General features: G+C 51.6%; 7 non-coding genes across 7 annotated transcripts; 5 read left to right on the top strand and 2 right to left on the bottom strand.

Annotated features, from left to right (window-relative positions):
- Positions 1 to 13,167: 13,167 nt before the first annotated feature.
- TRNAE-CUC (transfer RNA glutamic acid (anticodon CUC)) lies at positions 13,168 to 13,239 on the bottom strand. Its single transcript has one exon. It is a non-coding gene; the product is annotated as a tRNA-Glu (tRNA).
- Positions 13,240 to 14,059: 820 nt separating this feature from the next.
- TRNAY-GUA (transfer RNA tyrosine (anticodon GUA)) lies at positions 14,060 to 14,145 on the top strand. Its single transcript is given in 2 exon segments — positions 14,060 to 14,096; positions 14,110 to 14,145. It is a non-coding gene; the product is annotated as a tRNA-Tyr (tRNA).
- Positions 14,146 to 47,677: 33,532 nt separating this feature from the next.
- On the top strand, positions 47,678 to 47,749 carry TRNAC-GCA (transfer RNA cysteine (anticodon GCA)). Its single transcript has one exon. It is a non-coding gene; the product is annotated as a tRNA-Cys (tRNA).
- Positions 47,750 to 51,571: 3,822 nt separating this feature from the next.
- On the bottom strand, positions 51,572 to 51,643 carry TRNAE-CUC (transfer RNA glutamic acid (anticodon CUC)). Its single transcript has one exon. It is a non-coding gene; the product is annotated as a tRNA-Glu (tRNA).
- An 820-nt stretch (positions 51,644 to 52,463) lies between these two features.
- TRNAY-GUA (transfer RNA tyrosine (anticodon GUA)) lies at positions 52,464 to 52,549 on the top strand. The gene is given in 2 exon segments: positions 52,464 to 52,500; positions 52,514 to 52,549. It is a non-coding gene; the product is annotated as a tRNA-Tyr (tRNA).
- A 544-nt stretch (positions 52,550 to 53,093) lies between these two features.
- On the top strand, positions 53,094 to 53,165 carry TRNAD-GUC (transfer RNA aspartic acid (anticodon GUC)). The gene has a single exon. It is a non-coding gene; the product is annotated as a tRNA-Asp (tRNA).
- Positions 53,166 to 59,559: 6,394 nt separating this feature from the next.
- Positions 59,560 to 59,631, top strand: TRNAE-UUC (transfer RNA glutamic acid (anticodon UUC)). Its single transcript has one exon. It is a non-coding gene; the product is annotated as a tRNA-Glu (tRNA).
- The last annotated feature ends 10,807 nt before the right edge of the window (positions 59,632 to 70,438 follow it).

Here is a 70,438-nt window from a genome sequence, read left to right as displayed (position 1 = left end):
TCATTTATTTTTTGGTAGGTGCAGACGATTACGTGATTTGCCCAGAAACACAGGATGTTGAGCCGACGCTGAGACTCAAACCTGCTCAGCTCCAAAGTTGTCAGGTCTAGACATTACACCACATCCTTTTGTGCAAGAACTAAAGCATTTTAAATATTATATACAACTACGCACAGTTGTACGTATGCATGTAGTATATTTATCTTATGCAACTAATAACCTTTGACAAAGCCAATCGTCCGGGCTTGTTGTAGGTGTAATGTTACTTATGTGGAGGCAATAACAGAAGCAGCGAATTACCCGTCGGGCGGCACTTTATGTGAAGCACAGATTTTTAGCATAAATCTTTTAAGCCACGCCCTTAATCATATCGGCCACACCCCTTTGAGAGACCCCACAGGTTTTTCATAACGCTTAAAACCCTGCATAATAGCAATAGTTTTACTTATATCTGAAACCCTATGCCGCCGTCAATAGCATGCTGAGTTACTTCAAGTGTCTGGGAATGCACCCTGCATTCAGCCAACTCACTCCTCATTCTCGCCCTTCACTTTCACACTCACCCTGCACTCACAGTGCTCACAATGCACTCACACTGATCACTATGCACTCACACCATTCACCCGCTCACCCTGCACTCACAGCGATCTCTCTGCACTCACAATGCACTTGCGCTGTTCACCCTGTACCTCACCCTGCAGTCCCACGAGTACACTACTCACCCGCACTCATGTGACATTTCACTCACCTGTCCCCCTCACTGCTCATTGTGCAATCTCACTCAAACAAGCCCATCTCTAACTATGCACTCATTCGTCCCACTCGGCACTTACATCCGCACCCAAATTCATATGGTCACCTCACTCCCCCTGTAGTCACTCCTCTTACCCTACTCTCACACTGTTGCATCACTCACTGTGCCTCTCACATGGGCACTCCAACCACCCACACAGTGCAGAGGATTAATGTGTCTGCTACAAAGAATGTGTAATGCAGATCACAGAACTGAGTGAGTAACCTATGAGTAGTGCTATAAAAAAATGAAATGTTTGTCAGAAAGGTGCTATAGAGAGACGAGGTGCATTGTTGGTGAGTGGTACTAAGGGAATTCATGGAAAAGGGAAGGGCGCCAAAAAAGACTGTTGCATTGTGCGCGATCAGTGTTAGGGCCAGCCCTGGCTGGGATTGTTAGCCCAAGTTCGGGTCTAGTTGTGCCCCTGGTCCTTGTCATGGCGAGCAGCGAGAGCGCAGGCAGTGCCCTTTGTTGCACACGTGCACGCTCTCTGGAAGTCTCTCTGCTCTCTCCATATGATGACAACAATCACGACTAACCCCTATTCATTTAGTCCACCATAAAGAAACTGGAGTGACCTCATGGAAAGGTTTGGGTGAGCACACAAGGCCAATCCAAGTTACAATGATAACCGCTAACCTTGGATTCCGGAGCAGGGCGCTGCCTGGTGTAAAGCGCTTCAAAGCCTCGTCAGGAGTAGCAAGCGCTATATAAATGCAATTACAAGTACAATATGCTCATACTTCTTCAGAAGTGGCAACAATACACCCATCACTACAAATGTTGGTATCTCTCAGGGCACAAGTCCTAAAATAAGAAGTGGGGGGACATTGACGTCACGACAGGAAGTGACATCACGAAAGGTGGCTTGCACCATCAGACTCATTTTATTGCCTCCCCTCGCTCACCCCTCAGATGCGATTGCATCAGAGAAGCCAGCGTGTGAGCAGCGTTCTGAATGAACTCCAATCTCGCCCCAGAGAGGCCAAAGAGTCAATGTGTGGCTCCATTTGCTCCAGTAATCGAGCTCCGGGTAAAATTAGTGGGGGGATGCCCTTCTAGAACTCAGGGCATTCGCATTTGGCCTCCCTGGTGATTGAGGAAGTGGTCTTCTGTTGAAGGACTGGCCCCATGGCCTCATCCGAAGGAGTCCTCCTTTCCCCTCTAAGATAAGGGGGCATATTATCAAGAACTGCGATAAAATTATCGCCGCTTTAGCGGCAGGAAACTGCAGCTAAAACGGTGATAATGAGCTTGATAATATCCCCTTGTGAATTCCCATAGCAGCCCAGGTTAACACCAGAACCTGGGCTGCTATGGGAACCGGCTGGTTCGCGTTCCACTACACGCCTGTGCGAGTGGGGGTAGGTTGCTAATGGCGCCGTTTCTCCGTGGCTAAGGTTATTTCCTCTAGCGCACGCCCCACCTGAATCAGCCGCGCAGATCGAGACAGCTTTGACATTGGTCTGACAGTGTGACAGTACTTTTGGCTAAACTCCGGTCATTGACCAACAAGGTTGTATAAACCATACTCCTGAGCTCTCCTAAAGGGCACTTATCAAGTATATGAGCACTTTTTTGGTCCTGAAGAATTGCCCCGTGTGGGCATGAAACATGTTGACCATGTTGGAGGGTTGAAATGAGGCCATACTAATGGTTACCCTGGGCCTCCATACCCCTCTTTTCACTTTTTAACAAAGTGGCTAGCCACACCAATAAAGTTTTCTTAGTGGACTACCCAACTTTTTTTAAACTCACATTCTGCTCACTACTCCACCTGTTTTTTGTACCTCACACACCAGAAAATCACGGCAAGGAACAAAAGAACTCCGACAGAGAGTAACACATGTTGTTACCCGTCAAGCATTGCAGCGCCGGCTTGACGCAGGAGCAGGAAGCCGATGATGCAAACAACATCATAAAGGGCTGAATGAGACATGTCATCCAGTCCTGTAGTTGTATGAGGTTTCTTAGTTCCGACAAGGGACCTGTTGGCTTCCCATACTTCCTTCTCCTTCACTACCCTCACTGAGAGAGAGACTCCTTTACAGGCTTTTATCTAGGGGAACTTTGTACAATCTCATTTGTTACACTGCTATGGGAATTCACAAGGACACATTCTATATTTGATTTGTGATGGTTCTGAAAGTGGTCAAGTTGGTCCTATAATATGTAAACAATTCCCTTGTAAATTCTATCTAGTGCCAGGTGGCACCTTGTATTTCCAGTTGAAGGGCCCAACAAATACCCACCTCACTTCCCGGATGGCACATTAGTTCTGATATCTTCACCTTAACGTCTGGATTATGTGCCCCCTTTTTGCCCTTTTCCGCTTTCCCAGTAACACCCTTCTCTTATCCCCCCCACCCTCCTCCTCCTCATTTTCCCACCATGGCCACCACTCGAGTTAAGGCTGGAACTAATTGCTACAAAATCATTTATCCTCCCAGCCTGACTAAAGCTGCAATTAAACGATTGAAGCATAACACCATTGAACGTTTCCCGGATTCCCTTTTTGTTCTTCAATTTTACAATGGTCGTTTTGGGAGGCTCAAAAACGATTTCATTTTCTTCACTCACGACACCCCCTCTTGGTCCACCAGCTTATACAATTCCCTTAACGTCACTTCCTCCTCCTCTATCCCTCATGGGAAACAACTAAAAATGTCCCCCTCTGCGCGTTTCAACGGTTACCTCACTATCTCACTCTATAACAACGGTACTGTCATGATCCAAGGCAAAGGCACCTGTCTCTCGCTCTTTGACCACCTCTTCCCCTCCCTACTCCCCTCCTCTGCGACCGGATTTTCCCCTGACTCTCCTTCTAGCTCCACTCATAACTCCCTTTCTCCTCCCCTGACCCCCCCTACACTCCAATTGGCTGCACTCTTGAGAAGCACAGGTCGGCGCTCTTCCCTCCACCTCCCCTGTGACCTCCTCTCCTATTCTTCCCCCTCACAGTATGCCCCCTCCCACATCATTTCAGCCTCACCGCTAGCTAATACGCTCCTCGTCCAATCTGCACCATCCCCGTACTCCAATCTCTTCTCCTCTCCCATTTTCCTTCCAGTCACCCCCCTTTTTAGTCCACCTCTCCTCCAACCTTCTCCCCCAGTGAACTTTCCCTTCGCTCCCCTTATCCCTTCTTCCATCCCTCCTCTCTACCCCCTCCTCCCCTCGTTATTCACCCCGATTTCTCCACAATCCCACTGCATCTCTCTCCTCCCTCCCACTCCTCCAGCAAGGCTGTGCAACTCACTTTCCTCCCCTTGGTTACCCCTTCCATTTCCCTCCCTCGGGTCCAGCAGTACCACTTCCTTTCCCCAACTTCCCTTTCTCTCAACCCCCCCACTCTGCCAGATGCCCGTTCCCTCACAGCAACCTCTCCTAGCTGACATGCCCTCCACAACCACCTCACCCCTTTTCCTCCCAAACCTCCTACATTCCCATGACTCCACACAGTCCTCCCCTCTCCTTCTACCCCACCGCCATGTTCCGCACCCTTTTCCCCCTAAATTTGACCTTAATTCCTCTCCTTCTTGCAACACCAACAAAGACAACTCTCCCTTAACCTCCGATTCACTAACTCCCGCTTTCAACCTCCACCTTTCCCCACTAGTGAACCCTAAACTCCAACTCACCTCCTGTCCCCCCACCTCTCCCTGCCTTCCACCACCAATTCCGCCCCCCTGTTTCTATCGAGCCACCTAACCTTCCGTGCTCTGCCTTACTCTCCCTGGAAAATAAGCTCTTATCACCTCCATCTCCCAGCTATCAGCTGCCATTTCACTTTTAAGCTCTAAGATTTCCACCTTTCCTTGCACCACTACTCCTTCCCAACTTCCCACGAGATGCACCTCACCCCAATATAGACAAGCTCAACCTGTCATCTGCAAATTTCGTTAACCCACACAAGCCCTTGAACGCCGCCCTTCTTACACCTGCATACCATAGCAACCCTACTATCTACACTATTCCGACCATCTCCTCTGTCAGAACCAAGCATCCACCTAAACCCTCCCGAGCACCCCCGCATAAGTACAACATCCCGATCACCCTTCAGAGCCCAAGTGCCCCCGTCACCAAAACAGTCTTGACAGAGCTGCGCTGTCTGCTCCACAACTGCAGATCTGCAGTAAAACACAAACTTGAAATCTCCGATACCATCACCCACCACAATATTGACATGCTCTTCCTCACAGAGACCTGGTTCAAAGATACCTCTCACTCTATGTTTGATCTCCTTTACCCACAGCCTATTCTATATTTAGGAATGACAGAACTGACAGCACGGGGGGAGGTGTTGCAGTCATCTTTAGAAACTCCCTTCAACTTAAGGCTTCTCCTATCAGCTCCTCCTACACCTTTGAATGCCTTTCTCTTGAGCTACAATTGCACCACTGTTCACCCCTCAGATTCCATGTCATTTACCGCCCGCCTCGTAGTGGCCCTTCGTTTTTGGAAGAACTCACTGACTTTATCAGTGACCAATACTCGCAAAGTGACAATCAGACTTTCGTGGGTGAGTTTAATCTCCACTTGGGCTTACCGCAAGACTCTTCTGCAAACTCCCTGGCCACCTTCCTCTCTGCAAACGATCTTATCCAACACTGCACAGAATCAACACACTCTAAGGGCTCAATCCTGGACCTTGTTATCTCTAAAGCAGGCATGCTTTCTATCACTACCCCTATTCATGTAGACTGGTCTGACCACCTCCTCATCCCATTCTCTCTTCAACTATCACACTCTATAACTCTCGGCCAACCCAAGAGGGCTATCTCCTGGTTCCGTGATGCTAAAGATATTGATGTCGGTCTCCTCTGTGAATCAGCCTTGCTACCACTCCCAAGGCTAGACCCGAACCTAGATGTTGACGATCTCACCTCCCAATGCTTCACAGTTCTTGCAGCCGAAATCAATAATGTCGCTCCATTCAAAAGCAAAAGGATTAGGCCCACTCCCTCAGCACCTTGGCTCAACAAATCCCTCTATGAAGAAAGGAAGCAGCTAAGATTCCTGGAGAAACAATGAAGGCAAGTGCCCTCCACCGATAATTGGCCACGCTTCGCTCAGCAAGATCCAAGTACCACAAACACATCTTCCTTGGGAAAGCGACGCACTTCAAAACCCTCCTTGACTCAGCCAAAAATAGACCCAAAAAACTATTTGATCTCATCAAGATTCCTAACTACTCTCCCCCAACCTCCAAGTTGGAGGATTCTGCAAAGAGAGCAGCGGATTTCGCTATATTCTTCAATGAAAAAGTGAAATCACTTGTAGATCAGGTCGCTCATCCTACCCCTCCAGAGGAGTGCAAATCCTTAGCCATTTGGCAGAACTTTGACCCCATATCTGAAGATGCCCTTCTCAAGTGCATCCGCGAAACAAAGCCCTCCAACCATTCTCTGGACCCCATCCCCAGTGCCATTGCCATTGACTTCTACACTCATTCCCTTCCCTATTGGACCACTCTGGTTAACCTCTTCCTCTGTCAAGGCTCCCTTCCTGTCTCCTTCAAAACCGGCAGGTCACCCCTCTGCTTAAAAAACCAACTGCTGATGCGACTGACCTTAACAACTTCCGCCCCATCACTAACTTACCCTTTCTTGCGAAGATCACATAAAGATGTGTAGTGAAACAACTCTCTCATCATATCAAGGACAATGATCTGTCTGTCTGTGAATGACAATGTCGATAGGGCACCCGTCTAGGTCTGGTCTAGAGTAGGGACTCTTCGTGGCTCAGCGTAGCTAGGAAAAACAAAAGGACACTGATTACCCAGGACTGTAGGTGGCGCTAGACTGTTACATACAAGAGGAACTATGGAATTACTCACTAGATGTCCCACAACGCTATATACAGGAAACCCTCGACGAGAATAATATCCGAAGGGTTGGAAACCTTTAACGATCCTATGGCTGTCACTGCACAGTACCCAGAGGAAGGTAAGGTCTATTTGGCTTTTGCAAGGCGTTTTGTAGTTTGAAATGCAATTCCCACAGAGCAGGCAATGTTTCTTGTCAGGCGGGAATCGGTAACCGGGTAACGTACGCCTGCGAACACTAATAGAATCAAAGTAAGGAAAATGAACAAAAGAAGTAGTTCGGATAGCACGGCCGTGCTATCGACTAGTTCCTACCTCAGGTAGCGGGACAGAAAGCGTCCGCGGAATCAGCTGCGGCGTCCTCAGATAGCGGGAAAGAAAGCGTCCGCGGAATCAGCTGCGGCGTCCTCAGATAGCGGGAAAGAAATCGTCCGCGGAATCAGCTGCGGCGGTGAACAACGACGAACAAGTTCAGGCAAGGAATCTGGTAAGATTGACAAGCACCTCGCACTTCCTGGGAGGTGCTTAAATACCAATTCCCATTTGCCGGTTCCGGACTGCTAAAGCCCAGGGCGTTCTGGGAGATGTAGTACTGCTATTACTACGAAGCCCTGCCCTATACTTGTTACCCAGAATCGCTACATCAACTGATTCTGAATCCCTCCAAAACTGAATTCTTCCTCTTCTCCTCCTCACTCTCTCCTCCCCCGGTGCAATCATGGATGGATCAGATGAATCTACTTAACAATAAACCCATCCTTGTCGACAGCGCAAAATCCCTTGGTGTCATACTCGACAAAAAACTCAATCTAATCTCCCACATCAATTCCATTGCAAAGTCTGCTCGATACCAACTGCTCCTTCTTCTGGGAATCCGTCGCTTCTTCCCGGAGCAGGACCTTATAACCCTGGTGCAATCGCTGGTCCGCTCCAGACTAGACTACTGCAATTCTCTTCTTACTGGTCTCCCCAAATCCCACTTGTCCCCCCTTAAATCTGTTTTCCATTCAGCTGCTCGTTTCATTTATGGGGCCAAAAGAAGCGACCACATCACACCGATGTTATCCACCCTCCGCTGGCTTCCCATCGAGGCTAGAGCTATCTACAAGACTGCTTGTATCACCCACAAAGCCTTGCACTCCGCCTCTCCTCGCTACCTGGCGAATAAACTGAAACTCTCTGGAGGCTCTAGACCATCACGTAATGCGGAAAATCTACTGCTTGAACCTCCCACTTTCAAGAAGGAAAGAAAGATGGCCCAATCCTTCTCAGGCAACGCGGTGAGAATCTGAAACTCCCTTCCGCCTCAGCTCCGGACCACCACCTCCTCCCAGGCCTTCAAATCGGACCTCAAAGTTCTCCTCCTCCAAAGACATCTCCTAAAGTAATTCACGTCCTCTCTATTATCTGAAGGAAGACCTCCCATTACTGAAAATTCTATTCTCCATGACTATGGAAGTGCCTTCCCAGTGTGTTCTTGTGGTTGGAGTGTTTGCCATTTATTGCAGTATTATCCTTGTACTAGTGTTTGGTACTCTTTTGTAACATGCACACACCACTTTTCCCTTGTAACACACGGTTTGCTACCTCTCACTCTTTGTTTGCCTTTGATGCTTGCACAAGTGCCACCATTTCCTATGTAACGTTTGTTCTTGTGCCTGAGTGTCTAGCATATATTGCAGTATTATACCTCTAATTGTACTTTGTTATCTCTTGTAACCTGCACACTTGTCACTTTTTCCTCCTGTGCACTTTTTGCTACCTCATGTATTTTGTTTGCTCACAATTGTCACTTTTACCTCATGTAACTTAACGTCTGCTTTTGTAATCTGTTCACGTGTAATGTTCTCCTCATGTATCAGTTCTGTTCCTATTGTGAAGCGCTCTGACGCCTTTGGGTAAAGACTGCGCTATATAAAAACGCATAAATAAATAAATAAAAATTATCAAGCCCATTATCGCCATTTTGGCATCAGTTTCCTGCCGCTAAAGTGGCGATCATTTTATCGCAGTTCTTGATAATATGCCCCAAGATTTGTCCAACCCGAGACTATTAACTCTTTCCCTTCCCTTTGCCAGTGCCCCCTCCTCGGGGGAGGAGGGGGCTCGGATACATTGGGCCCCTGGTTCTTTTCTATCTGAAGGGGTGTGACCCTGCAGCGCCCCCTGCTGCCCAGAAAGGTGAAGTTACAGATGTGATGTCCTCCTAGGATACCCCTTCTTCTGCCCCTCACCCCGCCCCCAGGAGTCTCCCCCCCAGCCCCCTCCCCTGCTGTGGGGCTGACACCCCCTCATCATGTACACCCCCCTGTACCTGCGGCGGGCCTTGGTTCACTGGCGGGGGTGAGCGGGTCTCTGTGGAGGGGGCTCCGGCACCGACCTCCCGCGCCCTCATCACCAGCCTCAGACCCCAATGGCTAGAACTCATCGCTCTCCCCTGGAGGATTGGGGGGGAGGGGGTGACATACCACCCTCGCCACATTCCCTTCCGCCATTTTTGCGGCGACTAAGCGCTCCCACACGTTATAAATAAAACAAAGTACATTTCACAGAGGGCTGTTTGTAGCTCGCACACAAAACTGGAACAATAAGTCCGTGGCGCGCCTTGAAGCAAAACCTTGAAGGCTCATTAGGAACAGGAAACAGTGATTTAAGATGCTAGATCACCTCGTTAATCAGCTGGGGATATAGCTCAGTGGTAGAGAATTTGACTGCAGATCAAGAGGTCCCTGGTTCAAATCCGGGTGTCCCCTTCTTTTAGAAAATAGTATATTCTTTTTTCTGCAAAAGATTATTTTCAATACAAATTCCTTGCTTTCAAAAGGGACATTTTGTACTAACGTAGCCTATTTTTCAATGCACGTTTAACAGGAAAGAGAGGGAGATTCAAACTTTTAACATTTGTGACTCTTTGTCTAAGATAAAATTCAAATTTTTTCTGCATTCCTTCATTTCCATACTGGTTTGAATAATGCGAACTCGTAACATGTATGGATAGGTGAAAGGGTGCCTCACTCTGGAAAGGTTTTGGCGTGCGCCTTTTCACTACCGTATAAACTGGATCCGAGGGGCACGAGGGCAGCAGGTGCAGGAATCATTCTGGAGTGAGACCCCCTCATCAAGGTGATCAGAAGCGACACCCTAAAGGTGCCAAACAAGCACCAGTCGAAGTACATACAAAAAAAAATTGGTAGCTGGGATCCTTAGTGCAATGGGAGCGGGGTCAGTGATTTGAAGGGGGAGGGGCATGTTGGTGGGGGAGGCAAAGGTGTGTCTAAAAAGAAAAACACAAATCTGTAATTATTTTGAAGTAACTGCATATAAATTAATGTACACACATTAAATGAAGAAAATAAATGCAAGTTAAACTGATTAGTGAGAACAAGACAGTAGAACAGTGTTTCTCAGACTGTGGGTCACAGCCTCTGGTGGGTGGCCAAAGTCCACCCAATACATAACGATGGCTTTAAATTCCAGGGGGCAGATCTACAAGAAAGTGCCACAGCGCGGCACCGCAAGCCCTTTGGCTGCGCCACGCTGCGGCACTTTCAGAGCACAGGGATGCAACATATTTACAAGAATACGTCGCATTTCTGTGCTCTCCCCTGTGCTGGTGCACAAACAGCTGCCAAGCGCCGGCGCAGGCACCCTTGCACCATGGCGCAAAGATGCCTGCGTCATTGCGAGAATGCATTTGTGCAGGAAGGGGTACCTTCCTGCACAAAAACAATCACTAAAGGCTTTTTTTCCTCTTTCAATGTGTGCTGTAGAATGCAGCACGCATTGAAAGAGGAAAAAACAAGGAGAAATGAAAACATTTCTCCTTGTTGCGCCCCGCTACGCCACCTCTAGGGTTGCGTAGCATTCAGACACATCTCCAGATTTACGATTACTCGTAAATCTGGAGATGTGTCTTGTTCCATGGGTGTTGCGTGGGAGCACCCCAGCAGCACCCATGGAACGCCCCTTTCACGCAAAGTGCTGCGTGTGAAGGGGCCATATTTACAAGGAGAGGAAAAGTCACGCTGGGGGGGCTTTAACTGTCCTTGTAAATATGGAGGAGCCCCCTGCACCACCAGTACGTCACGAAAAGTGGCGTACTGGTGGCGCAGGGGGCTTGTAAATGTGCCCCCTGATATTTCTGTCACATTTGCTGGGCTTCAAAGACAGAGGTCAAAGGTCAATCTATATCTTCTGCCGCTTATTTTTTAACATAGAGACTGGTGTTTATGAATTCCTCTCACTTTGCAGTCAGGAAAAGAAAGTAAATTACCTTACAACCCTGGGGCCTCATTTATGAGGTTGTGCGTCATTTTTACGCAGCCGGTGCGTCACTTTTTGTGACGCACCAGCAGCGTAAAAAATTTGCCTTGTTGCACCAAATTTACAAAGTGACGCATCTAGGTAGATGCTTCACTTTGTAAACCCCTGCGCTACATTATACCTGCACCAGGTATAATGTATGCAGGGTGGGCGTTCTGACGCAAGAAAAGGTCATAGAAGTGACGCAGTGAAATCTATAAGATTTCACTGCGCCACTTATAGGACGCAAATGCGTCAATTTCTTATGGCTGCCTCACAGCAGGCCCTTTCACATGGGGCTTGCCCCATGTGAAAGGACGCAATGCTGGAGTTGCTTCACTTTTGTGACACGCTCCAGGAATGCGTCACTTTTGCGCCATACAGATACGTCAGAAATACTGACGTATCTGTAACTCCTTGCACAATGATGCGTCATACTGTAAATATGACGCATCATTGGTGTCGCAAGGAGGGCGCAATGAAAAGTGACGAATCGCTGTTTTGACTCAGCGATGCGTCACTTTTCATAAATGAGGCCCCTGGTGGCTACTCAAAGTGTAAAAGGAAAGCGGGGGGAGGTAATTTTCTCCTAACTCACAACAACATGGAAATGAACTGTGCACTTCAGCAGTCAGGAAAGAAGATGAAGCACATTTTTGTTATAATTCTGAAATGTGATGGTAATAAAGATTTTAGTAGGATCAGAAGAAATCAAGACACTTTACAAAGTGATGCGCAAATAATACATATTCACTGCAACTCGATTTCTACACAATATCATTTGTGTGCTATTAAGTTTTATCAGTAAAACTGTGTGGCTATGCAAACTAATTACACTACACATTTTTATGGGTCAAGGGTCTCCATCGATTACAGTCAACGCCGGACTCCAAGGAGCCTTCACATTCAAAGCCCTAAACATCTCCTGCCCTTGGTAGGGAATTACACACCGACAACTAACAAGATGCTCAACTCAGCAAACCTGCACAGACAGTTCATATTCAATCATCAGAATCATGACGTCAGAAGCATCTGTCTCCAGGGAGACCAGTTCGGTCCAGATGGACCTGGAAGTGAATATTTGTTCCATGTTGTTCATTCGTTGTAATGAAAGAACTACTTTGTTCTAAAGTCCCTCACCTGGAAGTTTAATGTTGGAGGCAGAATGCTTTTTTAGTTAGAATATTTAAGTGATTGAAAGCTTTGTATTCAAATTAAAAATGTATAGGCTCCAGCGAGATTTGAACTTGCGACCCCTGGTTTATAAGACCCCTGAACTATGGAGCACTACACGATTTATCACAGCGAGGCATATTCTCTCAATAATGAGACAGTGTTCGGGGGGGGGGGGGTTGACATTGGGTGGATGTCAGATCAGTTGCAAAAGAGAATGAATGGAAAAAGTATAAGCTTCCTCTCTTCAAAGACTAGTCATTCCCGTGCAGTGTAATTCAGAAACAGGCTCCACTGAGTATAATTAAGCAAACAGCACATGCAACACATTTAAAACATACTGTGTGACCAGCCTGGGCTTAATGGCCACAGTCCTCAGAATAAAAGTATTCCAGGTCATGTTTTTACATTATTTGTCGGTGTAAACATAGCCCAGACTTCATAACCTATCCTAAGGTGTAGGTTTAAAAATAAGATAACAATAGCCTTCACAGACGTGCATCAGAGAAACAAGAGCTTAAACTGTAAATTACCCCACATGTAGAGGTATAAACACACCTCCTCACCTCTTAGTCACTACTAGTTTTATGAACTCCTAACTCTTTTTTTTGGAGGGGGGGGGGGGGGGCAAATTTCACGTATAAAATTGCACGAGAAGTTTTTTATTTTAATAATAGCAAGTAAATGATGAACTCCTAACTCTTGTTCAGCTATTACACGGAAACAATGTGTCCAGGATCACACAGTTCATGGCATTGACGAGGGATCAACCAAAAGTCTACAAATGTATCCGTGGTCAGTGGCTGCACACAACAGACACCTCTGGTAACCGAGCCACATGTGCGAGCTCCCCAGAGCCGGTCTGGAAAGGCTGCCTTTCGGCTGAAAAGATTAAGTATAATCGAATGTTCTGTTAAATAAAGCGAAAACACTCTAAAGATTACACACCTGTAGAACCTGTCTATTTTTTATATGCCAAGCACTTGTCTGCGTTGTGACACTACACCTGCATTAATGTATAATTTAGCATATGTGTTAAAAATATAAAGAAGGAATTTAAGTAAAGTGTAGCTTCCCTGACCGGGAATCGAACCCGGGCCGCGGCGGTGAGAGCGCCGAATCCTAACCACTAGACCACCAGGGAGCGTGGCATTCAGTGAAAGTGACAGTAGTAAGTTACTGCAGAGTGATGGTAGTGTTTACACAATTGTGACAATGGTAGCTTTAATTCAAGTTTTAACCATGTCACACTCAGCACACGCGCAGCCCCTGCACAGTAAAGAAGGAATGAACCCAGCGGCGCAGGGATGCTGCGCTCAGCATGCCCGAGCAGAAGCCAATGCGGCCACCAGAGGAGCTGAGAAGTGAAATATCCGAGAGTGGCGGAAGTTTGCGACATATGTGAAAGAAGAATGCGCGGATAACCAAAGCACCCCCTGTAACCAGGGCTCGCGGCTTTTTATTACAATTTACATCTCATGGAACGAAAGTGCTTCTTTTATTACCGTCACTAAAAAGCTCATTTCTGTCTCTAATCTTTTCATTCTGAAGCTGATGCATTTGTTGCATGAAAAGCAGCGCCAAGAAGACAAGCCACAGCCAGGGCGGCAGGAGGCTGAAACACACAGTGAAAGTGGGGGTGCAAGAATGGACATGAAAGAAACACGGCAGGGCCCCGCCCGTGAGGACATGAGACTCTTCCGGGGGTGGGGGCGGGCGAGCACGGGGCTCCTGCGGGGGCGGGGGAGAGCGGCTCCTCCAGCAGAGACTGGATGGGAGAAGAGCTGGTTTCGAGGAGGGGGGCTGCTGTGGAAAGGAAAGTCTCCCTTGGAAAGGAAAGTCTCCCTTGTAGGGTTTGGTGTTTTCTCAAGCCCTTGAGTTGGTGTTTAGAAGCAGAATGCTGGCCTAGTATCCTTGTGCCCACTGCGCTCCTATATAGCGCCTTGTATCCATACTCAGCAGAGCCTTCGATAGCTCAGTTGGTAGAGCGGAGGACTGTAGTGGAGTGCCTGTCATCCTTAGGTCGCTGGTTCAAATCCGGCTCAAAGGATTTTTGCAAACGCTACACTTTTTTCCTCTGCTGTCTCAGACCCTCACACACCGGGGCTTTTCCTGCCTCCTCTCTTTTTAGCGGTAACTGCAAACACAACAATGATGGACAGAATGTGGATCAATGTCACACATTCACCCCAGTCCAAAGATCTGGGCCCAAATCCATCGTTTTTCCACTCCACACCACCCTGGGTTAGACAATGGCGATATGCAAATCAGCGCTGACCCTGTGCCCCATGGGAACAGTCCAGTCCGAACTACAAAAGCCATGTCCTTCCCAGAACGGAAACAAGCATCCGAGGACCGGCCCGGTTTCGAGGTAACACCTCTCTTCAGCCCGGCTAGCTTGATTCCAGTGGTGTGGAGTGCCTGGGACTCACGTCTGAGCATCCCCAGTACACTTAGAGCGGTAACTGCAAACACAACAATGATGGACAGAATGTGGATCAATGTCACACATTCACCCCAGTCCAAAGATCTGGGCCCAAATCCATCGTTTTTCCACTCCACACCACCCTGGGTTAGACAATGGCGATATGCAAATCAGCGCTGACCCTGTGCCCCATGGGAACAGTCCAGTCCGAACTACAAAAGCCATGTCCTTCCCAGAACGGAAACAAGCATCCGAGGACCGGCCCGGTTCCGAGGTAACACCTCTCTTCAGCCCGGCTAGCTTGATTCCAGTGGTGTGGAGTGCCTGGGACTCACGTCTGAGCATCCCCAGTACACTTAGAGCGGTAACTGCAAACACAACAATGATGGACAGAATGTGGATCAATGTCACACATCCTCTCAATTCTAGTCTCTAGTAAGGGAAGGGGGTAGCGGGACAGTCTTGGTACCCACGGGTACGGGTGTGTAACGGTGATAGCTCACAATCCTCGAGCTCGGTGTTCGGATGGGTCAGACCGCGGCAGCGCCGGCAGGTCCCGAAGAGGTCGTAGGTGGCAACGGGCCGCGGCAGCGCCAGCAGGTCCCAACGAGGATGAAGGTTACAACGGGCCGCGGCAGCGCCAGCAGGTCCCACGAGAATGCAGGTTGCAACGGGCCGCGGCAGCGCCAGCAGGTCCCAACGAGGATGAAGGTTACAACGGGCCGCGGCAGCGCCAGCAGGTCCCACGAGAATGCAGGTTGCAACGGGCCGCGGCAGCGCCAGCAGGTCCCACGAGGATGAAGGTTACAGAGGGCCGCGGCAGCGCCAGCAGGCAGGACAATAGTTCACAAGGCAGGGCTGTGGCAGCGCCAACAGTCCGTCAAGGATGAGTTCGTCGCGGTGTCTCTCGACTCCAGGATACAACTGCCTTCCTGTCCTGGGGCTGCCTCAGTTATAGGTCTGGCGCCCTTTGATGTCCGGACCCTCGCTCTTGGAGGTCGGGAGGTCTGGGATGAGGGAGTCCAGACACCCAGCAGGGGGGCGGAGCCAGCGCCCAAGGAGGCTGGGGGTGCTCGGCACCTGGCGGGGGAGAGCCATCGACACTTCGTACTCCCATTGACCTGCCAAGTGGGCCGTTCACCTCCTGGGTGGAGGGTGGTGCCGGGATGTCGGGGCCTGGCCAGGCCCAGGGTTGGGGTCGGGCTGAGGCCGCGCGGCCGCGTGGTGCCGTGTCCAAGATGGCGGCTGGGCCGGGCAATGGTGCTGACGGTGGCCCGGGCCCTGTCCTGCGGGGAGGGAGCGAGCCCTTCATGTGGCCTGTCCAACAACCCCAAACTATTGCGATGGTCCATCTCCCTGCAGGGGATGGACTTCACTGTGGAGCATCGCCCTGGCCAAGACCACGCCAACGCGGATGGCCTGTCCCGCTTTTTCCGCCTCGACGAGGAAAGTCCCCAAGAAGATGGGTGACTCTCCCCGCCTTCAGCTGGGGGGGACGCATGTTGGACAGGCCACATGAAGGGCTCGCTCCCTCCCCGCAGGACAGGGCCCGGGCCACCGTCAGCACCATTGCCCGGCCCAGCCGCCATCTTGGACACGGCACCACGCGGCCGCGCGGCCTCAGCCCTACCCCAACCCTGGGCCTGGCCAGGCACCGACATCCCGGCACCACCATCCACCCAGGAGGTGAACGGACCACTTGGCAGGTCAATGGGAGTAAGAAGTGTCGATGGCTCTCCCCCGCCAGGTGCCGAGCACCCCCAGCCTCCTCGGGCGCTGGCTCCACCCCCCTGCTGGGTGTCTGGACTCCCTCATCCCAGACCTCCCGACCTCCAAGAGCGAGGGTCCGGACATCAAAGGGCGCCAGACCTATAACTGAGGCCGCCCCAGGACAGGAAGGCAGTTGTATCCTGGAGTCGAGAGACACCGCGACGAACTCATCCTTGACGGACTGCTGGCGCTGCCACAGCCCTGCCTTGTGAACTATTGTCCTGCCTGCTGGCGCTGCCGCGGCCCTCTGCAACCTTCATCCTCGTGGGACCTGCTGGCGCTGCCGCGGCCCTCTGCAACCTTCATCCTCGTGGGACCTGCTGGCGCTGCCGCGGCCCTCTGCAACCTTCCTCCTCGTGGGACCTGCTGGCGCTGCCGCGGCCCGTTGCAACCTGCATTCTCGAGGGACCTGCTGGCGCTGCCGCGGCCCGTTGTAACCTTCATCCTCGTTGGGACCTGCTGGCGCTGCCGCGGCCCGTTGCCACCTACGACCTCTTCGGGACCTGCCGGCGCTGCCGCGGTCTGACCCGTCCGAACACCGAGCTCGAGGATTGTGAGCTATCACCGTTACACCTCCGTACCCGTGGGTACCAAGACTGTCCCGCTACCCCCTTCCCTTCCTAGAGACTAGAATTGAGAGGATCATCGTGTCCTGATCGCCTTGTATCGTACCACCCTACTACAAGAATTGCCTATAAAAGGTGTTATCCTGATCTTTGTGTGGTGTCCATCTGTGGGGGGGAAGTTACCTGTCTGTGCGATCGCTAGAGACGGTCCTCACCGGAGGCCTCTCCCTTGTGCTCGGCCGACCCTCCAGGTCCCCGTCTAACAGTTTGTTTTGGTCATTCCATGCGAGGAAGCCCAGGGGAGTGCTTGTTTTTTAGTGGTGGAGCACGTGAATTCAGTGTACGTTAGTTAAAAATACATGATGAAGACACAGGCCACGATCTGGCTGTTCATCAAGTGCATGGGCGCTAAAACTAATTTTTGCCCCTTTATTTGTAGTGAGGACTACGCAGTGGTTTGTCTGATGTGAAATTGCTCGGCTGATCCCCTTTGTTGCAGCATGCATAACTTTTCATTCTTTCAGTTCGACTTTACAGTCCGTTTTAATAATGTCCTTAAAACTGCGGGTGTTCAGTACCCAAACGGCCTAAATAGACTCGTATGGGCTAAGCATCTCGTGCCCCTCGTGAGACACTTGTAAAACTGCTCATAATATTTGCAACAGGGAGTTTTTTCATGGTTTGGCATTTTTCGTAATGCATTACAGTTGAATTTATATAGCGCTTCATATCCTAACCGCACTGCAAAGCGCTGAAGAGCATCATAGAGAGTGCAGAGTGGAGAGTGCATAGGGAGTGGAGAGTGCATAGAGAGTGGAGAGTGCATAGGGAGTGGAGAGTGCATAGGGAGTGGAGAGTGCATAGGGAGTGGAGAGTGCATAGGGAGTGGAGAGTGCATAGGGAGTGGAGAGTGCATAGAGAGTGCAGAGTGGAGAGTGCACAGGGAGTGGAGAGTGCACATGGAGTGGAGAGTGCACAGGGAGTGGAGAGTGCACAGGGAGTGGAGAGTGCACAGGGAGTGGAGAGTGCATAGGGAGTGGAGAGTGCATAGGGAGTGGAGAGTGCATAGAGAGTGCAGAGTGGAGAGTGCACAGGGAGTGGAGAGTGCACAGGGAGTGGAGAGTGCACAGGGAGTGGAGAGTGCACAGGGAGTGGAGAGTGCATAGGGAGTGGAGAGTGCATACGGAGTGCAGAGTGCATAGAGAGTGCATAGTGGAGAGTGCACAGGGAGTGGAGAGTGCACAGGGAGTGGAGAGTGCACAGGGAGTGGAGAGTGCACAGGGAGTGGAGAGTGCATAGGGAGTGCAGAGTGGAGAGTGCATAGGGAGTGCAGAGTGCATAGGGATTGCAGAGTGGATAGAGAGTGGAGAGTGCATAGGGAGTGGAGAGTGCATAGGGAGTGGAGAGTGCATAGGGAGTGGAGAGTGCATAGGGAGTGGAGAGTGCATAGCGAGTGGAGAGTGCATAGGGAGTGCAGAGTGCATAGGGAGTGCAGAGTGGAGAGTGCATAGGGAGTGCAGAGTGGAGAGTGCATAGGGAGTGCAGAGTGGAGAGTGCATAGGGAGTGCAGAGTGGAGAGTGCATAGGGAGTGAAGAGTGGAGAGTGCATAGGGAGTGAAGAGTGCACAGGGAGTGCATAGGGAGTGCAGAGTGCATAGGGAGTGCAGAGTGCATAGGGAGTGCAGAGTGCATAGGGAGTGCAGAGTGGAGAGTGCATAGGGAGTGGAGAGTGCATAGGGAGTGGAGAGTGCATAGGGAGGGGAGAGTGCATAGGGAGTGGAGAGTGCATAGGGAGTGGAGAGTGCATAGGGAGTGGAGAGTGCATAGGGAGTGGAGAGTGCATAGGGAGTGGAGAGTGCATAGGGAGTGGAGAGTGCATAGGGAGTGGAGAGTGCATAGGGAGTGCAGAGTGCATAGGGAGTGGAGAGTGGAGAGTGCATAGGGAGTGGAGAGTGCATAGGGAGTGGAGAGTGGAGAGTGCATAGAGAGTGGAGAGTGCATAGGGAGTGGAGAGTGCATAGGGAGTGGAGAGTGCATAGGGAGTGGAGAGTGGAGAGTGCATAGGGAGTGGAGAGTGGAGAGTGCATAGGGAGTGGAGAGTGGAGAGTGCATAGGGAGTGGAGAGTGCATAGGGAGTGGAAAGTGCATAGGGAGTGGAGAGTGCATAGGGAGTGGAGAGTGCATAGGGAGTGGAGAGTGCATAGGGAGTGGAGAGTGCATTGGGAGTGGAGAGTGCATTGGGAGTGGAGAGTGCATAGGGAGTGCAGAGTGCATAGGGAGTGGAGAGTGGATAGGGAGTGCAGAGTGGAGAGTGCATAGGGAGTGCAGAGTGGAGAGTGCATAGGGAGTGCAGAGTGGATAGAGAGTGGAGAGTGCATAGGGAGTGGAGAGTGCATAGGGAGTGGAGAGTGCATAGGGAGTGGAGAGTGCATAGGGAGTGGAGAGTGGAGAGTGCATAGGGAGTGGAGAGTGCATAGGGAGTGGAGAGTGGAGAGTGCATAGGGAGTGGAGAGTGGAGAGTGCATAGGGAGTGGAGAGTGCATAGGGAATGGAGAGTGCATAGGGAGTGGAGAGTGCATAGGGAGTGGAGAGTGCATAGGGAGTGGAGAGTGCATAGGGAGTGGAGAGTGCATAGGGAGTGGAGAGTGCATAGGAAGTGGAGAGTGCATAGGGAGTGGAGAGTGCATAGGGAGTGGAGAGTGCATAGGGAGTGGAGAGTGCATAGGGAGTGGAGAGTGCATAGTGCATAGGGAGTGGAGAGTGCATAGGGAGTGGAGAGTGCATAGGGAGTGGAGAGTGCATAGGGAGTGGAGAGTGCATGGGGAGTGGAGAGTGCATGGGGAGTGGAGAGTGCATAGGGAGTGGAGAGTGCATAGGGAGTGCAGAGTTGAGAGTGCATAGGGAGTGAAGAGTGCATAGGGAGTGCATAGGGAGTGCAGAGTGCATAGGGAGTGCAGAGTGCATAGGGAGTGCAGAGTGGAGAGTGCATAGGGAGTGGAGAGTGCATAGGGAGTGGAGAGTGCTTAGGGAGTGCAGAGTGGAGAGTGCATAGGGAGTGGAGAGTGCATAGGGAGTGGAGAGTGCATAGGGAGTGGAGAGTGCATAGGGAGTGGAGAGTGGAGAGTGCATAGGGAGTGGAGAGTGCATAGGGAGTGGAGAGTGGAGAGTGCATAGGGAGTGGAGAGTGCATAGGGAGTGGAGAGTGGAGAGTGCATAGGGAGTGGAGAGTGCATAGGGAGTGCAGAGTGCATAGGGAGTGGAGAGTGCATAGGGAGTGGAGAGTGCATAGGGAGTGGAGAGTGGAGAGTGCATAGGGAGTGGAGAGTGGAGAGTGCATAGGGAGTGGAGAGTGCATAGGGAGTGGAGAGTGCATAGGGAGTGGAGAGTGGAGAGTGCATAGGGAGTGGAGAGTGCATAGGGAGTGGAGAGTGCATAGGGAGTGGAGAGTGCATAGGGAGTGGAGAGTGGAGAGTGCATAGGGAGTGGAGAGTGGAGAGTGCATAGGGAGTGGAGAGTGGAGAGTGCATAGGGAATGGAGAGTGCATAGGGAGTGGAGAGTGCATAGGGAGTGGAGAGTGCATAGGGAGTGGAGAGTGCATAGGGAGTGGAGAGTGCATAGGGAGTGGAGAGTGCATAGGGAGTGGAGAGTGCATAGGGAGTGGAGAGTGCATAGTGCATAGGGACTGCAGAGTGCATAGGGAGTGCAGAGTGGGGAGTGGAGAGTGCATAGGGAGTGGAGAGTGCATAGGGAGTGGAGAGTGCATAGGGAGTGCAGAGTGCAGAGTGGATAGGGAGTGCAGAGTGGATAGGGAGTGGAGAGTGGATAGGGAGTGGAGAGTGGATAGGGAGTGGAGAGTGGATAGGGAGTGGAGAGTGGATAGGGAGTGGAGGGTGGATAGGGAGTGCAGAGTGGATAGGGAGTGCAGAGTGGATAGGGAGTGGAGAGTGCATAGGGAGTGGAGTGCATAGGGAGTGGAGAGTGGAGAGTGCATAGTGAGTGGAGAGTGCATAGGGAGTGCAGAGTGGAGAGTGCATAGGGAGTGCAGAGTGGAGAGTGCATAGGGAGTGGAGAGTGCATAGGGAGTGCAGAGTGGAGAGTGCATAGGGAGTGCAGAGTGGATAGGGAGTGCAGAGTGCATAGGGAGTGCAGAGTGGAGAGTGCATAGGGAGTGGAGAGTGCAGAGTGCATAGGGAGTGGAGAGTGCAGAGTGCATAGGGAGTGGAGAGTGCATAGGGAGTGGAGAGTGCATAGGGAGTGCAGAGTGCATAGGGAGTGCAGAGTGCATAGGGAGTGCAGAGTGCATAGGGAGTGCAGAGTGCATAGGGAGTGCAGAGTGCATAGGGAGTGCAGAGTGCACAGGGAGTGGAGAGTGCATAGGGAGTGGAGAGTGCATAGGGAGTGGAGAGTGCATAGAGAGTGCAGAGTGGAGAGTGCACAGGGAGTGGAGAGTGCACAGGGAGTGGAGAGTGCACAGGGAGTGGAGAGTGCACAGGGAGTGGAGAGTGCACAGGGAGTGGAGAGTGCATAGGGAGTGGAGAGTGCATAGGGAGTGCAGAGTGCATAGAGAGTGCATAGTGGAGAGTGCACAGGGAGTGGAGAGTGCACAGGGAGTGGAGAGTGCACAGGGAGTGGAGAGTGCACATGGAGTGGAGAGTGCATAGGGAGTGCAGAGTGGAGAGTGCATAGGGAGTGCAGAGTGCATAGGGATTGCAGAGTGGATAGAGAGTGGAGAGTGCATAGGGAGTGGAGAGTGCATAGGGAGTGGAGAGTGCATAGGGAGTGGAGAGTGCATAGGGAGTGGAGAGTGCATAGGGAGTGGAGAGTGCATAGGGAGTGGAGAGTGCATAGGGAGTGCAGAGTGGAGAGTGCATAGGGAGTGCAGAGTGGAGAGTGCATAGGGAGTGCAGAGTGGAGAGTGCATAGGGAGTGCAGAGTGGAGAGTGCATAGGGAGTGCAGAGTGGAGAGTGCATAGGGAGTGAAAAGTGGAGAGTGCATAGGGAGTGAAGAGTGCACAGGGAGTGCAGAGTGCATAGGGAGTGCAGAGTGCATAGGGAGTGCAGAGTGCATAGGGAGTGCAGAGTGGAGAGTGCATAGGGAGTGGAGAGTGCATAGGGAGTGGAGAGTGCATAGGGAGGGGAGAGTGCATAGGGAGTGGAGAGTGCATAGGGAGTGGAGAGTGCATAGGGAGTGGAGAGTGCATAGGGAGTGGAGAGTGCATAGGGAGTGGAGAGTGCATAGGGAGTGCAGAGTGCATAGGGAGTGGAGAGTGGAGAGTGCATAGGGAGTGGAGAGTGCATAGGGAGTGGAGAGTGGAGAGTGCATAGAGAGTGGAGAGTGCATAGGGAGTGGAGAGTGCATAGGGAGTGGAGAGTGCATAGGGAGTGGAGAGTGGAGAGTGCATAGGGAGTGGAGAGTGGAGAGTGCATAGGGAGTGGAGAGTGGAGAGTGCATAGGGAGTGGAGAGTGGAGAGTGCATAGGGAGTGGAGAGTGGAGAGTGCATAGGGAGTGGAGAGTGCATAGGGAGTGGAGAGTGCATAGGGAGTGGAGAGTGCATAGGGAGTGGAGAGTGCATAGGGAGTGGAGAGTGCATAGGGAGTGGAGAGTGCATAGGGAGTGGAGAGTGCATTGGGAGTGGAGAGTGCATTGGGAGTGGAGAGTGCATAGGGAGTGCAGAGTGCATAGGGAGTGGAGAGTGGATAGGGAGTGCAGAGTGGAGAGTGCATAGGGAGTGCAGAGTGGAGAGTGCATAGGGAGTGCAGAGTGGATAGAGAGTGGAGAGTGCATAGGGAGTGGAGAGTGCATAGGGAGTGGAGAGTGCATAGGGAGTGGAGAGTGCATAGGGAGTGGAGAGTGCATAGGGAGTGGAGAGTGCATAGGGAGTGGAGAGTGCATAGGGAGTGGAGAGTGGAGAGTGCATAGGGAGTGGAGAGTGGAGAGTGCATAGGGAGTGGAGAGTGCATAGGGAATGGAGAGTGCATAGGGAGTGGAGAGTGCATAGGGAGTGGAGAGTGCATAGGGAGTGGAAAGTGCATAGGGAGTGGAGAGTGCATAGGGAGTGGAGAGTGCATAGGGAGTGGAGAGTGCATAGGAAGTGGAGAGTGCATAGGGAGTGGAGAGTGCATAGGGAGTGGAGAGTGCATAGGGAGTGGAGAGTGCATAGGGAGTGGAGAGTGCATAGTGCATAGGGAGTGGAGAGTGCATAGGGAGTGGAGAGTGCATAGGGAGTGGAGAGTGCATAGGGAGTGGAGAGTGCATGGGGAGTGGAGAGTGCATGGGGAGTGGAGAGTGCATAGGGAGTGGAGAGTGCATAGGGAGTGAAGAGTGCATAGGGAGTGCATAGGGAGTGCAGAGTGCATAGGGAGTGCAGAGTGCATAGGGAGTGCAGAGTGGAGAGTGCATAGGGAGTGGAGAGTGCATAGGGAGTGGAGAGTGCTTAGGGAGTGCATAGGGAGTGGAGAGTGCATAGGGAGTGGAGAGTGCATAGGGAGTGGAGAGTGCATAGGGAGTGGAGAGTGCATAGGGAGTGGAGAGTGGAGAGTGCATAGGGAGTGGAGAGTGCATAGGGAGTGGAGAGTGGAGAGTCCATAGGGAGTGGAGAGTGCATAGGGAGTGGAGAGTGGAGAGTGCATAGGGAGTGGAGAGTGCATTGGGAGTGCAGAGTGCATAGGGAGTGCAGAGTGGAGAGTGCATAGGGAGTGGAGAGTGCATAGGGAGTGGAGAGTGCATAGGGAGTGGAGAGTGCATAGGGAGTGGAGAGTGCATAGGGAGTGGAGAGTGGAGAGTGCATAGGGAGTGGAGAGTGGAGAGTGCATAGGGAGTGGAGAGTGCATAGGGAGTGGAGAGTGCATAGGGAGTGGAGAGTGGAGAGTGCATAGGGAGTGGAGAGTGCATAGGGAGTGGAGAGTGCATAGGGAGTGGAGAGTGGAGAGTGCATAGGGAGTGGAGAGTGGAGAGTGCATAGGGAGTGGAGAGTGGAGAGTGCATAGGGAATGGAGAGTGCATAGGGAGTGGAGAGTGCATAGGGAGTGGAGAGTGCATAGGGAGTGGAGAGTGCATAGGGAGTGGAGAGTGCATAGGGAGTGGAGAGTGCATAGTGCATAGGGACTGCAGAGTGCATAGGGAGTGCAGAGTGGGGAGTGGAGAGTGCATAGGGAGTGGAGAGTGCATAGGGAGTGGAGAGTGCATAGGGAGTGCAGAGTGCAGAGTGGATAGGGAGTGCAGAGTGGATAGGGAGTGGAGAGTGGATAGGGAGTGGAGAGTGGATAGGGAGTGGAGAGTGGATAGGGAGTGGAGAGTGGATAGGGAGTGGAGGGTGGATAGGGAGTGCAGAGTGGATAGGGAGTGCAGAGTGGATAGGGAGTGGAGAGTGCATAGGGAGTGGAGTGCATAGGGAGTGGAGAGTGGAGAGTGCATAGTGAGTGGAGAGTGCATAGGGAGTGCAGAGTGGAGAGTGCATAGGGAGTGCAGAGTGGAGAGTGCATAGGGAGTGGAGAGTGCATAGGGAGTGCAGAGTGGAGAGTGCATAGGGAGTGCAGAGTGGATAGGGAGTGCAGAGTGCATAGGGAGTGCAGAGTGGAGAGTGCATAGGGAGTGGAGAGTGCAGAGTGCATAGGGAGTGGAGAGTGCAGAGTGCATAGGGAGTGGAGAGTGCATAGGGAGTGGAGAGTGCATAGGGAGTGCAGAGTGCATAGGGAGTGCAGAGTGCATAGGGAGTGCAGAGTGCATAGGGAGTGCAGAGTGCATAGGGAGTGCAGAGTGCATAGGGAGTGCAGAGTGCATAGGGAGTGCATAGGGAGTGGAGAGTGCATAGGGAGTGCAGAGTGCATAGGGAGTGCAGAGTGGAGAGTGCATAGGGAGTGCAGAGTGCATAGGGAGTGCAGAGTGCAGAGTGCATAGGGAGTGCAGAGTGCATAGGGAGTGCAGAGTGGATAGGGAGTGCAGAGTGGATAGGGAGTGCAGAGTGGATAGGGAGTGGAGAGTGCATAGAGATCGGAGAGTGCATAGAGATCGGAGAGTGCATAGAGATCGGAGAGTGCATAGGGAGTGGAGAGTGCATAGTGAGTGGAGAGTGCATAGGGAGTGCAGAGTGGAGAGTGCATAGGGAGTGCAGAGTGGAGAGTGCATAGGGAGTGCAGAGTGGAGAGTGCATAGGGAGTGGAGAGTGCATAGGGAGTGCAGATTGGAGAGTGCATAGGGAGTGCAGAGTGCATAGGGAGTGCAGAGTGCATAGGGAGTGCAGAGTGGATAGGGAGTGCAGAGTGCATAGGGAGTGCAGAGTGCATAGGGAGTGGAGAGTGCATAGGGAGTGGAGAGTGCATAGGGAGTGGAGAGTACATAGGGAGTGGAGAGTGCATAGGGAGTGGAAAGTGCATAGGGAGTGGAGAGTGCATAGGGAGTGGAGAGTGCATAGGGAGTGGAGAGTGCATAGGGAGTGGAGAGTGCATAGGGAGTGGAGAGTGCATAGGGAGTGCAGAGTGCATAGGGAGTGCAGAGTGGAGAGTGCATAGGGAGTGCAGAGTGCATAGGGAATGGAGAGTGCATAGGGAGTGGAGAGTGCATAGGGAGTGGAGAGTGCATAGGGAGTGGAGAGTGCATAGGGAGTGGAGAGTGCATAGGGAGTGGAGAGTGCATTGGGAGTGGAGAGTGCATTGGGAGTGGAGAGTGCATAGGGAGTGGAGAGTGCATAGGGAGTGGAGAGTGCATAGGGAGTGGAGAGTGCATAGGGAGTGGAGAGTGCATAGGGAGTGGAGAGTGCATTGGGAGTGGAGAGTGCATTGGGAGTGGAGAGTGCATAGGGAGTGCAGAGTGCATAGGGAGTGGAGAGTGGATAGGGAGTGCAGAGTGGAGAGTGCATAGGGAGTGCAGAGTGGAGAGTGCATAGGGAGTGCAGAGTGGATAGAGAGTGGAGAGTGCATAGGGAGTGGAGAGTGCATAGGGAGTGGAGAGTGCATAGGGAGTGGAGAGTGCATAGGGAGTGGAGAGTGCATAGGGAGTGGAGAGTGCATAGGGAGTGGAGAGTGCATAGGGAGTGGAGAGTGGAGAGTGCATAGGGAGTGGAGAGTGGAGAGTGCATAGGGAGTGGAGAGTGCATAGGGAATGGAGAGTGCATAGGGAGTGGAGAGTGCATAGGGAGTGGAGAGTGCATAGGGAGTGGAAAGTGCATAGGGAGTGGAGAGTGCATAGGGAGTGGAGAGTGCATAGGGAGTGGAGAGTGCATAGGAAGTGGAGAGTGCATAGGGAGTGGAGAGTGCATAGGGAGTGGAGAGTGCATAGGGAGTGGAGAGTGCATAGGGAGTGGAGAGTGCATAGTGCATAGGGAGTGGAGAGTGCATAGGGAGTGGAGAGTGCATAGGGAGTGGAGAGTGCATAGGGAGTGGAGAGTGCATGGGGAGTGGAGAGTGCATGGGGAGTGGAGAGTGCATAGGGAGTGGAGAGTGCATAGGGAGTGCAGAGTTGAGAGTGCATAGGGAGTGAAGAGTGCATAGGGAGTGCATAGGGAGTGCAGAGTGCATAGGGAGTGCAGAGTGCATAGGGAGTGCAGAGTGGAGAGTGCATAGGGAGTGGAGAGTGCATAGGGAGTGGAGAGTGCTTAGGGAGTGCATAGGGAGTGGAGAGTGCATAGGGAGTGGAGAGTGCATAGGGAGTGGAGAGTGCATAGGGAGTGGAGAGTGCATAGGGAGTGGAGAGTGGAGAGTGCATAGGGAGTGGAGAGTGCATAGGGAGTGGAGAGTGGAGAGTCCATAGGGAGTGGAGAGTGCATAGGGAGTGGAGAGTGGAGAGTGCATAGGGAGTGGAGAGTGCATTGGGAGTGCAGAGTGCATAGGGAGTGCAGAGTGGAGAGTGCATAGGGAGTGGAGAGTGCATAGGGAGTGGAGAGTGCATAGGGAGTGGAGAGTGCATAGGGAGTGGAGAGTGCATAGGGAGTGGAGAGTGCATAGGGAGTGGAGAGTGGAGAGTGCATAGGGAGTGGAGAGTGGAGAGTGCATAGGGAGTGGAGAGTGCATAGGGAGTGGAGAGTGCATAGGGAGTGGAGAGTGGAGAGTGCATAGGGAGTGGAGAGTGCATAGGGAGTGGAGAGTGCATAGGGAGTGGAGAGTGCATAGGGAGTGGAGAGTGGAGAGTGCATAGGGAGTGGAGAGTGGAGAGTGCATAGGGAGTGGAGAGTGGAGAGTGCATAGGGAATGGAGAGTGCATAGGGAGTGGAGAGTGCATAGGGAGTGGAGAGTGCATAGGGAGTGGAGAGTGCATAGGGAGTGGAGAGTGCATAGGGAGTGGAGAGTGCATAGTGCATAGGGACTGCAGAGTGCATAGGGAGTGCAGAGTGGGGAGTGGAGAGTGCATAGGGAGTGGAGAGTGCATAGGGAGTGGAGAGTGCATAGGGAGTGCAGAGTGCAGAGTGGATAGGGAGTGCAGAGTGGATAGGGAGTGGAGAGTGGATAGGGAGTGGAGAGTGGATAGGGAGTGGAGAGTGGATAGGGAGTGGAGAGTGGATAGGGAGTGGAGGGTGGATAGGGAGTGCAGAGTGGATAGGGAGTGCAGAGTGGATAGGGAGTGGAGAGTGCATAGGGAGTGGAGTGCATAGGGAGTGGAGAGTGGAGAGTGCATAGTGAGTGGAGAGTGCATAGGGAGTGCAGAGTGGAGAGTGCATAGGGAGTGCAGAGTGGAGAGTGCATAGGGAGTGGAGAGTGCATAGGGAGTGCAGAGTGGAGAGTGCATAGGGAGTGCAGAGTGGATAGGGAGTGCAGAGTGCATAGGGAGTGCAGAGTGGAGAGTGCATAGGGAGTGGAGAGTGCAGAGTGTATAGGGAGTGGAGAGTGCAGAGTGCATAGGGAGTGGAGAGTGCATAGGGAGTGGAGAGTGCATAGGGAGTGCAGAGTGCATAGGGAGTGCAGAGTGCATAGGGAGTGCAGAGTGCATAGGGAGTGCAGAGTGCATAGGGAGTGCAGAGTGCATAGGGAGTGCAGAGTGCATAGGGAGTGCATAGGGAGTGGAGAGTGCATAGGGAGTGCAGAGTGCATAGGGAGTGCAGAGTGGAGAGTGCATAGGGAGTGCAGAGTGCATAGGGAGTGCAGAGTGCAGAGTGCATAGGGAGTGCAGAGTGCATAGGGAGTGCAGAGTGGATAGGGAGTGCAGAGTGGATAGGGAGTGCAGAGTGGATAGGGAGTGGAGAGTGCATAGAGATCGGAGAGTGCATAGAGATCGGAGAGTGCATAGAGATCGGAGAGTGCATAGGGAGTGGAGAGTGCATAGTGAGTGGAGAGTGCATAGGGAGTGCAGAGTGGAGAGTGCATAGGGAGTGCAGAGTGGAGAGTGCATAGGGAGTGCAGAGTGGAGAGTGCATAGGGAGTGGAGAGTGCATAGGGAGTGCAGATTGGAGAGTGCATAGGGAGTGCAGAGTGCATAGGGAGTGCAGAGTGCATAGGGAGTGCAGAGTGGATAGGGAGTGCAGAGTGCATAGGGAGTGCAGAGTGCATAGGGAGTGGAGAGTGCATAGGGAGTGGAGAGTGCATAGGGAGTGGAGAGTACATAGGGAGTGGAGAGTGCATAGGGAGTGGAAAGTGCATAGGGAGTGGAGAGTGCATAGGGAGTGGAGAGTGCATAGGGAGTGGAGAGTGCATAGGGAGTGGAGAGTGCATAGGGAGTAGAGAGTGCATAGGGAGTGCAGAGTGCATAGGGAGTGCAGAGTGGAGAGTGCATAGGGAGTGCAGAGTGGAGAGTGCATAGGGAGTGCAGAGTGGATAGAGAGTGGAGAGTGCATCCCCTCTACTTCTCTTCTATGGACACTTGTACTTCTTCTACTTCTCCACCAGCACAGTGTGTGTTTCCACTCGCCCGTGGCACTGGAGACTGAAGCACATCCTTCTTAGGGTGACAACCGTCTAGCTGGTCATTATGGACACTCTTTCCAGTTCTGTACTTTTATGTGATCACACTATGCATTATGGGGGGTGTAGTGTTGTTTTGATTCCATTAGAACACAGCTGAAAACAATGATTTGTAGATAAAAACTCTAGTCCCACTAAATCTTGGAAGTGCTTATTCACACACACACATGCATGCACGCACATATGCAAACACACTCTCTCTCCCTCAACAGGTGCACTACCTCCTCACAAGCACGGACAGCAAGCGTCGCCTTAATGTGCCACCCCTGCACGGTTTAACCCCCTCAGCTGTCAATTGGCCGTCTGTCACGTGACACCTGCAGACCAGACTCTGAATTTCTTCAGTGAAATCCAGTAGGGTATGTTAGACGGGGACCCTGAGGGTCGGCCGGATACTGAGGGAGAGATCCCCGAGGGGGACCGTCTCCGGTGATCGTACAGACAAGTTACCTCCCTCCCCACAAACAGGCACCACACCAAGTCGAGTTCAATGCTTTATATAAGGTTCTTAAGGCAAGGATATCAGCGATACAGGATATCTCGGACCCGGGGGTCCTCTCACTTCTAGTCTCTGTAGGGAAAGGGGGTAGCGGGACAGTCTTGGTACCGGATCGGTACAGGTAGTGGTAAGGGGCGAGCTCACAATCCTCGAGCTGGAGGGTCTGTGGATCGGGCCGCGGCAGCGCCAGCAGGCCAAGATGGTAGTCTCACAAGGCAGAGGGCCGCGGCAGCGCCAGCAGGCCAAGTCGATGGTTTCACGAGGCAGAGGGCCGCGGCAGCGCCAGCAGGCCAAGATGGTTTCACTAGGCAGAGGGCCGCGGCAGCGCCAGCAGGCCAAGACGATGGTTTCACGAGGCAGAGGGCCGCGGCAGCGCCAGCAGGCCAAGACGATGGTTTCACGAGGCAGAGGGCCGCGGCAGCGCCAGCAGGCCAAGACGATGGTTTCACGAGGCAGAGGGCCGCGGCAGCGCCAGCAGGCCAAGACGATGGTTTCACGAGGCAGAGGGCCGCGGCAGCGCCAGCAGGCCAAGATGGGTTCACGAGGCAGAGGGCCGCGGCAGCGCCAGCAGGCCAGTTACGGATGAGTTCTTCTCGGGTCTCTCGACTCCAGGATACAACTGCCTTCCTGGTCTGGCACTGCCCCAGTTATAGGTCTGGTCCCCTTTGATGTCCGGACCCTCGCGCCTGGGGGCCGGGAGGTCCGGGATGAGGGAGTCCAGACACCCAGCAGGGGGGTGGAGCCAGCGCCCAGGGCGGCCGGGGGTGATCGACACCTGGCGGAGGGGAGCCGTTGACGATTCCTTCTCCCATTGATTTGCCAAGTGGTCGCTCTGCCTCCTGGGGGGAGGTTGGTGCCCCGATGTCGGGGCCGGCCGGGCCCAGGGTTAGGGTCGAGTTGAGGCCACGCGGCCTCGTGCTGCAGTGCCCCAAGATGGCGGCCGGTTCGATGTCGGGGTGTGGATGGTGACCCGGGCCAGCTGGGTCCGGGGCTGGTGTCTTGTAGTGGAGGGATTGCAGGGTACTTCGGGTGGTCGTTTAGGGACTCTGGCTGGGGATGCAGGGAGAGCCAGGGTCCAGGTCCTACTGCTGGGAGGGGGGGCAGCCCGACCATGCGGCCTGTCCAACATGCGTCCCCCCCAGCTGAAGGCGGGGAGAGTCAGCCATCTTCCTGGGGACTCTCCTCGCTGAGGCGGAAAAAGCGTGACAGGCCGTCGGCGTTGGCGTGGTCCTGGCCTGGACGATGTTCCACCGTGAAGTCCATCCCCTGCAGGGAGATGGACCAGCGCAACAGCTTCGGGTTTTCCCCCCGCATTTGCATCAGCCATTGCAGGGGTCGGTGGTCTGTTTGCACCCGGAAGTGGGTGCCGAAGAGGTATGGCCGGAGCTTCTTGAGTGCCCAGACTACGGCGAAGGCCTCTCTCTCAATGGTGCTCCAGCGCTGTTCTCGGGGCAAGAGGCGTCTGCTGATGAAGACCACCGGATGGTCGACCCCTTCGGCGTTGAGTTGGGAGAGGACGGCCCCCACACCATGATCGGAGGCGTCCGTCTGCACAATGAATTCCCGGCTGTAGTCGGGAGCCTGGAGCACGGGGGCCGTGCACATGGCGGTCTTTAGTTTCTCGAAGGCCGATTGGCAGTCCAGGGTCCAGTTGACGGTTTTGGGGCCCTTTTTGGAGGTGAGCTCTGTGAGGGGCCCCACGATGCTGCCATAGTCCTTCACGAACCGCCGGTAGTATCCGGTGAGCCCCAGGAAGGCCCGGACCTCCGTTTGGGTCGTAGGGGGTTGCCAGGCCTGGATGGCAGCAATCTTGAGTTGGAGAGGAGCCACTAGCCCGCTTCCCACTTGGTGTCCCAGGTAGGTCACGGACCCTTGGCCAACCTGGCACTTGCTGGCCTTGATGGTGAGCCCGGCTTGCTGGAGGGCGTGTAGAACCTCCCGCAGGTGGCGGAGGTGGTCGGTCCACTGGTGGCTGTACACAGCAATGTCGTCCAGGTAGGCGGCGCTGAAGTCTTCCAGGCCCGCCAGTACCTGGTTTACCAGCCGTTGGAACGTGGCCGGGGCGTTTTTCATGCCGAAGGGCATGACTTTAAAGTGGTAGTGCCCGTCTGGGGTAGAGAAGGCGGATCGTTCTTGGGCCCGAGGGGTGAGGCCGATCTGCCAGTAGCCCGCTGTTAGGTCGAAGATGCTCAGGTAGCGGGCGGCCCCCATCCGGTCAATTAGCTCGTCGGCCCGGGGGATGGGATGAGCGTCGGTCCTGGTAACTGCATTCAGCCCCCGATAGTCCACGCAGAACCGGAGCTCAGGGGCAACGCCCGGGGCGGCCGCCTTGGGAACCAGGACGACTGGGCTTGCCCAGGGGCTGTCTGAGGGTTCGATCACTCCCAGGGTCAACATTTTGGACACCTCGGTCTGGATGCAGGCTCGTACCCGGTCTGGTACGCGGTAGGCCCGGTGTCGGATAGGAGGGCTGTCCCCGGTGTCCACATCGTGGAGGCACCAGGGGGTGACTCCGGGGGTGAGGGAGAACAGGGAGGCGAACCGCCTCAGGAGCGTTTGGCAGTCTTGGCGTTGCTCCGGGGACAGGGCCTCGGAGAGCTGGACCCCTTCCACTGAGCCATCCTGCTCGAAGGCCCTCAGTAAGTCCGGAAGGGGTTCGGAGTCTTCTTCTGTCCCATTATCGGTAGCCATCAGGAGGCTGAGCTCGGATCGCACAAAATGGGGTTTTAGCCTGTTGGCATGGAGGACCCGTAGGGGGTTCCGGGCAGTCTCCATGTCGATTAAATAGGTGACGGGCCCTTTGCGTTCGATAACCTTGAAGGGCCCGGACCATCGGTCTTGGAGTGCACAGGGTTCAACCGGGGACATCACCCAGACCTGTTGTCCCGGTTCGAACTCAATGGAGGACGCGTGCTGATCGTACCACCTCTTCATGTCCTCCTGACTGGCCTCGAGATTGGCTTTGGCGGTGTCTCGGAACTGCCGGGTCTGGTTGCGGAGAGCTAGGAGGTACCTGTAGATGTCCGGGGGAGTTTTCTGGGGAGGCTGCTCCCAACCTTCCTTGACTAGGCTGAGGGGGCCCCGGACGGGGTGCCCGTACAGGAGTTCAAATGGGCTGAAGCCGAGGGACTTCTGCGGGACCTCCCGATAGGCAAACAGGAGGCAGGGAAGTAGCACGTCCCACTGGCGTCGAAGGGGTTCTTCTAGGCCCATAATCATCCCCTTGAGGGTGCGGTTGAACCTCTCGACCAGTCCGTTTCCTTGCGGGTGATAGGGGGTCGTGAATTTGTAGGTGACCCCGCATTGTTGCCAAAGAGACTTCATATATCTGGAGATAAAGTTCGTGCCCCTGTCACTGACGACCTCCCGGGGGGACCCCACCCGGGAGAAGATCCCCATCAGGGCCCGGCCCACCACGGGGGCCGTCACCGTCCGAAGAGGGATGGCCTCGGGATAGCGAGTGGCGTGGTCTACGAGGACCAGGATGAACCGGTGTCCTTGGGCTGTTCGAGGGTCGAGGGGCCCCACAATGTCTATTCCCACTCGTTCAAACGGGGTGGTGACGACAGGAAAGGGTTGCAATGGTGCTTTGATTTTTCGGCCACTTTTTCCGCTGGCCTGGCAGGTGGGGCAGGCCTTGCAGTGGTTGGTGACATCCTTTCGCATGTGGGGCCAGAAAAAATGGGTCACCAGGCGGTCGTAGGTTTTATCCTGCCCCAGGTGTCCGGCAAGGGGGACATCGTGGGCTAAGTTCAGGAGGAAGTCTCGGAAGCGAAGGGGCACCACCAGCACCCGACTGGCCCCTAGTTCCGCCACTTTCTGCTCGCTGTAGAGCAGGTCTTGGTCCCAGTAGATCCAGTGGGACCCCGAGGTATCCCCGGTGCTCTGGGCCAGGGCTTGCTGCCGGAGTCCTTCGAGAGAGGGACAGGTTTTCTGTTCGGCCCGGAATTGTTCCTGCGTGGGGCCTCCCTCCTGCCGCCATTGTGCCAGGTCAGGGATGTCCCGAAGCTGGTCGGATCCTTCTTCGGTTTGGGTCAATGGACTGGCTCCTGGGGCGGCCTCCTCTGGGATGAGCGCGGGAGGAGGTTCTGGCCACTCGGGCTCTTCTGGGCTGGGGACCGCGCGGGCGGTCATGGACCGGGTCGTGACGCAGACCCATTCGGGGAGGCCAAGCATCCCCAGGTGCTCCCTCCGTTCGACAGCTGCCCATGGAGAGCTTTCAAGGTCGTTTCCTAGGAGGCAGTCCACGGGGGCATCATCGCGGACAGTTACTTTTAACATCCCTGTTACTCCTCCCCACTCGAAGGGGACGCAGGCCATGTGGCATAGGCTTTCGGAGTTGTCGGCTGATCGGACAGGGCAAAGAATGTTCGGCAAGATTTGGTCGGGAGTGACGAGGTGGCGTCGGACCGCCGTTACACTGGCCCCGGTGTCGCGGAGGGCTTCCGCCCGGCGGCCATTAATGTTGACCCATTGACCGTACTTCTGGGTGTTGGCGGGAAGGGGGGCCCGCGGAATCATGTCTCTCTCCCCTAAGCAGACCAGTGCCATGGCGGCGGGCGCCCATTCAGAGGGATCGGTCTCGTACTCTTCTTGGTCTTCCGGGATTAGTTCTTCCCCTAGGGCCGCCGCTGCAACTTGGCGGGGGGTAGTGTTCGGATTCTTTGGGCAGTTGGGATCACTGGCGTAGTGGCCGGGTCGCTGGCACCTGTGGCACGTAATGTTGGCCCGGAAACCGGCCCGGACGGCAGGGCTTCCTCGGCCAACCGGGGTCGAGGGGTTTCTGGGGGGTGACGAGGGGCCGGGGTCTCTCCCCCGACCCTGACTCCCTCCTCCCCCTCGGGGGCGATACGGTCTGGATAATTAGCTGGGTGCGTTCCGGCCAACTCGGGTGCTTTCCCACCGGTCGGCTTCGACGGCGAGTTGTCGAGGGTCGGTTAGCTTACTGTCCAGGAGGTGTTGCCGGAGCTCCACGAAGCAGTTGTTCGACAGGTGTTCCCATACGATAAGGTCAAAGAGTTGTTCGTAGGTGGTTACTTTGTTGCCCTTGATCCACCCCTCGAAGGCTCGGCTAAAAAAGTTCACGTACTCCACCCAAGTTGTACCCGGAATCCGTTTGCAGTCGCGGAACCGTTGGCGGTACATCTCAGGTGTGAGCCCGTATCGAGTGAGGAGGGCGGCCTTCATGTGGTCGTAGGAGATCATCAGCTGGTCCGGGAGTTGCAGCAGGGCGTCCCGCCCTTCGTTGACAAACCTCCCCCATAATCCGGCTCCCCAATCGCTTCGGGGAATCCGGTGGGAGGTCATTGCCACCTCATAGGCTTTAAACCACTGCTGTATATCATCGTTCTTGTGGTATTCCCGGATGACATCTTTGGGGATGTGAACCTTGGGTTCGGTCGAGGCAGACGGGGTCGGTCGTTCGGGGAGCCCGAGGTCTTTATTCTGTTTCTGGATCTCCAGTGCTTTGAGATCGCGCTCATGTTCGTACTCTAGTTTCTTTTCCTCTAGCTCTCTCTGTCTTTGCTTGTCTTCTCGCTCTTCCTTGAGCCGTAAGTGTTCCAGGGTTATTTTTTGTTCGGCCAGCTTGAGTTCTCCATCCAAGCGAAGTCGGGCTAGTTCTAATTCGTGGAGTCTGGTTTTTTCTCTTTCTCGGATCTCTTCCAGGGAGAGACCCGCTCTTTCTTTAGTTGGTGCGGGGCTCGTTTCGGTCGTTTGTGTTCGGGGTACGGCCGTACCCGTTTCCGCCCAGGCTTCTAGGGCTCGTTTGAAGTCTTCCTTCGTACTCAGACCCGTGGTTGGGAGACCAAGTTCCATGCAATATTGCTTCAGTTCTCGGTGGTTGTAGTCTTCCAATTTTTCCATCTGGAATTTCTCCGTTGTTCCGCTCTCTGTTGTCATGGTGGTCGTGTGTCGTGGGTCGGGTGACTTTCTGTACGATTATGCGTAGGTTCGGATCCCGTCGCTGGCCACCAATGTTAGACGGGGACCCTGAGGGTCGGCCGGATACTGAGGGAGAGATCCCCGAGGGGGACCGTCTCCGGTGATCGTACAGACAAGTTACCTCCCTCCCCACAAACAGGCACCACACCAAGTCGAGTTCAATGCTTTATATAAGGTTCTTAAGGCAAGGATATCAGCGATACAGGATATCTCGGACCCGGGGGTCCTCTCACTTCTAGTCTCTGTAGGGAAAGGGGGTAGCGGGACAGTCTTGGTACCGGATCGGTACAGGTAGTGGTAAGGGGCGAGCTCACAATCCTCGAGCTGGAGGGTCTGTGGATCGGGCCGCGGCAGCGCCAGCAGGCCAAGATGGTAGTCTCACAAGGCAGAGGGCCGCGGCAGCGCCAGCAGGCCAAGTCGATGGTTTCACGAGGCAGAGGGCCGCGGCAGCGCCAGCAGGCCAAGATGGTTTCACTAGGCAGAGGGCCGCGGCAGCGCCAGCAGGCCAAGACGATGGTTTCACGAGGCAGAGGGCCGCGGCAGCGCCAGCAGGCCAAGACGATGGTTTCACGAGGCAGAGGGCCGCGGCAGCGCCAGCAGGCCAAGACGATGGTTTCACGAGGCAGAGGGCCGCGGCAGCGCCAGCAGGCCAAGACGATGGTTTCACGAGGCAGAGGGCCGCGGCAGCGCCAGCAGGCCAAGATGGGTTCACGAGGCAGAGGGCCGCGGCAGCGCCAGCAGGCCAGTTACGGATGAGTTCTTCTCGGGTCTCTCGACTCCAGGATACAACTGCCTTCCTGGTCTGGCACTGCCCCAGTTATAGGTCTGGTCCCCTTTGATGTCCGGACCCTCGCGCCTGGGGGCCGGGAGGTCCGGGATGAGGGAGTCCAGACACCCAGCAGGGGGGTGGAGCCAGCGCCCAGGGCGGCCGGGGGTGATCGACACCTGGCGGAGGGGAGCCGTTGACGATTCCTTCTCCCATTGATTTGCCAAGTGGTCGCTCTGCCTCCTGGGGGGAGGTTGGTGCCCCGATGTCGGGGCCGGCCGGGCCCAGGGTTAGGGTCGAGTTGAGGCCACGCGGCCTCGTGCTGCAGTGCCCCAAGATGGCGGCCGGTTCGATGTCGGGGTGTGGATGGTGACCCGGGCCAGCTGGGTCCGGGGCTGGTGTCTTGTAGTGGAGGGATTGCAGGGTACTTCGGGTGGTCGTTTAGGGACTCTGGCTGGGGATGCAGGGAGAGCCAGGGTCCAGGTCCTACTGCGGGGAGGGGGGGCAGCCCGACCATGCGGCCTGTCCAACAGGGTACAATAGGTCTTACATTTGCAAGAGATTAAGCTGTTGGCAATGTAAATGACAATGCCATTTATTTATCTGTTTTCAAAACCAACACATAAATAAAAATTTTGTCATTTACAATGCCAATAGCTCTAACTTTGGCAAAGGCGAAACCGTTGCATTGTAAATGCTTGTTTATTTATGCGATTTTATATAGCGCGAACTTTACCCGAAGGTGTCATGTTTACTCTCTTCACCTTTACACCCCAGCTCTCTCCTCCGGCTTGGGGCAGGGGAAGGGAGGGGGGAGGGTCTGCCCCCCGCCCCTCCACCCCCCTGTGTGCCGCCCCCGCTGCAATGCCCCCTCATCAGACGGAGCCGGGGGCCCCTGGGCTGAAGAGCCAGGCCGGGGCCCCGTCTGGAGCAGCCCTGGGAGCTGGTTGTGGTGACTCTGGCAGCAGGGGATGCTGCTGAGAGCGTCTGCTGGGAGGCGAGAGGGTTGCTGTGAGGGAGGAGTGTGTGTGGTGGGAGGGAGTGTGTGTGTTGAACCTGTGGCCCCCTGCGTCGGTGTCAAAGAGCCGGGAAATTAGAAAGATCAGTCACAGACAAGACACGCACCTTGAAGCCTCGTTAAGGAGCTGCTCAGCAATGCAGTGGTCACCGGATCCTCGTTAGTATAGTGGTCAGTATCCCCGCCTGTCACGCGGGAGACCGGTTCCCCGACGGGGAGGTTTTTTATTTATTTTTATTTTTAAAGTCAGCCTATAGTTTTTAAAGCATGACAATTTTACCTCTATTTTAAATGTCATCTACAATGTGTCACCCCCCCTGCTATTGTGTACCGACGCTTTTCATTAGTGACATCATCACCTATAGGTAAAAGATTTACTAATGCAATCTCGTAACTTTTAAAATCAATCACGGGCGATTTTTAAGTCAGACACTTTTTGGGAAGCATTTCTGCCTTTTCATTTTAAGCTTCTGTGTACTATTATTATTATTATTATTATTATTATTATTATTATTATTGTGTCTTTTATAAAGCGCACAGCTACCCCAACGGGGTGTCCCGGCGCTAATTGATTAACAAAAAGATCCCTCAGAGCAGAGAGTTACAGGCGAAATAGAAAAGTTTTCAAAGCACGGCGGAATTCAGATTGGTGTTAGAGCGAAGGGCTCTCGCATTGCAGTAGGGGCGAAGAATGGATCTAAGATGGGCAGACCCATTGCCCTGCGTGGTTCGATACGCTAATATCATGGCTTTGAACTCAATTCGTTTGCTCACGAGTAGCCAATGCAGTTCACGCAGATTTGGGGAAATGTGCTGCCTACGTGGAAGACTCCCAATCAGGCGAGCAGCAGCATTTTGTACCCTTTGAAGTTTGTGGCAGAGGCCAGTGGATAATCCCAGGTAAAGTCCATTAGCATAGTCCAGGTGAGAGATTATTAACGCATGGACTATCGTTTTCCTGTTAGCACAAGGCAGATAGTTTATGAGTTTTTTCAAGATTTTGATCTTAGAAAAACATGCTGCCGAGACTGATTGGACCTGACACCCAAATGATAGCTGATGATCCCAGCGGACTCCGAGATTTCTAACAGAGTCCTTGGGGATAGGGGCTTGGCTCAGATCTTCCGGCCACCATAAATTCGAATTTAGTGGGGAAAGCTGGTTAAAGAAGAGCACTTCAGTTTTACCTGCGTTCAGTTTTAGAAAATCAAGATCCATCCATTTGGCGATATCTCTGAGGCAGGATTTAAGGGGATCAAAGGTAAAAAGGGAAGGCTCCTCAAAAGTAAAAAGCAGCTGAATATCGTCGGCATAAGACGTTGTTTTGATGCCTGACCGAGAAATCATATCAGCTAGAGGAGAGAAGTACACATTAAATAGAAAAGGGCTTAATGACGAGCCTTGGGGGGACACCCCATTTCAATGGCCTAGCTGTAGAAGCAAAGGGCGGGGGGGACCTGTTGCCTTCGATTTGACAAGAACAAACTAATCCATTTGAGGACCCTACCCTGGATTCCTATAGCCCTCAATCTTTCCAGCGGTATGGAATGAGAGACGGTGTCGAATGCCGCTGATAAATCCAGCAGCACCAACACCGCTCTTGAGCCCCCATCCAGTGTCCAGCGGACTGAATCCGCCATCTCAATGAGGGCTGACTCTGTACTATAGCCTCTATGAAAGCCATGTTGGGAGTCGTGAAAGAGACCATAGTTCTCAATGAAACCAGCAATTTGCTGGTGAGCTAGTTTCTCCAAAATCTTGGCTGGAGCTGGAAGGAGTGATATCGGCCTATAGTTGGCCGGATTTTCTGGGTCTGCGTTGGACTTTTTTAGGATCGGGACTAAAAAGGCATGTTTCCATACTTCCGGATAGACACCTGTGCTTAAAGAAGAATTCCATATAGGGTTGAGAAGTGGATTGAGGAAAGATGCTAATGCTTTATATTGTTTTGCAGGCCAGGGGGATCCTGACCTACATTTAAGTAATTCCCGGAGAGAAGAATCCTCAGATATTTCTATGAATTCTGAGAAAACTGGACCTTGATTGTTAAGGTCCATCTGTACCACAGGGGAGTCAATACTGGCAGTAATAGGGAAAGAGGCGTAAATCTGAGCAATCTTATCCTCAAAGAATTCAGAGCGCTGAGTGCAGAGTTCCTAGAAACAGGCTGCTGTCTAATCCGCGAAACAAAGCCCTCCAACCATTCTCTGGACCCCATCCCCAGTGCCATTGCCATTGACTTCTACACTCATTCCCTTCCCTATTGGACCACTCTGGTTAACCTCTTCCTCTGTCAAGGCTCCCTTCATGTCTCCTTCAAAACTGGGCAGGTCACCCCTCTGCTTAAAAAACCAACTGCTGATGCGACTGACCTTAACAACTTCCGCCCCATCACTAACTTACCCTTTCTTGCGAAGATCATATAAAGATGTGTAGTGAAACAACTCTCTCGTCATATCAAGGACAATGATCTGTCTGTCTGTGAATGACAATGTCGATAGGGCACCCGTCTAGGTCTGGTCTAGAGTAGGGACTCTTCGTGGCTCAGCGTAGCTAGGAAAAACAAAAGGACACTGATTACCCAGGACTGTAGGTGGCGCTAGACTGTTACATACAAGAGGAACTATGGAATTACTCACTAGATGTCCCACAACGCTATATACAGGAAACCCTCGACGAGAATAATATCTGAAGGGTTGGAAACCTTTAACGATCCTATGGCTGTCACTGCACAGTACCCAGAGGAAGGTAAGGTCTATTTGGCTTTTGCAAGGCGTTTTGTAGTTTGAAATGCAATTCCCACAGAGCAGGCAATGTTTCTTGTCAGGCGGAAATCGGTAACCGGGTAACGTACGCCTGCGAACACTAATAGAATCAAAGTAAGGAAAATGAACAAAAGAAGTAGTTCGGATAGCACGGCCGTGCTATCGACTAGTTCCTACCTCAGGTAGCGGGAAAGAAAGCGTCCGCGGAATCAGCTGCGGCGTCCTCAGATAGCGGGAAAGAAAGCGTCCGCGGAATCAGCTGCGGCGTCCTCAGATAGCGGGAAAGAAAGCGTCCGCAGAATCAGCTGCGGCGTCCTCAGATAGCGGGAAAGAAAGCGTCCGCGGAATCAGCTGCGGCGGTGAACAACGACGAACAAGTTCAGGCAAGGAATCTGGTAAGATTGACAAGCACCTCGCACTTCCTGGGAGGTGCTTAAATACCAATTCCCATTTGCCGGTTCCGGACTGCTAAAGCCCAGGGGGTTCTGGGAGATACTGCTATTACTACGAAGCCCTGCCCTATACTTGTTACCCAGAATCGCTACATCAACTGATTCTGAATCCCTCCAAAACTGAATTCTTCCTTTTCTCCTCCTCACTCTCTCCTCCCCCGGTGCAATCATGGATGGATCAGATGAATCTACTTAACAATAAACCCATCATTGTCGACAGCGCAAAATCCCTTGGTGTCATACTCGACAAAAAACTCAATCTAATCTCCCACATCAATTCCATTGCAAAGTCTGCTCGATACCAACTGCTCCTTCTTCGGGGAATCCGTCGCTTCTTCCCGGAGCAGGACCTTATAACCCTGGTGCAATCGCTGGTCCGCTCCAGACTAGACTACTGCAATTCTCTTCTTACTGGTCTCCCCAAATCCCAATTGTCCCCCCTTAAATCTGTTTTCCATTCAGCTGCTCATTTCATTTATGGGGCCAAAAGAAGCGACCACATCACACCGATGTTATCCACCCTCCACTGGCTTCCCATCGAGGCTAGAGCTATCTACAAGACTGCTTGTATCACCCACAAAGCCTTGCACTCCGCCTCTCCTCGCTACCTGGCGAATAAACTGAAACTCTCTGGAGGCTCTAGACCATCACGTAATGCGGAAAATCTACTGCTTGAGCCTCCCACTTTCAAGAAGGAAAGAACGATGGCCCAATCCTTCTCAGGCAACGCGGTGAGAATCTGAAACTCCCTTCCGCCTCAGCTCCGGACCACCACCCCCTCCCAGGCCTTCAAATCGGACCTCAAAGTTCTCCTCCTCCAAAGACATCTCCAAAAGTAATTCACGTCCTCTCTATTATCTGAAGGAAGACCTCCCATTACTGAAAATTCTATTCTCCATGACTATGGAAGTGCCTTCCCAGTGTGTTCTTGTGGTTGGAGTGTTTGCCATTTATTGCAGTATTATCCTTGTACTAGTGTTTGGTACTCTTTTGTAACATGCACACACCACTTTTCCCTTGTAACACACGGTTTGCTATCTCTCACTCTTTGTTTGTCTTTGATGCTTGCACAAGTGCCACCATTTCCTATGTAACGTTTGTTCTTGTGCCTGAGTGTCTAGCATATATTGCAGTATTATACCTCTAATTGTACTTTGTTATCTCTTGTAACCTGCACACTTGTCTCTTTTTCCTCCTGTGCACTTTTTGCTACCTCATGTATTTTGTTTGCTCACAATTGTCACTTTTACCTCATGTAACTTAACGTCTGCTTTTGTAATCTGTTCACGTGTAATGTTCTCCTCATGTATCAGTTCTGTTCCTATTGTGAAGCGCTCTGACGCCTTCGGGTAAAGTCTGCGCTATATAAAAACGCATAAATAAATAAATAAAAATTATCAAGCCCATTATCGCCATTTTGGCATCAGTTTCCTGCCGCTAAAGTGGCGATAATTTTATCGCAGTTCTTGATAATATGCCCCAAGATTTTTCCAACCCGAGACTATTAACTCTTTCCCTTCCCTTTGCCAGTGCCCCCTCCTCGGGGGAGGAGGGGGCTCGGATACATTGGGCCCACGGTTCTTTTCTATCTGAAGGGGTGTGACCCTGCAGCGCCCCCTGCTGCCCAGAAGGGTGAAGTTACAGATGCGATGTCCTCCTAGGATACCCCTTCTTCTGCCCCTCACCCCGCCCCCAGGAGTCTCCCCCCCAGCCCCCTCCCCTGCTGTGGGGCTGACACCCCCTCATCATGTACACCCCCCTGTACCTGCGGCGGGCCTTGGTTCACTGGCGGGGGTGAGCGGGTCTCTGTGGAGGGGGCTCCGGCACTGTGGTGTCCTGGTGCGGGCCTTAAAGAACAGACTGCACAGGACACGTAGTTGCAGATGGTAGCCAGTCTAACACTTGACCACGCCCAGAGCCCTGGGCCTTTCATTGCCTAAGCACGTAACTAACGCACACGTTGGCCTCAACCAACTGTCCCCTCACGTTAGAGGGGTAACCTAGGGGAAAACAGTATCAGGGGGCTTGCGTCACTGTTGTATGCTCCACAGTCGGCGACATTACATTCCTCCTTTACCTAGGGATAAAACAAACTGGGATATAACAGTACACAAAAGTTTTCTCATAGTCACTAGAAATGCTGTGATGGTCATGACAGGATATTTTCAACAATGTTCGCCAAAAGTCTCTGACGCAGTCTCTGAGAGGAACATTACAGGGGGGGGGTATAAAATCAGAACAGTCTTACTTTATTCTCGGCGGGGTCAGCCATCTTGGTCAGTTTAGCGCCAACACTGGGATACGAAGTCCCGATACCTCTGGGAAGGTTTGGGCCACGGGCGTAGACTGTATCTCGTTTGGCTTCGCCCTTCTGCCGCCGCCGGGGACTGGTCTTCTGTCTCTCTCTCGCTAATACTGGGGTCTCCTGCTGGTCCTTCTGGCTCTTCTTCACTCGGAGTGAGGTCGCGGGCTTGGCTCGCAGGAGTGTCAGTGTCCATCGGCTCCGACGGTCGGCGCTGGGAGGTCAGACGCCAGTTGTCTGATTCCAGGTCATCTTCTGCTTCGGGGGCTCTTTTAAAGAATGAAATGTTCCTTGTTACCATCTCTCCATTTTTGATGGCAGTGACCATTGTCCCGTTTACCTCTGTTACTCTCCAGGGATCAAGCTCAAAGGGCAGACGGAATTTCCCACCAGGATGGCGGTCTTTTACCAGGACCATGTCTCCAACTCGAATTAAGCTGTCTGCTGCCCTCAGTCTTCGGGACGCTTCCTGGTTGTTCTTGGCGCGCTGTTCCATGGACCGGTTCTCGGGGATCGGGGCTAGCTTCCACGACGGGTGGTGTGGAATGGTGTCAGCTATAGCCCGGTTGAAAGAGAGTCGGCTTGGAGATACTCCTGTGGTGCAATGTGGGGTCAGGCGATACTCTCGGAGAAACTGATAGATAGCCAGCTCTAGACAGAGGCCGTCGGCTATCGCGATTTGGCTTGTCTTATTCAAAGTTCTCATTAGCCTCTCGACCTCTCCATTGGCCTGGGGCCACCTTGGGGTGATCCGTCTATGTTTGATGCTGTGGCTTTGTAGGTATTCCGTGAACTCACTGCCGTTGAATGGGGGTCCATTGTCAGTGCGGACCTCCTCCATGAGCTCATGGGTGGCAATAATTTTCTCGAATTTTGGGATCACCTCAGATGCTGCTGTTGATGTTACAAGTTCCACTTCTGGATAGCGAGAGAAATCGTCCACTACTACGAGCATGTACTTGCCCCTAGGGAGACTGCCGAAATCTGCGCTTACTCGTACCCACAGGGACGTCGGCCCTTCATCGGTGATCACAGGTGCTGGAGGGTTTGGTAGGCTCGTCGCTAGGCACACTGGGCAGCTTTGGACCACCTCCTCGACGGCCTTGTCGAGTCCCGGGAACCACAACTTGCTCCGGAGTCTGTTTTTGGACTTGACGATCCCCTGGTGTGACCCATGGGCCAGTAACGCAGCCTGTTGGGCGAGGCTTTTGGGTAGCACTAGGCGAGGGCCTCTCAGGAGGCATCCTTCAGCTGAGATGGAAAGATCATGCCTGACTTGGTACAGGGCCTTTAGGACTGCTTGGGCGTCTGGGGTGAGGAAAGATGCCGGGCTTTGTAGGGCTTTCCAATCGCCCGACTCCAGGGCGCGGATCGCTATTTGGATGCAGTCGTCATCTTTGGTGGCACTCGCCACCTCCTCCAAGGACATTGGCCGTGGTCGCGACCGTTCGACAATCAGCCGGACGTATTCTTCTGTGGCAGCTGCTTCGGCTGCTTCAGCATCGGTGACTGGACGGGCATGTCTCGATAGATAATCTGCAGGGTTCAGTGTGCCGGGGCGGTATTCCACTGTGAACTGGAACTCCTGCAACTGTAGTACCCACTTTTCGATTCTCGGGGGTGGACGAGAAGATGAGCCTTGGAATACTGGTATGAGGGGTTTATGATCGGTGACCACTGAGAAGGGATGTCCATAAAGGTATATGTGGAAGTGGCGGCACCCCCATAGAATGGCGATGGCTTCCCTTTCGATCTGTGAATAGCGTTGCTCGGTGGGCGTCAGTGTGCGGCTGGCATACGCCACTGGGGCCCACTCTCCACATGCTTGTTGTTGCGACAGGACGGCCCCCAGGCCCGTGGGGCTTGCATCCACCAGCAGCTGCGGCTCATGTTGCGGGTCGAAATAGGCAAGAGTGGTGTCTGCTGACAGGGCTGCCTTCGTCTTCATAAACGATTCCTGTTGTTCCGGGCCCCACGTCCAGGTGGCATTTGACTTCGTGAGGTCGCGGAGGGGCCCTGTCAGGTCGGACAGATCCTTGATGAACCGCCCGCAGTATGTTACCATGCCTAGGAAACTACGGACAGCTGTGACAGAGGCGGGGGCTGGCGCATCGTGTATGTCTTTAACTTTCTCTGGGTCAGGCCCCACTCCTTGGTCGGAGAATTTATACCCAAAGAAACTGATGTCTTTGCGGAGGAACTCACATTTGTCTCTATGAAGAGTCAGGCCTCGCTCTCTTAGTCGGTTGAACACTGCTTGGAGGCGCCTGATGTGCTCCTCTAATGTCGGGGCGTGTACCAGAATATCGTCGCTCACGTTGAGCACTCCGTCGAGGCCTTGTAAGACGTTGTGAATGATGTTTTGGAACACTTCGGCTGCACTTGATATGCCAAAGTTAAGTCTAGTGTACCTCCACAGGCCTGCGTGGGTGGAGAAGGTCGTGATCGGACGGGAGTCAGGATGGAGGGGAATCTGATGGTACCCCGACCTCAAGTCCATCTTGGAGAACCACTTGGACCCTGCGAGCTCCCCGATGATGTCGTCGATGGTCGGCGTCAGGTGACGCTCCCTCTTAATCGCAAGGTTGGGGAGGCGCATGTCCACACATATCCTCACGGCCTCTGGTTGCTTTGGTTTTTTGGCAACCACAATGGGGGATACCCATGGCGTGGGTCCAGTCACACGTTCAATGATGCCGGCTTGTTCAAGCATCCTCAACTCGGCTTTGACCTTGGGCCGGAGGTGAAAAGCGATCCGTCTGTGCCGGAGGGCTACTGGGGCTACTGACTGGTCAATGTGGAGTTGGACGGGGGGTCCTCTTAAACATCCGATGCCCTCGAACAGCGAGGAATGTTCTGAAACCAGATGGTCCGAACCCTGGGCTTGCACTGTCAGGGCAAAGTGTATGAGTCCGAGCTCCCGTGCCATTTTGCAACCAAGGAGGAATCCTGATCCTTCTCTGGAGACATAGATTTTTGCTTGTAGCTGCGTTGAGTCGTGGGACACGGTAGTCCGGAATACCCAGCACAGGCGCAGGGGCCGCCGGGTTCCGTAGGCGAACACTTGCACTCTTGTGGGGTGGAGTGTTGGAGCATTTTCAAGGCTCTGGTAGACGCTGGCGGCCATGAGATTTATCGTTGCGCCTGTGTCGATGAGGGCTCTGACGGTTTGGCTATGAACTTGGACGGTGCACATTGGTTCGGCTAAAGACGCGGCCGCTAGGGTGTTGAGCATGCGCACCATGTGGACGGATGCAGCATCTTCTTCATCATCGTCCATGTCGCTGCTCGTTGGCGTGTTCGACAACGGAGCCATCTGTCGCACCCTCCTCGATGGGGCACCCTGTTTCTTCCTTTGCGACGACAGACAGACGCTCGCAAAGTGATTGGCTTTGCCGCACGCACTGCAGATCTTGCCTTGGGCTGGGCAGGCGCCTTTGTGGGGGGTAGCACCTCCGCACCACATGCACGCTGTATTTTTCGCGGATGGGGCCGGCTTCAGGTGTCCTTTTCTAGGGGGCCTCGTCCGGTCGTCAGCAGATCGTGATTGGATGGCACACACCGGTTCCGTCTTGACCGCTACAGCTAATTTTGGTTCCATATGGGCAGCACGGGCTTTGGAAAGTTCTTTAGACCGCCCTAGTGCCAGGATGTCGCGCATGGACATGGCGTCTGTTTCAAGCACTCTCTCCCGCAGTTTCAGGGAGGCGCAACCTTGAATAAATTGGGCGCAAATTTCATCCTCAGCATCGGGGAGGGTGCAGGTGCTGGCCAGCTTCTTGAGCCGAGCGTAGAACACATCTACGGATTCCTCCGGGAGTTGCCGCGCTTGACGGAGCAGGAAGCGCTCGTAATCCGCGCTGGTGAATGGCTCAAAGTATTTTGTGATGGCATCCCGCAGGGTCTTGTATGTGTGGGGCGGGGCACCTTCCGTAATGTCCTTTGAGATGTCGTGAATCGCTTCTCCCCCTAGGTGTAGCAGCATGGCTCGTTGGCGCGTAACCGCGATGTTTGCCGCGATGAAATAAACTTCAAGCCGCTCCACCCACTTCTTCCACCGGGTGGCCTGGGAAGGGGGGCTACCGTCGACCGTGAACGGCTCCAGAGGCGGAATGTTGGCCATGTTGGACAAGCAGAGCAGGCACTAGCAGCAGACAGACAGGCGCCAGGCACAGCGGATGAATTGCCGGCAAGCAGAAGGACTCCAGGGCCTGTTTCCGCGAGATGCGTGAGGTTTGGCAGGGCCGGCGACACGCACAATGCGTGAGGAATGGCAGGCCGGCAGTGTAGGGTGCGCACAGCGCATGCGCGGGCCTCACGGAGAGACGTCGGGCCGGGCCTGGCGGCAGAGACGAGGCCTCAGGGCAGCAGTCAGCAGGCTGGCGGGCAGGCACTCTGTGGGTACCTGGCAGAGACGCTCCAGGCTCCGGGCGGCGGAGGATTGTCGGCGGCTGGCGCAGCTGGGCAGGAGCGCTCCGGGCGCACAGGGAGGAGCAGCGGACAGGCTCAACAGAGGCGCTGAGGTGAGCCACAGCGGGCCGTCGGCGGCACCGGGGTGCCTGGGGTGCGCCGCTGGCGCGTAGGTGCAAACGGTGGCGGAATGGGCACGCAGGGGGCCAGAAGTACCACCTCGTCGCCAGTGTGGTGTCCTTGTGCGGGCCTTAAAGAACAGACTGCACAGGACACGTAGTTGCAGATGGTAGCCAGTCTAACACTTGACCACGCCCAGAGCCCTGGGCCTTTTATTGCCTAAGCACGTAACCAACGCACACGTTGGCCTCAACCAACTGTCCCCTCACGTTAGAGGGGTAACCTAGGGGAAAACAGTATCAGGGGGCTTGCGTCACTGTGGTATGCTCCACAGTCGGCGACATTACAGGCACCGACCTCCCGTGCCCTCATCACCAGCCTCAGACCCCAATGGCTAGAACTCATCGCTCTCCCCTGGAGGATTGGGGGGGAGGGGGTGACATACCACCCTCGCCACATTCCCTTCCGCCATTTTTGCGGCGACTAAGCGCTCCCACACGTTATAAATAAAACAAAGTACATTTCACAGAGGGCTGTTTGTAGCTCGCACACAAAACTGGAACAATAAGTCCGTGGCGCGCCTTGAAGCAAAACCTTGAAGGCTCATTAGGAACAGGAAACAGTGATTTAAGATGCTAGATCACCTCGTTAATCAGCTGGGGATATAGCTCAGTGGTAGAGCATTTGACTGCAGATCAAGAGGTCCCTGGTTCAAATCCGGGTGTCCCCTTCTTTTAGAAAATAGTATATTCTTTTTTTCTGCAAAACATTATTTTCAATACAAATTCCTTGCTTTCAAAAGGGACATTTTGTACTAACGTAGCCTATTTTTCAATGCACGTTTAACAGGAAAGAGAGGGAGATTCAAACTTTTAACATTTGTGACTCTTTGTCTAAGATAAAATTCTAATTTTTTCTGCATTCCTTCATTTCCATACTGGTTTCATTAATGCGAACTCGTAACATGTATGGATAGGTGAAAGGGTGCCTCACTCTGGAAAGGTTTTGGCGTGCGCCTTTTCACTACCGTATAAACTGGATCCGAGGGGCACGAGGGCAGCAGGTGCAGGAATCATTCTGGAGTGAGACCCCCTCATCAAGGTGATCAGAAGCGACACCCTAAAGGTGCCAAACAAGCACCAGTCGAAGTACATACAAAAAAAAATTGGTAGCTGGGATCCTTAGTGCAATGGGAGCGGGGTCAGTGATTTGAAGGGGGAGGGGCATGTTGGTGGGGGAGGCAAAGGTGTGTCTAAAAAGAAAAACACAAATCTGTAATTATTTTGAAGTAACTGCATATAAATTAATGTACACACATTAAATGAAGAAAATAAATGCAAGTTAAACTGATTAGTGAGAACAAGACAGTAGAACAGTGTTTCTCAGACTGTGGGTCACAGCCTCTGGTGGGTGGCCAAAGTCCACCCAATACATAACGATGGCTTTAAATTCCAGGGGGCAGATCTACAAGAAAGTGCCACAGCGCGGCACCGCAAGCCCTTTGGCTGCGCCACGCTGCGGCACTTTCAGAGCACAGGGATGCAACATATTTACAAGAATACGTCGCATTTCTGTGCTCTCCCCTGTGCTGGTGCACAAACAGCTGCCAAGCGCCGGCGCAGGCACCCTTGCACCATGGCGCAAAGATGCCTGCGTCATTGCGAGAATGCATTTGTGCAGGAAGGGGTACCTTCCTGCACAAAAACAATCACTAAAGGCTTTTTTTCCTCTTTCAATGTGTGCTGTAGAATGCAGCACGCATTGAAAGAGGAAAAAACAAGGAGAAATGAAAACATTTCTCCTTGTTGCGCCCCGCTACGCCACCTCTAGGGTTGCGTAGCATTCAGACACATCTCCAGATTTACGATTACTCGTAAATCTGGAGATGTGTCTTGTTCCATGGGTGTTGCGTGGGAGCACCCTAGCAGCACCCATGGAACGCCCCTTTCACGCAAAGTGCTGCGTGTGAAGGGGCCATATTTACAAGGAGAGGAAAAGTCACGCTGGGGGGGCTTTAACTGTCCTTGTAAATATGGAGGAGCCCCCTGCACCACCCCCTGCACCACCAGTACGTTACGAAAAGTGACATACTGGTGATGCAGGGGGCTTGTAAATGTGCCCCCTGATATTTCTGTCACATTTGCTGGGCTTCAAAGACAGAGGTCAAAGGTCAATCTATATCTTCAGCCGCTTATTTTTTAACATGGAGACTGGTGTTTATGAATTCCTCTCACTTTGCAGTCAGGAAAAGAAAGTAAATTACCTTACAACCCTGGGGCCTCATTTATGAGGCCGTGCGTCATTTTTACGCAGCCGGTGCGTCACTTTTTGTGACGCACCAGCAGCGTAAAAAATGTGCCTTGTTGCACCAAATTTACAAAGTGAAGCATCTAGGTAGATGCGTCACTTTGTAAACCCCTGCGCTACATTATACCTGCACCAGGTATAATGTATGCAGGGTGGGCATTCTGACGCAAGAAAAGGTCATAGAAGTGACGCAGTGAAATCTATAAGATTTCACTGCGCCACTTATAGGACACAAATGCGTCAATTTCTTATGGCTGCCTCACAGCAGGCCCTTTCACATGGGGCTTGCCCCATGTGAAAGGACGCATTGCTGGAGTTGCGTCACTTTTGTGACACGCTCCAGAAATGCGTCACTTTTGCGCCATACCGATACGTCAGAAATACTGACGTATCTGTAACTCCTTGCACAATGATGCGTCATACTGTAAATATGACGCATCATTGGTGTCGCAAGGAGGGCGCAATGAAAAATGACGAATCGCTGTTTTGACTCAGCGATGCGTCACTTTTCATAAATGAGGCCCCTGGTGGCTACTCAAAGTGTAAAAGGAAAGCGGGGGGAGGTAATTTTCTCCTAACTCACAACAACATGGAAATGAACTGAGCACTTCAGCAGTCAGGAAAGAAGATGAAGCACATTTTTGTTATAATTCTGAAATGTGATGGTAATAAAGATTTTAGTAGGATCAGAAGAAATCAAGACACTTTACAAAGTGATGCGCAAATAATACATATTCTCTGCAACTCGATTTCTACACAATATCATTTGTGTGCTATTAAGTTTTATCAGTAAAACTGTGTGGCTACATAAACTAATTACACTACACATTTTTATGGGTCAAGGGTCTCCATCGATTACAGTCAACGCCGGACTCCAAGGAGCCTTCACATTCAAAGCCCTAAACATCTCCTGCCCTTGGTAGGGAATTACACACCGACAACTAACAAGATGCTCAACTCAGCAAACCTGCACAGACAGTTCATATTCAATCATCAGAATCATGACGTCAGAAGCATCTGTCTCCAGGGAGACCAGTTCGGTCCAGATGGACCTGGAAGTGAATATTTGTTCCACGTTGTTCATTCATTGCAAAGGAAGAACTACTTTGTTCTAAAGTCCCTCACCTGGAAGGTTAATGTTGGAGGCAGAATGCTTTTTTTAGTTAGAATATTTAAGAGATTGAAAGCTTTTTATTCAAATTAAAAATGTATAGGCTCCAGCGAGATTTGAACTCGCGACTCCTGGTTCACAAGACCAAAGCTCTAACCCCTGAGGTATGGAGCGCTACACTATTTATCATAGCGAGGCATATTCTCTCAATAATAAGTCAGTGTTCTCGGGGGGGGGGGGGGGGGGGGTGACATTGGGTGGATGTCAGATCAGTTGCAAAAGAGAATGAATGGAAAAAGTGTGAGCTTCCTCTCTTCAAATACTAGTCATTCCCGTGCACTATAATTCAGAAACAGGCTCCACTGAGTATAATTAAGCAAACAGCACATGCAACACATTTAAAACATACTGTGTGACCAGCCTGGGCTTAATGGCCACAGTCCTCAGAATAAAAGTATTCCAGGTCATGTTTTTACATTATTTGCCTGTGTAAACATAGCCCAGACTTCATAACCTATCCTAGGGAGTAGTTCTAAAAATAAGGTAACAATTATAGCCTTCACAGACGTGTATCAGAGAAACAAGAGCTTAAACTGTAAATTACCCCACATGTAGAGGTATAAACACACCTCCTCACCTCTTAGTCACTACTAGTTTTATGAACTCCTAACTCTTTTTTTTGGAGGGGGGGGGGGCAAATGTAACGTATAAAATTGCACGAGAAGTTTTTTTATTTTAATAATAGCAAGTAAATGATGAACTCCTAACTCTTGTTCAGCTATTACACGGAAACAATGTGTCCAGGATCACACAGTTCATGAGGTTGATGAGAGATCAAGTTTACAAATGTATCCGTGGTCAGTGGCTGCACACAACAGACACCTCTGGTAACCGAGCCACATGTGCGAGCTCCCCAGAGCCGGTCTGGAAAGGCTGCCTTTCGGCTGAAAAGATAAAGTATAATCGAATGTTCTGTTAAATAAAGCGAAAACACTCTAAAGATTACACACCTGTAGAACCTGTCTATTTTTTATATGCCAAGCACTTGTCTGCGTTGTGACACTACACCTGCATTAATGTATAATTTAGCATATGTGTTAAAAATATAAAGAAGGAATTTAAGTAAAGTGTAGCTTCCCTGACCGGGAATCGAACCCGGGCCGCGGCGGTGAGAGCGCCGAATCCTAACCACTAGACCACCAGGGAGCGTGGCATTCAGTGAAAGTGACAGTAGTAAGTTACTGCAGAGTGATGGTAGTGTTTACACAATTGTGACAATGGTAGCTTTAATTCAAGTTTTAACCATGTCACACTCAGCACACGCGCAGCCCCTGCACAGTAAAGAAGGAATGAACCCAGCGGCGCAGGGATGCTGCGCTCAGCATGCCCGAGCAGAAGCCAATGCGGCCACCAGAGGAGCTGAGAAGTGAAATATCCGAGAGTGGCGGAAGTTTGCGACATATGTGAAAGAAGAATGCGCGGATAACCAAAGCACCCCCTGTAACCAGGGCTCGCGGCTTTTTATTACAATTTACATCTCATGGAACGAAAGTGCTTCTTTTATTACCGTCACTAAAAAGCTCATTTCTGTCTCTAATCTTTTCATTCTGAAGCTGATGCATTTGTTGCATGAAAAGCAGCGCCAAGAAGACAAGCCACAGCCAGGGCGGCAGGAGGCTGAAACACACAGTGAAAGTGGGGGTGCAAGAATGGACATGAAAGAAACACGGCAGGGCCCCGCCCGTGAGGACATGAGACTCTTCCGGGGGTGGGGGCGGGCGAGCACGGGGCTCCTGCGGGGGCGGGGGAGAGCGGCTCCTCCAGCAGAGACTGGATGGGAGAAGAGCTGGTTTCGAGGAGGGGGGCTGCTGTGGAAAGGAAAGTCTCCCTTGGAAAGGAAAGTCTCCCTTGTAGGGTTTGGTGTTTTCTCAAGCCCTTGAGTTGGTGTTTAGAAGCAGAATGCTGGCCTAGTATCCTTGTGCCCACTGCGCTCCTATATAGCGCCTTGTAGCCATACTCAGCAGAGCTTTCGATAGCTCAGTTGGTTGAGCGGAGGACTGTAGTGGAGTGTCTGTCATCCTTAGGTCGCTGGTTCAAATCCGGCTCAAAGGACTTTTGCAAACGCTACACTTTTTTCCTCTGCTGTCTCAGACCCTCACACGCCGGGGCTTTTCCTGCCTCCTCTCTTTTTTATTTATGCGATTTTATATAGCGCAAACTTTACCCGAAGGTGTCATGTTTACTCTCTTCACCTTTACACCCCAGCTCTCTCCTCCGGCTTCAGGGGAAGGGAGGGGGGAGGGTCTGCCCCCCGCCCCTCCACCCCCCTGTGTGCCGCCCCCGCTGCAATGCCCCCTCATCAGACGGAGCCGGGGGCCCCTGGGCTGAAGAGCCGGGCCGGGGCCCCGTCTGGAGCAGCCCTGGGAGCTGGTTGTGGTGACTCTGGCAGCAGGTGATGCTGCTGAGAGCGTCTGCTGGGAGGCGAGAGGGTTGCTGTGAGGGAGGAGTGTGTGTGGTGGGAGGGAGTGTGTGTGTTGAACCTGTGGCCCCCTGCGTCGGTGTCAAAGAGCCGGGAAATTAGAAAGATCAGTCACAGACAAGACACGCACCTTGAAGCCTTGTTAAGGAGCTGCTCAGCAACGCAGTGGTCACCGGATCCTCGTTAGTATAGTGGTCAGTATCCCCGCCTGTCACGCGGGAGACCGGGGTTCAATTCCCCGACGGGGAGGTTTTTTATTTATTTTTATTTTTAAAGTCAGCCTATAGTTTTTAAAGCATGACAATTTTACCTCTATTTTAAATGTCATCTACAATGTGTCACCCCCCCTGCTATTGTGTACCGACGCTTTTCATTAGTGACATCATCACCTATAGGTAAAAGATTTACTAATGCAATCTCGTAACTTTTAAAATCAATCACGGGCGATTTTTAAGTCAGACACTTTTTGGAAGCCTTTCTGCCTTTACATTTAAAGCTTCTGTGTACTTTATTATTATTATTATTATTATTATTATTATTATTGTGTCTTTTATAAAGCGCACAGCTACCCCAACGGGGTGTCCCAGCGCTAATTGATTAACAAAAAGATCCCTCAGAGCAGAGAGTTACAGGCGAAATAGAAAAGTTTTCAAAGCACGGCGGAATTCAGATTGGTGTTAGAGCGAAGGGCTCTCGCATTGCAGTAGGGGCGAAGAATGGATCTAAGATGGGCAGACCCATTGCCCTGCGTGGTGCGATACGCTAATATCATGGCTTTGAACTCAATTCGTTTGCTCACGGGTAGCCAATGCAGTTCACGCAGATTTGGGGAAATGTGCTGCCTACGTGGAAGACCCCCAATCAGGCGAGCAGTAGCATTTTGTACCCTTTGAAGTTTGTGGCAGAGGCCAGTGGATAATCCCAGGTAAAGTCCATTAGCATAGTCCAGGTGAGAGATTATTAACGCATGGACTATCGTTTTCCTGTTAGCACAAGGCAGATAGTTTATGAGTTTTTTCAAGATTTTGATCTTAGAAAAACATGCTGCCGAGACTGATTGGACCTGACACCCAAATGATAGCTGATGATCCCAGCGGACTCCGAGATTTCTAACAGAGTCCTTGGGGATAGGGGCTTGGCCCAGATCTTCCGGCCACCATAAATTCGAATTTAGTGGGGAAAGCTGGTTAAAGAAGAGCACTTCAGTTTTACCTGCGTTCAGTTTTAGAAAATCAAGATCCATCCATTTGGCGATATCTCTGAGGCAGGATTTAAGGGGATCAAAGGTAAAAAGGGAAGGCTCCTCAAAAGTAAAAAGCAGCTGAATATCGTCGGCATAAGACGTTGTTTTGATGCCTGACCGAGAAATCATATCAGCTAGAGGAGAGAAGTACACATTAAATATAAAAGGGCTTAATGACGAGCCTTGGGGGACACCCCATTTCAATGGCCTAGCTGTAGAAGCAAAGGGCGGGGGGGACCTGTTGCCTTCGATTTGACAAGAACAAACTAATCCATTTGAGGACCCTACCCTGGATTCCTATAGCCCTCAATCTTTCCAGCGGTATGGAATGAGAGACGGTGTTGAATGCCGCTGATAAATCCAGCAGCACCAACACCGCTCTTGAGCCCCCATCCAGTGTCCAGCGGACTGAAGGATGTTTGAGGAGAAACTACATTGCTTACAGAAAATATCCGCACTTCGAGGTTCTAGCGGATTGGCTCGGCCATGAGAGCAGCCCAAGGATCGTAATGCGTATAGTTCCCTGCGACTATAGGTGATCCTTACCGGGTTAGTGTATCCGACAGCATGTCCGGCCCCGGCCTGGTCGCGGACGGGCGCAGACGGGCTTACCTGCACGGCCGTGGAGGTGGAGCCATTTTATGCTGTGGAGGGCGTGGGAGGGAAAACAACTAGACCTCCACCCCCAGCCTCCCTCCAATGTGGCGGCTATGTCGCTTCCCTCATCAGCGCCAAATCGGCTGAGGGGAAGATTGTCATCGGGCAAGTGAGTAGGAAAGTGCCAATGTGCAGAACAAGGACAAAATAACAAGACATTGTTAAAAGCAGTTTTAAAAGATGCGAGCGCCTATGTCCCCGGCTTTCCGCCTCAGAGACCTGTTTAAAAATCAATTTACACGCGGGAACCAGTGTGCGTCTTTTATGCTGTGGAGGGCGTGGCAGGGAAAACAACTAGACCTCCATCCCTAGCCTCCCTCCAATGTGGCGGCTATGTCGCTTCCCTCATCAGCGCCAAATCGGCTGAGGGGAAGATTGTCACCTGGCAAGTGAGTAGGAAAGTGCCAATGTGCAGAACAAGTACAAAATAACAAGACAATGTAAAAAGCAGTTTTAAAAGATGCGAGCGCCTATGTCCCCGGCTTTGATGTTTGATGTTTGATGTTTGTTTTTTTTTATATAGCGCACGAACACTCCAGGGAGCATCTTGGCGCTGCGACATCATTGCTAGTGGATTGTCAGATGGTTTTAACTGGACTATAGGTGTTGTACGTAGTTTAGACGAGGATTTTACACTTTGACTCGGCCAGTCCATAAATCCACGTTTTTAAGGATTTTTTAAAGGTTTGTTCTGATGTAACTGCTCGGAGGTGAGCTGGAAGTATATTCCAGGCCTTGGCTCCTAGAACTGCCAATGATTTACCACCCTTGGTGGCAAGTCTGAACTTAGGGACAGACATTAAGTTGGCCGTAGCTGATCTAAGTTCTCTGTTCGAGTGGTATCTGTGAAATATATTGGCCAGATATTTTGGGCCACGTTTATGGAAGCCTCTCAATGTAATCACGAGGGTTTTAAATAATATACGTTTCTGGATGGGGAGCCAGTGCAACGTGTCCAGGGCAGCTGAAGCTGATGACCTTCTAGGCCATCTCAAAACCAGCCGAGCCGCCGCATTTTGAACCATCTGTAGTTTATGCAGGGTAGATTTTGCCACCCCTGCATACAGACTATTACAGTAGTCAATTCTCGATGTAATTAGAGCAATTGCTACTGTGCGGCGGGCAGGCAAAGGCAGGAATTCAAAGAATTTGCGTAGGCCCTTGATGATGTTAAAACAAACGGTCGCTACTTCCTTAGTTTGTTGTTTAAAGGATAGCATGTCGTCAAATTTTATGCCCAGGTTTCGAGTTGCACTGATGGTATTTGGGGGAGCTTCCGCATCCGAAGGCCAACAAGTGTGTGGAGAAAAGAGATTGTTTTTTCCAGATGGCAGGATCTCTGTTTTAGCAGAGTTGCATTTAAGATGGTTATCATGCATCCAGTTGAAGGTCGCAGTCAGACACTCTTTCAGGACCTGTTCGGCCCTGTCTGTATCATCGTCCAGCACTAGGACCAGTTGAATGTCGTCTGCGTATGCAACTGTGCTTACATTATAGGAGGCAATTAGATTGATCAGGGGTGCCATATAAAGATTGAATAGGGTAGGGCTCAAACTAGAGCCCTGAGGCACTCCTGAGCCAATTTCCTTCTCTTCCGAGTGAAATTGACCCAATCTGATTATCTGTTTTCTGTGTAACAGAAAGTTTTTGAACCAGTTCAACACGGTGCCCCCTATGCCAGCTTCAACCAGGCGATATAATAGAATTGCATGGGACACCGTGTCGAAAGCTGCAGATAGTTTAAGGAGAATTAGGACTGCCTTCCTTCCTTGATCCAATGCAGCTCTTATGGTTTCTGTTGTTGACAATAGTGCTGACTCTGTAGAGTGGTTAGCTCTGAAACCTGCCTGATTTGGATGTAGGATGTTATTTTCCTCTAAGAATGTTGAGAGTTGTTTATTGACCAAGGTTTCAGCACATTTACACAGAGTAGGGAGTTGTGAAATAGGTCTCAGATTGGTTAGAACAGATGGATCATGTAAGATCTTTTTTTGCAATGGTTTTACAATCGCAGTCTTCCATGTATTAGGGACTTCTCCCGATTGGAGAGATGCATTAACGATGGCGTTAATCATGGGATTCACCTCATCCTTAATTGCATGGACCAGTGTGGGGGGACAGGGGTCAAGTGGCGAACCGGATTTAATTTTTGACATAGTTTGCGAGATGTCAGCCAAATCAATTGTGGTAAAAGTGTTCCATTTAATTATCTCGGAATTATTCTCTGGAACTATGATTTCATTATTTAAAGGGATAACAGGAAAATTTCTCGTAATGTTGATAATTTTTAGTGAGAAATAATCTGCAATCTCATTGCAGAGAGTCTGTGATGGTGGTATTTCCTGAGATAGGAATTTTGGATCTCGAAAACTCTTAACAACGCGAAATATTTCCTTTTGATTATTGAGAGAGGCTTCTATTTTATTTGTGAAGTATTTTGTTTTGGTGCGTTTAATTTGTGCGTGGTAATTCCGTCTTGCTGTTTTGAAATTATCCTGGTCATCCTTATCGTAGTGCTTGCGCCACTTGCGTTCTAGTTTGCGTACTGTGCGTAATAGGTCTTTTAATTCATTAGTGTACCAGGGGGCTGAGCTTTTCCCTTGTTTCGATTTGGATTTGTTGGCTCCTCCAGAAGTCATTTTCTCCCCTATGGATCTCATCCATTTTTCATAGCTGAGGTTGTCGTTAGTCACATTACCAGTTATCAATGGTTTGTTCTCTTTAGCCCAGTTTGGTAAGTCTGGGTGCTTAATGATTTTGTTCCAGCAGGGAGTTGGTTTCTCATTTCTAAATCTGTTTGATTTTGTATTATTAGTTTCTTCCGCTGTGAGATGAAATGCAATAAAGTTATGATCGGTCCATGTCTGGGGCAGGGGGGTGGATACTTTGATGGTATTAAGATTAGAACAGACACAGTCTAATACGTGGCCCGCTATGTGTGTGGGGTCGTTCGTAAGAATTGTGAGCCCTAACACATGCATAATATCTCTAAAGCATTGTACATTAGGATCAGTCATGTTGTCAAGGTGAAGATTTATGCCTCAGAGACCTGCTTTCCGCCTCAGAGACCTGTTTAAAAATCAATTGAAAAAAGAAACGTGCATGAAGGGTTATTATTTACATCAAAATCAAAGGACTACATGATATATGAAAGGCATTTATGCTACTGTTTTTTTTGCCACGCTACATAAATGAAATGATGGATCGGGCTCTGAATGAGGAATTGTTTTATAAGACGGTGAAGCTGCTTTTATCTTTATTTAAGTGTACTGGTTTACACAGGGCTTTAAGTGGGATGAAAAAACGGGGGGTCTCTCAAAGGGGCGTGGTCATTGTAATCAGGGGCGTGGCTTTAAAACACTTCCGCTAAAAATCTGTGTTTAGCATAGTGTGAGGCCCGCCTTGTATTTTACTGTTTCTGTCATTGTATCCAGATATGTGATACAACAAGTAACATCATACCTACAACAGGTAAGGACTATTGGCTTTGTCGATGGTTATTAGTTGCATAAGATAAAGAAGCTGCAACTATTGCTTGTTACATATAATATTGAAAAAGCTTCCATTTAAAACCCTGGAGACCGTACCACACTGTTGCTGCTCCTGAATTTCAGAAAGAGAAGGGAAATCCAGTAGGAAAATGCCTCTTTAAAGGATTCCCTTCCCCCACAATGCTCTCCTGGCATGACGTCATACCGCCCGTAACTTCTCCACTAGTGACTGAGAAGTGAGCAGTGTGGGCAGCGCACATCAATGTGCTTGCTGTTTCGAAACGGTTCTCTATCGGGCTGTTTTGCGCCCTGGCACTTTTATCCGGACTGCAGTGACAGCAAACTCCAGTCACTGCAGTCCGGGAAAAAAAACGGATCGCCTGTGCCAGGGCTCAAAACAGAGCCCTATAGAGACCCGTTTCGAGGCCCCCTTTAAAAAACAGCCGGTGCTCAGACCCCTTGAGACCCGGCCCACTTAAAGCCCTGGGTTTACAACTTCCAGGTACATCATGAAAGTAAAACTTCCACTGGCCTGCATGTGCACTCCCCACCATCCTCATCAGGGATCTTATATTGTCTAGGTCCAAAATGAGTGCCGAAAGCGGGTCAGGTTATTGCAGTGTATTCTGGGACATGTAGTCCTGTTTCTAACACTCTAAACTCAGGCCGAGGGGAGCCAGCATCCAAAGTAACCACCTGGGCTGGGTGAAGCGCTGATGCTCGGATCTGGGCCAACTTGAGAGCTTTGTCGAGTCCTCGGACGAGTTGCAGGGATCCCTGAGAAGAGCAGCTGCCCTCCTGCGAGGGTCCCTGAGAAGAGGCTCTGAACCACCGCTGGTGCCCTGAGAAGAGGCGCTGATCCCCCACTGGTGCCCTGAGAAGAGACGCTGACCCCCGCTGCTGCCCTCCTGCGAGGGTCCCTGAGAAGAGGCCTTGACTAAGAATGGTAGCTGGTATTTTTCGGGATGGTTATAGTTGGTTCTTCCTGTTTTTGCTCTCCAGTTCCTTGTGTGTTGTGATGGTCCCTTGCATCTTCCTGGGATGGAAACTCCAGAGATCTGAGTCTATTTAAGGGGCAATAAATTGATTTATTCACAGTGTGCCTCAAAGTTGTGTGTTTTCTGTGTCTGTTGATGTTTTTCCTAAGTTTAGCAACGGTAGGTCGAGTGTGTTTTTCTACCTACTGTAGTCCATGACCAGACACGGCCTCACACCGTGTGTCAAACCTCGTACTCTGTAACTGGTGAAGAGTTCCCTGGTGGTCTAGTGGTTAGGATTCAGTGCTTTCACCGCTGCGACCCGGGTTTGATTCCCGGTCAAGGAAGAGGATTTTTTCTGTTTTCTCTATGGTTTTATTTTAATCACATCTAAACACACTTTTAAAGAATTTTTAAATTAAAAATCTTTTATTACATACATTTTTTCGTTACTTGACTTGCAACCTGTTAATAAAACGTGACGTTTCAGGGACAGAGACAAAGCAGTGATAGAAAAGTGAATGCTGGTCATCAAAGCTTATTCTTCACAAAGGATAAATTATCACTTGGAAGAAGCATTGGCAAATGCAGGTGACCTGGTGGGCTTTGCCTAGAGAAAAACCACATTGATGGGCACTTCATTGTAAACCAGGCAAACATAGAGATGTGTAGCCAGAGCAAGACAGAAACAATCCCCCTGAGCTCACAGAGCAGCAGCAGCAAGCGCGCACAGGGTGAGAACCTGTAAGAAAGTGTCCATGCAGGCAGCCCTGGAACCATCCGGGGGAGAACTATTACAAAGGTTAAGGGTTGTTATTCCCCATTTTCATGTGTCTGAGAAGTGCCTGTGGATTGGTAAAACATTTGCCTGTTTCTTTTCAGCCCTTTTGAGGGGGTGTTGTTTGGAAATGAAACTCTCCATTGTGGGCTCTGCAACTTTATGAAGCCCATGAGTTGGTGTTTAGACACAGAAGCCTGCCTAGATGGACAGGCTCTGGCCCGCTTCTCAAGCCATATAGTGCCTTGTCAATCAATTCTATCCGCATCTTTGAAAGCTCAGTTGGTAGAGGGGAGGACTGTAGTGGAATGACTGACATCCTTAAGTCGCTGGTACATATCCGTCGCAGGGACTTTTGAGGATGTGGGGGGTTTCTGCTAGGGCGAGGTCGGCGGAGTCGAGGTTCCTTTTGGGTACGTGGAAGGAGACCCTCTCGTTGAGGTATTTGGGTCCGATGTTGTGGAGGGATTTGTAGGCATGGGTGAGCAGTTTGAATGTTACTCTCTTCTCGACGGGGAGCCAGTGGAGGTCTCGTAGGTGTTGGGTCATGTGTTCATGCCGTGGGGTCCCGAGGACGAGTCTGGCTGTGGTGTTCTGGATGGTTTGGAGCTTGTGCAGAAGGGTTCTGCTGATTCCAGCAGAGGGCATTGCTGTAGTCCAGGCTGCTGGTTATGAGTGCGTGGGTAACGGTTTTTCTGCATTCAGGGGGTATCCATTTGAAGGTCTTACGGAGGATGCAAAGGCAGTTGAAACTGGTGGAGGCGACAGAGTTGATCTGCTCGGTCATGGTGAGGGAGGAGTCAAGGAGGGTGCCGAGGTTCCATGCGTGGTCTGTGGGTGGACTCCCGAGGCCAGAGGGCCACCAGGTGTTGTCCCAGGCAGAGGTAGAGGGTCCGAGGACTCCGAGTTGAAGGCAGAAATTTTTCATCCTGGCTGCGATGTCCTCTATTCCTTCCTGGAAGCAGAGTCTGGTGTCTTCTGGGCTCTTTGTGAGAGAGAGGATGAGCTGGGTGTTGTCAGCGTATGACACTATGCTGAGCCCATGCTTTCTGACGATGGCGGCGAGGGGGCCATGTAGATGTTGAAGAGCATGGGGCTGAGTGACGATCCTTGGGGTACTCCACAGTTGAAATCTGTGGGTTCGGAGAGGAAGGGAGGCAGTCTGATCCTCTGGGTTCTACCGGAGAGAAAGGATTGGATTCAGTTGAGGGCGGCTCCTTGAATCCCAACATCATGGAGTCTGGCTATGAGAGTACGATGTGAGATGGTGTCGAAGGCTGCAGAGAGGTCTAGAAGGATGAGGGCCGTAGTGTGACCCTGGTCGAGTAGCATGCGGATGTCATCAGTGGCGGCGAGGAGGGCAGTCTCGGTGCTGTGGTTGCAGCGGAATCAGGACTGGGAGGAGTTTAGGATGACGTTCTCTTCGATGAAACCTAAACCAAGGCAAAGGTATATCTGACCACCGAGGGGTGGGGGAGAGGGCCTGAGGTCGCCAAAGGGTACTCCTAAATCCTGCTACATTTCAATGCTTATTTTCTGCAAAAACCCCAGTCTGACTGCGATCTTTAGATGCTGAGTCGCCCTGCTGGTGTCCCCACCCTAGTGTAAGTAGCCAAAGCCAGGTTTTGCTAAAAGTTCACCAATGTGCCGAAACAGATGCCACTGCAATGCTTTTGCAATTGTGAGGACATGGAGTACATATGAGCATTTGTACCAGCACATTCTTGAATATGAATGCAGGATGTGTTCTGTTCATTGTCACAATTTGTGCTCTGAACCGATATTTCTCCACACTATTGGAGTCACAGCACACTTTTTGGAGTGACAAACTACGCAGCCCACCAGGCTTGCTTAAATGCAGGATCCCGTTACCTACTCTCTCAAGTTTACAGAGTGCATATCTTTTATACAAATGGCTAAACGGAAAACCTATTTATTCCACTCTATTGCAGGTTCCTGCCAATGTACCCTTCAGCCCATGTATGGGTAAATGTAACGCCTATATTCCCACCGCCTACCATCTAATGCGATAAGGTGAAGTGGGGAGCATTGTACCCCCGTATTCTGCTTATTCCATGTCCCTATTGCATACAAGTCTCTCATCATCTGACTGCAATATATTGAGGTGCTGTGTCGCCAAGCTGATGTCCCCACCCTGGCGTAGTCATTCAATTCCAAACTTCTGCTAATGTATAACAGGGAGCAGCCAAGTGGCTGGGAACAGGAGGAGATCCATATGTGCAATTCCCTGCCCTTCCTCGAATACTGGGAATGGCAAAATGTTTTTTACTACCTTGTAGCCATTTTGTGCTCTAACCCGGTGTTTCCCCAACATTTGGATCCGCAGCACACTTGTTAGATGACAACTTCCACAACCCGCCTGGCTGCAGCAGCGATGCAGCAGGTACATTTTTAGCTAAACTGAAGCGACACTGGTGTGGTATAAACTGCAAGGACTCAGCGTCAAAGAAGCCCTCGGCAAAACATGTGTATCCTGTTCCATCTTGTGATATGCCTCTGATAACTGCGATAACTACTATACTCCCTATCCTCGGCAATTGGTCGTCAATCAAGGTTGTCAACAGCAGGGCCTTGCTGGGATCTGTAAGAATATTCACCTGCAGGACACTTTGACCCCCACCTGGGTGGGGGACTCCACACTACATGCTAACTAGTTGTCCCATTGTTGCTTAATCCAGCAATTCGAACCCTGGCCCCGCAGTGGATGTAATAGTCCACTAAGCCACCAGACCCAGCCGATATATCGTGGACGGCTTCTGATAACACCTGTGTTGTTTAACAGCGCTGAGCAAAGGTCTTGGTTTCGGCATTTTATACACTATGGAGGCTCGCTGAGGTTAGCAACATGGGGTCTCAAGCAATGGGAGTATATGTTTTGTTGCAATGTGACCCTTATTCCCTCAAGAAAATACACCCCAATCTTTGACTGACGGTTTCGCTCACTATCTTCCTAGGCTGTAATATGTTAGCAATGTGAGTTGTCCAATGACATTAGCGTCGGAATCCAAGATTCCCAGTTTGTGTTTTAACACAGCCCACTTTTTTGTGTGTCATGTCTCACTTTAAGTATCCTAGGTACTTAATCAGCTCACTTAACTGCTTTACCGCGATGGACATTCTGCCACAGTGCGGGCAGATTTGACGCATCCGCATAACGTACGGCCCCTGGCCGTCCGACGCACAGGCCCACTGTGGCGTCGGACGGCCAGGGGCCATCCGATGCTTGGAAAGGGTTAATGCACTTATATGTCACTCAAGTGAGACCCCTAGCAGTACTTGGTGCCGTACTGCTTAATGGGGATTCCGGTCCGTTGCACCTGACTCTAGAGAGACCTCTAGTAACATTAGGATGACCAGAAGCCATGTTATAGTTTTACTTCTGAAAGGGAAATCTAACCACTAGAGGCCCTGCAGCTGTGTGAAATACAATACCACTGCCTTTGCCCTTCATTGTTCAGATTGTGAAGACAATCATATGTGATTGCTGCCCCCGGCTGCATGCTAAGCATGCCGGGAATTTGATCCCAAACGTACCCTGATAAGTGCAGCCACAAGTCCAAGAATGCAACATAACGTTTGTAACAACACTGGTCGTCGGAATACCGTGACCACTGTCATTTGGGTTATGTGGTACTATTGTGTAGTTCCTATAAAACCTATACAGGATCTGCACGTTCCGACGACATACACTGTAGGATTGGTGTCAGACTGATTCTAAACACCCCCACAGGGTATGTTGGCCTTTTTGTATCGGCTAGCTCACAATGCTACTGGAATCTCCACTTACCAAGGAGGGAATAGTTCTTGGCAACCTTCAAACATGACAACCCTGAACCCTCAGGACCGTGGAATCAGTGTACTACTTTTCGCTCACTCACTCATGCTCACTTAGTCTCAGAGAGATACACAGAAAAACGGTCTGGACATTTTTCAATAAGCATTTATTGAACAGTCTTTATTCTAGTGTACAATAGATGAGCTGCAACAACCACTAGACTGTAACATATATAAATTATTAGAAGCACTATGAAAGTAAAAGGATGATAGAGTTCTACCATCTTGCAAGAATCATGAATACATAGGAGTATATAAAATACATGACAATAAAAGTGCGTACTCCTACGATGCCTCCCTAACTAGAGGTACCTAAGTGTACCTAGCATGTGTTTGGGTGTTAAACCAAGAATCTCTCTAGGATAAAGTCAACCCCATTACCTGGATTGCGAGACTGTGGGACCCCTTCCTGGTCTCCTGGTCTCACGCAAGGGATGTTAGACCACTGGCAGCTGGAGTATCTGCATGGAGGAACCTCAGGGTCTCTGGTCAGTGTGTTGAATGGGAAGTCCTGGTCTCCTCTGCTTATCTTACCAAGGTGTGATATATATATATTTAAGCATGTCATGTGTTCAAGGCCGGGGCAACCTAGCCGAAACGCGTCATACTGAGGAATACATTTGCACTTTAAAATTCTACCTTCCGTGTGGTGGTCCATTCCTTCTGGTGAAACGCTGGGTGGATTCTGTCTTAGTTGTGTTTCTAAGGACTTGGTTCTTCATATATATATATATATATATATATATATATATATATATATATATATATATATATATATATATATATATATATATTACCTACTGGCGGTCGCCAGTAGGTATATATAGTTAGGATTTTTTCTCTATGGGATTTTTGAAAATTCTATGTCTAATAACTTTGGCGTTTGTGGACGGAATTGGCTGAAATTTTCAGGAAAATGGAACATTTTGTTTCTGAGCAGCCCCTGAAAATTTGGGGGGGTTTCGTGAAGGGGGGGCCGAGAAAAAAGGGGGGTCCCAAAACGTGTTTTTAACATTGAGTTTTCCATAGGGCGGTTGGCCTCACTTTTAGCCCGAACGGCTGAATGGATTTGCACGAAACTTGGCAAAATTGTAGGGACTGGTAGCCCGATGTGCCTTTGCTAGGTCTCAATATATGTGCTCCAGTGGATTTTGAGAAATTAACGTTCAAAAAAAGATATATATCTGTAACAGCGGACCAGGCAGCGCTCCAGTTCGCGTACTTTTCGCGTTACGGAGCTTTGTGAAGCGAAGCTGATTGGTTCTCCGGCGTCTGTAAACATTCCAAACAGTCCGTAGCGGCCGCCATCTTGTCTCTCGGTAGGATCGAGAGACAAGAGGAGGCCAAAGCGAAGGGGCAAATGACCATAAGGGGGCATAGTAGATCCTCCCTGACCCCCTAGGTTTGATGTGGAGGTTTTAAAAGGGCCCCGCGGGGCAAAAAATAAATAAATAATAATAATCGAACGGCTGAATGGATTTGCACGAAACTTGGCAAAATTGTAGGGACTGGTAGCCCGATGTGCCTTTGCTAGGTCTCAATATATGTGCTCCAGTGGATTTTGAGAAATTAACGTTCAAAAAAAGATATATATCTGTAACAGCGCTCCGCTTCGCGTACTTTTCGCGTTACGGAGCTTTGCGAAGCTGATTGGTTCTCCGGCGTCTGTAAACATTCCAAACAGTCCGTAGCGGCTGCCATCTTGTCTCTCGGTAGGATCGAGAGACAAGAGGAGGCCAAAGCGAAGGGGCAAATGACCATAAGGGGGCATAGTAGATACTCCCTGACCTCTTTGAGACATTATTCATTTTTATTTTTAATTTATGAGGTTGTAGCGAAGTGATTGTAGTATAAAAAAAGAGTTATAGTATAGAGTGCAAAAATTGGTTCTTTTTGGAGGGGCAAAAAAATTTTTTTTCGTTTTTTTGGTGGGGTGCGCCCTGTTAGCGTAACGGGAAGCGGACTGGGGAGCGTACTACAAGGAAAGAAGAATGATTGTCTTTTACCTTATTGTATGTTTATAGACTTGTTTTTCTGCTGAGTGACGTCTCGGCCTATCTCCACGGGATGCAGTCCCTACCATCTCGGCGTTTAAGCCCGGGGGGACCGGTAGTGTGGGAGAGATAACGGGGCATATTATCAAGGGGGTTTATCTCCGCTTTTTTGGCTTTAAAAGCCAAGAAAGCGGAGATAAAATTATCTCTGTATTACCTAGCTGTTGCTAACACCAGTTAGCGACTGCTAGTAGGAGATAGCGACCATCTTGGGCTCCACTTTGCATGTCAGTGATATTTATCACTAATGACATGCAAAGTGGGCATGCCAAGATGTTAGCGACTGGAAACAGTCGCTAACATCGCTATCTCCTATTACCAACTTTTGGAGATATTCGCGCTAAGCGCGAATATCTCCAAAAAGTAACACCTGCCCTGAGCAGTTCTTAGCCATGTCATCCAATGGGAGGTGGATAACATGGCTAAGAGCATTAGCTCGGTAATGCATGAATATCGCTGACTTTTCAGCGATATTAATGCATTGCGGCCGTTTTTTATCGCATTTGCGATAAACCTTGATAATAGCAAGGTTTATCTGCGATAATTTCTGACGATGCTTAGCGGTAAAAAATTCGTTGCTAAGCATCGTTAGGGATAAATATCGCTTAACTTTGGTAATATGCCCCAACGTCTGTTAACGTTCGATTCGAAGGAAATCAGGAAGTGTTGAAAAACATTGTCTGCGCCATCTTGCCTTTTTTCAAATGCCACACTTTTGTCGTGCACGGCAGCCATTTTAGATCCCTTGACCAGACCCACTCTCTGCACGCTGTCGATCCTTAGCATGGCTCCCCACCCTCGCAAGCATCTCCCCCAGGCACTGGTCACCCCCGCTCTCTGTCTTATGCATGGGCAATAAACCTCCCCCCATCTGCGCTGCTCTTCCCTGAGAATCACACCCTGTGCCCGCCCGACACCTCCCTTTCGCCCTATTCACTACCGCACCCTCTGACACTCCTTTTCCTCTGTGTCCGATTGTCCAGGCCGGTCCTAGGCTATCAGCTAGCCCTGCAGATGTAGTTTATGGCCCCAGCTGTAAAGAATCACCCCTCTTCAAAGGAGTTATAGTAGATGAAGGCCCACACCCGATGAGATCCGTTACAGCACACGCGTTCCTACTATCTGAAAACCATCCTGTATTGTGATTGGGGAGGGGACCGAGCCTGAAGCGGAAGATTCCAGGGATGACTCTTTGTACATCAAAGTTTTTACAATTATGTGTCACATTAAAAATATATAGCACTCCAACAAAGTATTAGGATTATAAAACTTTAATAACTTATAAATATATACAACAAAACAAAAACAGTAAAAACATTTAAACATTTTTAGGGAAAAAGAAGGAAGTAGTGGTCGGTTGTGTGAATAGTCCCAACGCAGCACAACGTCCAGATTTCTGGACGGCACCCAGGTGATGTTGCCTGGGTGCCGCACTGATTTCGGTATCCGGCGTGGGGCGTCGCGGGGGGTGGGTCATCAGTAGCGGTCTGTTGTGCGAATAGTTCCAAGGCAGCAGAACGATGGCACCAAGGTGATGTCCAGTAAGTTGCCGCCCTCCGAATAACGGCGTGGGGCGCCCCAGGGGGGGAGGCGGCGTGAACGGGCTTCTCCAGGTGGAGTCTCGTCTGCTGTAGTGGGGCGCCCCTTTACCGTTTCAGTTGCCATTCCGTCCGCTTTTGGTCCACTGTGTCAAAAGCCGCAATTCAGCTGAGTTGCGCCCACTCTTGCGGTGCAGCGATAGGCGGCTGTCACAGGACTCTCAAAATGGCGGCAGGCTCTTTCCTTTTTGGGCCTGGTCCACTGAAATGGCCCTGGGACACCTTGGAAATCGGACGCTTGTCTGCTAGGTCTTGGACCCCATTCTCGAAAGCGTCCCCTCCGCCTTGAGGATTCTACAAAAGTTTTGGGGGCCCCCGACTCCTGCAGGCTTCTGGTGGGGAGCGGCTGCCATGATTGCTCGCGGAATAAACACGACGGAGCCACAAGATGGTGGTGCTTTCATGCTGACGCCAGCTTCAGTCTGAAACATCCAGAAACAAGGTGGGGCTTTCATCGTTTGGGAAAAAAAAAAGTTTTCATCCAATGAAAAGTGTTATTTTTAGGTCATATGATCAAGCCTTCCATCATTAGGAAACCAAAAGTAAAATGAACCAATGAAAAGTTTTATAAACAAGTCACATGACCTGTTATGTGGCATAGGGTATAAAATGCGGAGAAAATACGTTGGCACGTGAGGCGGCGTCAGTAGCGGACCGATGTGCGAATAGGCCGAAGGCAGCACAACGCGCCAAGATCCGGATGGCACCGAGGTGGTGTCCAGCAAGTTGCCGCACTGGTGTGGCCATCCTACAATGGTAAAAGTCGGCGTGGGGCGCCCCGTTGGCCTGTGAGGTGGCGTCAGTAGCGGACCGATGTGCGAATAGGCCGAAGGCAGCACAACGCGCCAAGATCCGGATGGCACCGAGGTGGTGTCCAGCAAGTTGCCGCACTGGTGTGGCCATCCTACAATGCTGAAAGTCGGCGTGGGGCGCCCCGTTGGCCTGTGAGATGGCGTCAGTAGCGGACCGATGTGCGAATGGGGCCAAAGGCAGCGCAACAATATTTTCTGAATAGAAGACACCACAAGGCGCTGAGATGCCAAGATCCGGATGGCACCGAGGTGGTGTCTAGCAAGTTGCCGCACTGGTGTGGCCATCCTACAATGCTGAAAGTCGGCGTGGGGCGCCCCGTTGGCCTGTGAGATGGCGTCAGTAGCGTACCGATGTGCGAATGGGGCCAAAGGCAGGGCAATAATATTTTCTGAATAGAAGACACCACAAGGCGCTGAGATGCCAAGATCCGGATGGCACCGAGGTGGTGTCTAGCAAGTTGCCGCACTGGTGTGGCCATCCTACAATGCTGAAAGTCGGCGTGGGGCGCCCCGTTGGCCTGTGAGATGGCGTCAGTAGCGGACCGATGTGCGAATGGGGCCAAAGGCAGCGCAACAATATTTTCTGAATAGAAGACACCACAAGGCGCTGAGATGCCAAGATCCGGATGGCACCGAGGTGGTGTCTAGCAAGTTGCCGCACTGGTGTGGCCATCCTACAATGCTGAAAGTCGGCGTGGGGCGCCCCGTTGGCCTGTGAGATGGCGTCAGTAGCGAACCGATGTGCGAATGGGGCCAAAGGCAGCGCAACAATATTTTCTGAATAGAAAACACCACAAGGCGCTGAGATGCCAAGATCCGGATGGCACCGAGGTGGTGTCTAGCAAGTTGCCGCACTGGTGTGGCCATCCTACAATGCTGAAAGTCGGCGTGGGGCGCCCCGTTGGCCTGTGAGATGGCGTCAGTAGCGGATCGATGTGCGAATGGGGCCAAAGGCAGCGCAACAATATTTTCTGAATAGAAGACACCACAAGGCGCTGAGATGCCAAGATCCGGATGGCACCGAGGTGGTGTCTAGCAAGTTGCCGCACTGGTGTGGCCATCCTACAATGCTGAAAGTCGGCGTGGGGCGCCCCGTTGGCCTGTGAGATGGCGTCAGTAGCGGACCGATGTGCGAATGGGGCCAAAGGCAGCGCAACAATATTTTCTGAATAGAAAACACCACAAGGCGCTGAGATGCCAAGATCCGGATGGCACCGAGGTGGTGTCTAGCAAGTTGCCGCACTGGTGTGGCCATCCTACAATGCTGAAAGTCGGCGTGGGGCGCCCCGTTGGCCTGTGAGATGGCGGCAGTAGCGGACCGATGTGCGAATGGGGCCAAAGGCAGCGCAATAGTATTTTCTGAATAGAAGACACCACTAGGCGCTGAGATGCCAAGATCCGGATGGCACCGAGGTGGTGTCTAGCAAGTTGCCGCACTGGTGTGGCCATCCTACAATGCTGAAAGTCGGCGTGGGGCGCCCCATTATCCTGTGAGATGGCGTCAGTAGCGGACCGATGTGCGAATGGGGCCAAAGGCAGCGCAACAATATTTTCTGAATAGAAGACACCACAAAGCGCTGAGATGCCAAGATCCGGATGGCACCGAGGTGGTGTCTAGCAAGTTGCCGTACTGGTGTGGCCATCCTACAATGCTGAAAGTAGGCGTGGGGCGCCCCGTTGGCCTGTGAGGTGGCGTCAGTAGCGGACCGATGTGCGAATGGGGCCAAAGGCAGCGCAACAATATTTTCTGAATAGAAGACACCACAAGGCGCTGAGATTCGGTTACCACCGAGGTGGTGTCTAGCAAGTTGCCGCACTGGTGTGGCCATCCTACAATACTGCTCCGAATAACGGCGTGGGGTGCCCGAAGGGGGGGGGGGGCGGCGTGAACGGGCCTTCCTAGGTGGAGGCTCGTCTGCTGTAGTGGGGCGCCCCTTTACCGTTTCAGTTGCCATTTAGCTGAGTTTCGGCCGCTCTTGATGCTACAGCGACAGGCGGCTGCAACAGGACTCTCAAAATGGCGGCCTGTTCTTTGGATTTGGGCCTGGTCCACTAAA

This window comes from Lissotriton helveticus, chromosome 1_2 (assembly GCF_964261635.1).
Source record: "Lissotriton helveticus chromosome 1_2, aLisHel1.1, whole genome shotgun sequence".
Classification (NCBI taxonomy): Eukaryota; Metazoa; Chordata; class Amphibia; order Caudata; family Salamandridae; genus Lissotriton; species Lissotriton helveticus.
Note: the sequence above shows the minus strand (reverse complement) of the source record. Positions and strands in the feature narration are given on the sequence as shown.